Source organism: Mustela putorius, unplaced genomic scaffold (assembly GCF_011764305.1).
Source record: "Mustela putorius furo isolate JIRA1106 unplaced genomic scaffold, ASM1176430v1.1 tig00003834_pilon_pilon_pilon, whole genome shotgun sequence".
NCBI lineage: Eukaryota > Metazoa > Chordata > Mammalia > Carnivora > Mustelidae > Mustela > Mustela putorius.
In genome coordinates this window covers 15,082,199-15,154,287 of record NW_025421987.1, presented here as the reverse complement: position 1 = coordinate 15,154,287, position 72,089 = coordinate 15,082,199, and the positions used below count along the sequence as shown (strand labels likewise).

At 33.9% G+C, this 72,089-nt stretch overlaps 1 pseudogene; it reads left to right on the top strand.

Moving 5' to 3' along the window:
* Positions 1-32,944: 32,944 nt before the first annotated feature.
* On the top strand, positions 32,945-35,081 carry LOC101676919 (annotated as a pseudogene).
* Positions 35,082-72,089: the final 37,008 nt, after the last annotated feature.

Genomic DNA, 72,089 nt, shown 5'->3' with positions numbered 1-72,089 from the left:
TGGTTTTTTCAATACATTAGCCAGGCAACAATGTTTCCTCCCTTCAGAGAACTTTGATTTTAGGAACCCTGAAAGACGTCCTTATACTGTGCAATTATGCCATGAAGGAGTATATATAGAGATGCAGAGAGAGAGAAAGTATGTAATAACATTGAAGAGGAAGATTATGATAAGAAGAGACAAAGAGGGAAAAAATGCACAAAGTTCCTTGGTTTCAAGAATAACGGTTCCTTCTTAGGACTTCCTATTTGTCAAGACCTGTGTGAGGTTATCTAGCTCACACTGGGAGACACACCTCACACCTAGATGTGAAAGGAGTAAAGCAATTTTGAAGTAGGGACAATTGTTAACGTATTTGTACCAATACAAAATTCTTTAGTTCTAAAAAGGCTTATGTTTGTTCTGTAAAAGAGAAACTATTGAGTACGTGTGTAACTAACCACATCATACATACAATGAAAAGGTCTTTAATAGACAGTCCTCATCTAATAAAACTCTGTATGATTTCGAGCTGTGGATATGTTTTTTTTTTTTTTTAAGATTTTATTTATTTATCAGAGAGAGAGAGAGAGGGGGAGAGAGCGAGCACAGGCAGACAGAATGGCAGGCAGAGGGAGAAGCAGGCTCCCTGCTGAGCAAGGAGCCCGATGTGGGACTCGATCCCAAGATGCTGGGATCATGACCTGAGCCGAAGGCAGCTGCTTAACCAACTGAGCCACACAGGCGTCCCTGTGGATATGGTTTTTAACAACTAAAATTTTATTGTGTAACACTTTCTTCCTCTTATATCTAGATGGATTGAAAGATAGGTAAACATCAACTCTGATGGATGGTTTGGATATTTTGTTTCCTTTTAAAAGTTCTTTTCAGTGGCTAATGAGTAGTAATAATACTATTGCTATTGACACAGTAGATTAAAGTGTTTTTTCATAGTGAGGTTTGCAGTATATTTTTTTGTTTTCATATCCATACCTCCATTCAAAATTTTTTCCAACAGGTATTTTTTGAAAACCTACTATATACCAGACAAAAATCAGAGATTGAGGTATACACAATAGAAAAAATATTCTGCCTTCATGGAGTTTACATCTAGGTGAAAGACAACATGCTTGTGTGTTTGTTTTTCAAAGATTATATAGGTTTTTACAGATTCTGAACAAAGCCACTAAGTGGCTATAGATTGTACCATTTCTTTTTTTTTCTTCCTTCTTCTTCTTCTTCTTCATTTTTTTTTTGTTTGTTTAAATTGTTACATTTACCCTCACAATTAGGTTTTTATCAACTGTGTAATTGAGAACTCAATTCTCAGTTCACTTTCTTAAACTCCAAAATTCCCACAATAATTGGTCATCCTTTAAATATATTCTTTGAATTAATATGTACATAAAACTATCTTTTAGTCATTTCTTCCTTTCTTCCTTTCTTTTTTTCCCTTTCTTTCCTTTCTTTTCTTTTCTTTCATTTCCTTTCCTTTCTGTTCTTTTCTTTTCTTCTCTTTTCCTTTCCTGTGCCCAAGTTCTGAAATTAACTGTTGTCCCTTTGAAATTCAAAATAGCTCACATATTATAACAATGATCTAAATAAAACAATAATAATTGCTTCTCAAAATATACATCTCAACCCAGCATTTTCATCTGGTCTAATGCTGCCAGGGTTTCTAACTCCTACTCTTCCAGGTTTCAATCACTGATGTCATTCTTTTTAGATCAATGGAATCTAGCAACTGAATAATTGATCTAATTTTCTATGATTTCTCAAGATCGCTTGAGAAATACCTTGTGGCATGTCTTTGGTAAGATGTTCTGGACAAATAACAACAACAACAAAGTTTTTCTCCTTGTCCTGGATTTATATTAGTGTGTATTTCTTGAAAGCCCCCATGAAGCTCTCTCTCAGAAAACACAGGAATATAGTTGAATAGTGAACTCATATTCCTGGGTACATTCTAAGTTTCCTTATTGAGTCAAAGACAATGAAGACATAATATTAAGTTTAGGTCTCTGACGTGTTTTCCATTCTATAATTCCATAGAGTCACTGAAATCAAATTTCTCAGGGTATACCAAAAATACTGTTTTCTCATACTGAAGTCTTTTGTTACACATTCATGAAAGAAACATATAGCTGTGTTCCTTACAATCGAATTTCAGAAAGGCAAGTCAGGATGCTTTTGGTATTACATTTCTGTTTACAATATTCTACTATCAATATAAATAGATTTTGGTTTGTTTTCTGTGAACAGAAATTTCAGCAGTGGTGCACTGGGTTGGACACACCAATGCAGTTAGTCGATGTCATCATAGATGAAGCTTGAAAATGGATACTTGACATGTTACTGATACCAATGTTATTTTCTTTGTGGCTCAAAAGAAGTAAATCCTCCAAAAGTCAGCAAGATTTTTGTTTCTAATTGCTTATTTGAATGCAATAATTCTTAAAAGTCACCTTACAGTGTTACTTACTATAAAAATTTAAAAATTACCATGAGATTTCTGACATTTCTTTTATTGAGATATAGTACCATGTCACTTCACTTTGAAATCAGGCAAATTTCATGATTTCTCAGGGCAACAGAATGTTAAGAGGTGGCCATGTGCCTGCACCTGGCTCAGTCCTTAAGAGAGTAGCAGTTATGTGTCTCTTGGAATGCTTACTTTGTGATACAGCCCTTTGGAATCCAGCTCTTATATCATAAGAGAGGTCATCTAGGTGCTGTAGTAGACAGCATCCTAAGAGTTTCCATGCAATACTACATATCAGCTGCCACATATGCATAAGTTCTTTTCAGTGTCTATTCCTGAGAACACTTCAGACTTCAATATCTGGCCACAGCAACTTGATGTGACCCAGGAGAGAACCACGTAGTTGAGTTCAGTCAACCCAGAGAAGCATGAAAGAGAAGTTGTTATTTTAGCCACTGGATTTGACTTGCATTCTTTGCAGAAGTAGATAACCAAAACTAGTTCCTTCATATTTTAAAATATTTTCAGTTAGAATCTCTATTATGTTGATGAAATGCTCACAATAAAGCAAGAAATAGGAGGTTTTTTTTTTTTTTTTTTTTTTCTTTCTGAGACTGTGTAGTTTCATATTTTTCAAGGTTCTGGGGCAGTATATCTACCAAGTATCAGTTTTTCAAATGTGAGCAATTTGTTATTATCCATTTACATCAGCAGAATAACAAAAGACAGTTGATATTTCCACAAATTCTTTAATGCTATGCCTCTCATTTCCCAAGGTTAAATAAGACTTTTTTTTTTTTTAAGAAAGACAATTTCTTGGATTTCACTTATTAAATTGTATGAGTGTTCATCAGACTTTTCCACATTCTCATTTTGAATACCCAACCTATGGCAAAGAATAGTTTATGAGATTATATTTGTTTCCACTAACAGTTCTTTGTAGTTAACTTGCTGTGTCCATGGATCATTTTTATCAACATTGAATAACTGAAAATCACACCTTTTTCATTACCTCTGAAGATAATTGCTTACCTTGTAAAAAAGTCTTCTAATCCACAGGGTCCAAAAGCATTTATCCTTTAGTCACTGCTTTTGTTGCTCTAATTTAACCCCCACCCCCAACAAGCTATGAACATTATTGGAGAACTCTTCATCTTCATTTGGGTTAATATTTTGGAATTTGAGAAAGAGAACTTCCACAACCTTCATTCTCTCCACACAGTGAATGAAAGCCTCAAGCCATCATGTATTGAGGCAAAAGAATTACCATTATCTTGAACCACAGTCACTTTAAATGTCTGGCCCTTAAGACCATCTAGTAGTCTCAGTCACTCTGTATTGATATTGGTTATAGATATAATATTTGTGACAATTAATTCAGCCAGCTTTTAAATATTTCTCCACTGATTTGGGGAAAATAGCCCAAAATTTTATTTTCAGTATTAGCATGGACTGTATTTCATATTCTTTAAACTTGTGCAAAACATTAATTTGTACATCCGGGGGAATACCCTTATCTTCTATAAATCCCTAGAAAACTCGCATTTCTTCCTGGAAGGGAAGCCAGTCTTTAAAATAACTTGCATTTTAGTTTTAGACAAGTCATCTAGCCCTGTGATTTATAAAGGTTGAAACATCATTCATTCATCTCATCAACAAATAATTCATGAAGTGTATGTTGTATGCCAGGTGCCATCTAGGTCAGGATCTACAGAAGCTACAATACTCAGGCCATTATCCAAAATCAAACAATAAATAAGTAAGCACCGAAACAAACATAATTTTATGCTGTGAGAAGAGCTGACTAGGAAATAAATGACTTTACATGGAATGGTGCAAGGATGATGATGGGCAGAGATTCTTAAATGTTAAGGAAAGAACCCAGAGATAGCTAGAGTCAGAGGAGGTGCATTTCAGTCAGAAAAAAAAAAAAAAAAAAAAAAACAAGCTTTATGTATTTGAGCACTGAAATTGTGGGTAGCATGGGTAGAGTTTGCTGTGAAAAGGGGGGAGTGTTTTCAAAGTTGAAGAAGTAGGAAGATGTTCAACCATATTAGGGATTATATTCCATAGGGACATATTTATACTTTGTTCCGCAGACATCTTGGTAATTTAAGCAAATCGACGCTTTTTAAAACAATCTTACAAGTACATTTAGATCTTATTGTGTATATATCTGTCAGGCTGGCGCATTTGTACTGTTTCTGTTACATGGTTAATGGATAGGGATGATAATAATAGAAGATAGCTGGCTGAATAGATGATAGATACAAATAGGTAGATGTGTGTCACTTTTTATGGTCAGTAAAATTGCAAGATTATTTAGGTAAGATCTTGGATTTTATAATGTTAATATAGTTCCTAGAGTACTAGCACAGTGCTGAATATCTCATTGGGGGGCATCTGGATGGCTCAATGGGTTAAAGCCTCTGCCTTCCCCTCAGGTCATGATCCCAGGGTCCAGGGATCTAGCCCCACATAGGACTCTCTGCTGAGCGAGGAGGTTGCTTCCTCCTCTCTCTCTGCCTGCCTCTCTGTATACTTGTGATTTCTGTCAAATAAATAAATAAAATCTTAAAAAATAATCTCATTGGTGCTTATAATTAGTGATCAATTGATTAACATATATTAATACATATTATCTATTATAGAGAAAAAAAATGCCAACTTCAGTATTACAGTTTATTGGCAAGATAGGTTAATTAGTGGTTGTTAACGTATTTGTACCAATACAAAATTCTTTAGTTCTAAAAAGGCTTATGTTTGTTCTGTAAAAGAGAAACTATTGAGTACGTGTGTAACTAAACACTTGGTCAAGTAGATATTTCAAAGTTTAAAGAAACAAACCTTGATCCATACTAATAAAAATATATTTTAGTTAAATATTTTTATTTTATTTATACTTAAAATGAAGCATATAGGAGCCATCAGTTGTTAGTCAACTAAAATAATGAGTATCACTAACGTGATGAGAAAGTATAAGCCTTCCATCCCCACTAATCCTATTCCATCCACACCAATCTTTTCTCTAAATTTCTTTATATCCTTCCTGTCCTTCCTCTTAAAAGCAGATGAATTCTTATCTTCTATAGAATTTCTTTAACACTTAGAATTGAGCACTTTAAAGTCAGAACTCATTTGGCCTTTTTAATTTTTTATGTCAATTTGCAAATATGATAAGGTTGGTGTTTCTGAGTCCCAGATAGAACATAAGCCAGTTGAGGGAGACATTATACCTTATTATATATATTTTTTTGTTTCATATACACAGTTTGCCCAAAGATTTAAGATGGTTATTGGAAAGATATCTATAGGCCTCGAAGAACAGTAAGATATAAGGCTAAGTAAAAAATGAGATTTATTGGGTGACATTGTTACATAAAAGCAGGACATGTCAGTCCAAAGAACCATTGTTTCTGACCTTCAAGTGTCCAAAAATTGCTCAGTGCTTCTGATAATTCCTGAGCAGGAAGAAGATCTTGTTATGTTCATTAAGAAATTTGTCTTTTTCTCCTCTTAGGCATTACTACACAGTCTTCTGCTTCTCCTCACTGTTTTTAAAACTGACAAGAAGCTTGCCTATTTCCAAGTGCAAGTAACAGATCACAGACTCCCCCAATCCTGAGTAATTACTGAAAGACTGAGTAAATAGCATAAGTAATTTAATTGGCTTTCTAGCTTCAGTAGGTCTGGGTTTCAGCCTGGGTCCATTTCTAGACCAGAAAAATCTAGCATGGTGTCTTTAACATATTATAAGAGCTATAATGTCTGTAGGTTTGATGATAGTATGTATTGGCAGTGATTTCTGAAAACTTGTTTCATATTATATTCTTTCAGCCTCTTATTTACCTTATACATTTTCCTTGTCAATTACTGAATTGGGTATTCTTGACATACTAAGAGGCAGACTTGCAGTATAATGAGGTTTCCATTCGTACTTCCTACCTCTCTCCACCTGCAGTCCAAGTAGGACGTGACTTTCTCTGGTTAGGTTTTGAATTTTTATTTCAGATAGATAGTAAAAGGTGTATTTATGTGAAGATAGAAAAGATTTAGGTATGTTGTGGGAGAATTGAGATAAAAAATAACTTGAAAAATGCAGAAAGTATGTATATTAGTTTTCAAATTACCACATACTGGCTTAAAACAACACAAATTTATTCTCTCACCATTCAGGAAGCTGTAAGTCTGTAATTAAAGTGTTGGGGGCTGTGCTCTCTTTAGCGGTTCTAGAGGAGGATCTTGTCTTGCGTCTTCTCAACATCTGATGGTTTCTGGAAATATGGCATTCCTTGGTTTGAGAGGCATCACTCTAATCTCTGCCTGCCTTGTCACATGGCTTTTCTCCCTGTGTGTCTTTGTGTCTATCCTCACAAGGACATAGTTATATTGGATTTAAACCTCACCCTAATCGGGGCGCCTGGGTGGCTCAGTTAGTTAAACTTAACTCCAACTCTTGATTTGTGCTCAGGTATTAATCTCAGGATTGTGGGATCCATCCCCACACTGGGCCCACGTAGGGCTCTGGGGCTCCGTGTTCAGCAGGGAGTGTGTTTGAGATTTTCTCTGCCTCTTTCTCTGCTCCTCGCCCCACTTGCTCTGTCTCTAAAATAAATAAATTAAATGTTAAAAAAAGAAAGTAAGCTCACCCTAATTCAGCATGATGTCATCTTTACTAAATGCATCTGCCAGAACTGCTAACAAGCAACAATATAAAAGAAAAAGAGGGAAGGAGAGGAGGGGGGAAAGGAGGGGAGGGGGGAGGAAGAAAAAGAGAAAAGAAAAAATGCTGCAAAAGAACAGTTGGAGGAAAATGTCAGAGTCTGTGTAGTTAGAATTGTTGGGAAAATTTTTAATTTGGATTGGTTTTGTTTTATTTATATTTTGGAAAGGGGGGAGTCTTTTTGAACAATTACAATTTATTACAGAGGAGGGAAGAGGAGAATATGAATTTTTATCTTGGATAATTCCCAGAGAACAGGAACTTGAGCTTTCACTGCTCATCCCTTAAGATAATAAATATCATCAAGATTATATGTAGATTTTAGAAAATATCTTCTAAATGAAAAATACTCATGAGTTAATAATATACTTTATGAATAGGTACTCTATATTATAAATGGTATCTTCATCTGACTAAAGACTGGATTAGCTTTTTCCATTTTCATAGCCAAATTACTTCTTTTAATGTCACTTCATAAAATAGTAGATTAGAAGATACCTAGAATTTAGTAAAAACTATATTAGCATGTTGATAACTGAGAATATTTACAAAATAGAGATTTAAAAAGATACCTCTAATTCAAAATACAATACAAAAATTGTGTTCGGTAATATCTGGTATCATTTTATGAAATGCACATATCTTTAAAGTAGTGGTTTCAGGCTTATTGTCTTATTAGTTTCTGAGTATAACTATAAAGTTTATATTATATTTTAGGTTGTTTTATGACCATATATATATATATAATATAATCTTGTCTTATAATTATTGTTAAAATTAAGGAAAAGATAGATAAATCTTCAAATTTATTCAGTTTTGCTTTACTATAGTTTTTAAATCCTCCTATTTCACGTTTTTTTAATATCATTTAACAGCATATTCATGTTGTAGTCATCAAATGAAGGAATGACATTTGCAGCTAATTTGAAATTCTGATATTTTGTTCTTTATTATAGGTCATCTCTACAACAAAGAAATTTAGTTTTTAACCATTTTATTTTATTTTTTATTTTTTAATCTTCTTATATAAAACAAGGGTTTAAGGATACGTACCTGATCTTATTTTCATGATTTAAAAAATATTTCTACTTTTGTAGTTTTGATAGATGACATCTCATCTTGTACTATTTAAAGCTATTCTTTAAATTAAACTGTTTATTTGAGATATGCCTTTGAGATATATGTCTTTGAGATGATAGATTATCATGCAATTTTAAGAAATAATATATAGAGGTCCCTTGTGGCCTTTACCTCTTCCTCCAATAGTATTATCTTACAAAATTATAGTACAATATCACAACCAGAATAATAATATTGGGATAAATTAAGATTGAAAATATTTCCATCATCTCAAGGATCTTTCTCATATTGCTCTTTATAACCTCACTCACTTCTCTCCCACTGTCACCCATTTCTTAAATTCTGTCAACCACTAATAAGTTTTCCATTTCTATAATTTTTTTCAGGTCAATAGTGTCATTATATAAATGGAATCATATAAAATGAAACCTTTAGGGATTGGCCTATTTCATTGAGCAAAATTCTCTGGAGATCCATCAGGTTTATAAATGTATCTATTGATACATTCTTATTTATTTCTGAATAGTATTCCCTGTTATAGGTATAACAAAGTTTGCATTGCCATTCAGCACTTGGAGAACATCTGGGTTGCTTCCATCTTTTGGCTATTAAGAATAATGCTGCAATAAATGTTCTTGTACAGGTTTTGATGGAAACATGAATTTCATTTTTCTGGGATAAATTTCCAGGAGCGTAACTATGGGACTATATGGTAGTTGCATGTTTAGTTTTTTAGTTTTTTTTTTTTTTTAATTTAAACTGCCAAATTGTTTTCCAGAATGATTATATTATCTTACATTCCCATCAGAAGTTTACAGGTGATCTAATTTTCCACTTTCTCTGTTGCATTTGGTGCTGTCACTATTTTTTATTTTAGGCATAGAGTGACATTTCATTGTGGTTTAATTTGCATTTCCCTAACAGCTAATAATGTTGCAAGTCTTTCCAGGTGCTTATTTTCTGTTGTGTAGTCTCTTCTATTAAATGTGTCTTCATGTTTTTGCCTATTTTCTAATTAGATTTTTTTTTCACTGTTGAGTTTGGAGAGTTCCTTATGTATTCTAGATACTAGTATTTTGTTGGATATATGATTTTCAAGACATATTTTCCACTCTGTAAATTGTCTTTCATTCTATTAACAGAATATTTCAAATAGCAAACATTTTTAATTTTAATGCAGTTTAATCACTCTTTCCCTTTTATTAATTATGCTTTAGGTTTCAATTCTAAGAAGTTATTACCTGGTTCTAGATTCCAAGGTTTCTCTCTCTTTTTTATAGCCTTATAGTCTCAGAATTTTACATTTTATGTTTAAATCTATAATCATGTTTGGTTAATTTTACATAAGGTGTGCTATTTGATGGAGTTTAATTTTATTTTTTTGGACATATGGATGTCCAGTTACCCCATTTATGGAAAAGACTATCCTTCCTCAGTTGAATTGCCTTTTAACTTTTGTTAAAAATTGAGAAAATTGGTGGGATATCTCTGGATTCTTTATTCTGTTTCGTTGATCTATGTTTCTTTCCCTCTATCAGTACCACAGACTCTTGATAACTGTTTCTGTAGAACATGTTTTAAAATTTAGTAGATTGATTTTTCTCTTTTGTACTTATTTTTAAATGATTTTGATGCACTTATTTATTTGCCTTTTTATATAGATTTTATGGTAAATTTGCCTATATATACCAAAAATCTTGTGGGAATATTCCTAGCGATTGTGTTAAATCTGCCCATCAGTTTGGAAAGAATCAGCATCTTTTACTGTTCTGAGTGTTCCAATCCATGAACAGTGGATACAAGTTCTAAACAAGGATTATTAAAGTTACATTTAAGTATTTCATTCCATATTGGAGTTTTCATTTCGATGTGTGTATGTTCATTGCTAGCATATATTAATACCATTTTTAAAGAATTAACAGAATCGGGAAACAGCAGCAAGATATTAGAGTAGGAGGCTTCAGGCCTTGTTCTTCCACAAAAGCATTAAATAAACAACTGGAGGCTGGTGTAAATAACTTTATAGGATCTTTGGAAGTCTGTCAAAGACCTAAAGCAACAACAACAACAACAAAAATGCCCAGCCAAGAAAAAGCCATTCGAAATGGTAAGGAACTTTTGTGAGATTTCTACTCAGACTTACCTAAACCATTCTCCATGATGGCTTGGCATGGTTTGGAGGAATTGAACTCCGCAGTGTATTAAAAGGATTATAAACCAAATGGGGTTTATTCCTGGAAGGGAAGGATGCCTCAGCATACTAAAATCAATCAATGTAATACACTACATTAACAGAATGAAGAAAAACAATAGCAAAAATACATGATCACCTGAATTGATTCTGAGAAAGCATTTTACAAAATTCAAGACTCTTTCAGGATAAAACCAATTAACAAACTAAGAATAGGAAAACATTACATCATTGTAATAATACATACATGACTATAAAGGTCATATTTGAAAAAATCCTCAGCAACTTCCTCAATGGTAAAAGGCTGAAATACTTTCTTGTAATCCTATAATATCAGCAACAAGACAAGGATACTTGCTTTTGCCACTTACATTCAACATAGTAACAGAAGGCCTCACCAGAGAAATTAGTCTAGAAAAATAAAGAAAATTGAAATTGGAAAGGGAAAAATTAACACTATCTCTGGATGCAGATGATATGGTCTTCTATGGTGAAAACTATAAAGACTACACACATACTCCTGTTAGAATAAAAAAAGAGAGAGAAAGAGAGATCAGTACAGTTGCAGGATACAAAATTACTCATAAAAGATCAGTTACATTTTATACATGAACTATGAAAGATATGACAAGGACATTAAGAAAGCAATTCCACATACAGGAGTATTAGAAAGGAATAAAACACTCAGAAACGAATTTAGCCAATGAAGTAAACAGTTTGTGTACAGAAAATTACAAATTATTGCTGAAAGAGATTAAAAAAGACACCATCAAATGGAAAGGCATCCCTTGTTCATTGATTGGTTGATTCAGATTCCTTAAGATGTCAGTACTACCCAAAGCAATCTGTGGTTCAGTTGAATCACTATCAAAATTCCTATCACATCTCTTGCAGGAAAAAAAAAAAAAATCCTGAAGTTCATCTGAAATCTCAAGGGAACCCAAGTAGCTAAAATTACCTTGAATGAGAAGGAAAAAAAGTTAGAGGTGTCACATTTCCTGATTTCAAAACTTCCAACAAAACTGCAGTAACATAATAATACATAGTACTGACATAAAGACAGATATCTATCTATCTAGAAACAGAATAGAGATCTGAGAAATAATTATTCACATATATGTTCAAATGATTCTGTCAAAGTTGCTAAGATTACTTAGTGGGGAAAGAACAATCTTTTCAACAAATGATTTTGGGAGAATTGTATATCCACATGGAAGAAAATGAAGTTGGACTGTTACCTTATATGACATACAAAAATTAATTCAAAATGGATCAAAGGCCTAAATGAAAATACTAATATTGTATCAGCCTTAGAAGAAAACACATGGGATCCCTTAATGACATTAGATGTAGTGATGATTTCTTGGATATGACACCAAAAGCACAGGGAACAAAAATAAAAATAGATAAGTTGGGCTATGTCAAAAATAAAAACTTTTGTACATAAAAGTACATTATCAACAGAGTGGAAAGGAAACCCTGAAGGAAAAAAAAATTGCAGAAATGATATCTGTTAAAGATTGAATCCCATAAAATAAAAAGAATTCCTAAGACCAAAAATAATAATCATAATCATAATAAAATAATCATAACCATAATCATAATAATCATAATCATAATAAAATTTTAAAAAAACCTACAAACAACAACAAAAACTTCACAAATCTCCATTCAAAAACTAATGATGTACTATATGGTGACTAACATAACATTAAAAAAATAAAAGAAAGAGCAAAGTGGACCACTGGGTGGCTCAGTTGGTTAAGTGTCTTCCTTTGGCTCTGATCATGATACCAGGGTCCTGGGATGATGCCCCACATAGGGCTCCCTGCTAAGGGGAGAGCTTGCTTCTCCCTCTCCCTCTGTTGCTCCCCTTGCTCATGTTTTTTTTTTTCTCTTTCTGTTAAATAAATAAATAAAATCTTTAAAAAAAAGGATTTGAATAGATGTTTCTACAAAGAAAACATATAAATGGCTAAAAACACATGAAAAGATGCTCAAAATCATGAACCCTTAGAGGAATGCGAATCAAAAGCACAGATACCACTTAACATCCATTAGGATGGTTATTATTAAAACACACACACACACACACACACAAAGAAAATACAGAAAGTAAGTGTTGACTAAGATGCAGAGAAATTACAACTTTTGTGTGTTGTTGATAGGAAGGTAAAATAGGAAGGCAACTATGGAAAATGATATGGCAATTCCTCAGAATGTTAAAACTGAAGTTACCATGTAATTCAGCAACTCTACATCTGTGTATATCCACAAGAATTGAAATCAGAGATTCAAACAGATATTTGTGTACCCATGTTTATAGTAGCCTTATTCACATTAGCCAAAAAAAGTGGAAGCAATCCAAGTTGCTTTCATTCATTGATGGATGGAATGGATAAACAAAATATGTTACATACATGCAGTGGGATATCATTCAGCCTTAAAAAGGAAGACTTTTGACACATGCTACAAATGGATAAATCTTAAAAAGATTATGCTGAGAGAAATAAGACAATCAAAAAAGGACAAATTCTGTATGATTCTACTTCTATGATGTAGTAGTCAGGGTTCTTCAGAGAACAAACAAGGGATATCCAGTAGACTGGAGAGTCAGGGAAGAATTGATATTGCAGCTCAAATCTGAAGGGGACCTCAGCCTTTTTTCTCTTAAGGCTTTCATTTGCTTGGATGAGACCTATTCATATTATGAAGAATAATCTGTTTTACTCAAAGCCTAATAATATAAAGGTTTAAATTTAAATTTGTTTACACTTTTTACTTAAAGTCTAATAAATTTAAATATCTTCATACAAACATTTAGACTATTGTTTGACCAAATGTTTTGGTACTATAGCCTAGCTATGTTGACACACAAAATTAACTATTGCAAGTTCATCTCTTACCAGTTTGGCACCCATATACATTTCTTTAAATAATACCTAATCTCCAAATAAAAACAATAACAAAGTCATACTTCACCTAACATTATACAACCATCCTGTGTATAACCAAAACACACTAAGCCTTTTTCCAAAAGTGAATGAGAAGTGCTTTGGTGATTTTTCACTCTCCCTTGATGCCCTGTAATTTAAATGTTACAAAGTAAAATTAATGATATTTAACAATATTTAAAGTAAAGTTAGCAATATTTAACTATGAAGTAAAATTAAACAGCATTTAAAGTCATGATGTTAAGCAAAATTAAGTATTTTACAGTAAATTTAACAATATTTAATAATATATATACTATTTACTATGTACTATAAAGTAATGGTTATTTATCTGGTGATATGACCTAAACCTTCATTCTTGAAGGTTATGGGCCATTAGTAGTTCTGCCTGAATTGGGTTACTCTATTTTTCCATTACTTTAATCATAGAAAATATAACGAAACTAAGAGAGAGCATAAGGGATCTCTTGTACCTCTACGTGTTCTTCCTTACCTCCATTGTGGAGTTGCAGTCTATTTTTCCAGTGTTAATATCACACACCCAGCCAGCATTAGTAACCCTCTTTTTTTGCCTGCTGATTTGGAGTTATGAGGAACCCAAAGTGACCAGGTAGCAGCAGTCTTTACTTCCAGTTCAATGGAATTATTATACCTCCTACTAGAAATATCCCACCATTTGGAACTAAGACCTCTAGGGCAGCAGAGCATACATCAAGAAAACATGAAGCAACATTTTTTCTAGGGGGTTCCTAGGGTAAAACAAGTGTGCAACTCCCATTTCTACCCCTTTTCCCTGGACCTATGAATCTTGGCTATTGGAGAAACAGTGATATATATTAGAAGCTTATTCAAAACATTTACCATCTCCTGGAGAATCCTTACCCAGACTTGCAAGATATTTGGCATCTACCTGGCACTATAATTAAAACTTCAAAAGGCCATTACATGATTTCATTGAACTAGCTGCTTCAGGATGATGGGGAACATGATAAAGACCAGAACAAGCATGGTCCCCTTGCTGCGCTTCATTTGCTCTGAAAAGTTTCTTGATCAGAAGCACTGGATGGAATACCATAATAATTGGCAAGAAATTCTGTAATTCCACAGATAGTAGGTGTTGCAGAAGCATTTCATGCAGGAAATGCAAACCTGTATCATGACTAAGTGTTCAGCAAGAACAAAATGCTGCCCTTTCCATTGTGGAAGCAGTCCAGTGTAATCAACCTGTTTAGCTGCTTGAATCTGTAACTTTAGCTGCTGTAACTCCAAATGGGAAGTTCTTAGTCACTATTTCTTCAAAAACTGTCATTTTTTTTTTATTCTCGCCATCTTTTTCTCTAATGACATGAAAGTTAGAATGTTATGAATGCCATATTTATATGGCATTCTTCATACACACACATACACATATTCCATTCATAGCATATATATATTGATACATATATAACATATTTAATATATAAATATATAACATAGGGGGACAAGATGGCAGAGAAGTAGGAGGAGGCGCCTTTTCAACCTGTACCCTAAAGTGAGCTGATCACCTACCAAAGAACTCCGATCACCCATGAAATCAGCCTTAGATCAGAATTATACACATCTGGATCTCTACAGGGGCAGAAGATGCCAGTGGGCAAGTAAAGCTGAGTGGGAACAGTGAACTGATATTGGAAGATAAACAAAAGGGGGAGGGAGACACCAGAGGTGACCAGTTGGAAAGTAATACCCTTAATAAGAGCAAGAGTGCCCTGCGTCTGGGGACCAGCATTAACTTGGAGACTGGTTGAAAGCACTCCAAAAAAGCAAAGGACCTGGTGGGGGGGGGGGGATGTGGGAATCGCGGTCGTTAGGGACAGGGGCTTAAGTCCCCAGTCCCAGGACAGCCTCCCCTGGCACTGAGCCAGAGAAAGTGCGGTGGAGAAACAAGGCCTTGGTCCCTGAGCTGCCAGCGTGCCCGAGATTGCATGGGGTCTGGCTCCTGTGAGGGGATGGGAGCCACGGTGGCTGGCAGAATGCGTGAGCCCTGCTACAGAGCCTGAGATGCGCAAGCCCCTCATCCTCCCCTGAGAGAGGTACAAAGGCCCAGCCTGGTGCTTTTGGACCTACACCCCGTTCTCAGAGCCTGAGACACACGTGCGACCCACAGCCTCCCCTGAAAGAGGTGTGCGCAAGCCAGGCGTTCTTAGACCCCAAAAGACCAGGCACTCCCAGCCCGGGCCAGCGAGAAAATCTCAGTGTGCAATCACTGCTTGGAACCTCTCTGGCAGCCTGGAGCTGCCCAGACAGCTGCCCCTGCCATGGTTTTGGGTACAAGCAGAAGATCCTGTGTCCCCAGGGACTGCGACTCAGAACCTGCTCTGCCAGCAGCCAAAGGGAAATTTATATGGGCTCTGCAACACCCACATAAGAACAGACTGAGGCTTCTCTCTGAGAGGGAGGTCAGGGTGCAGGTTGCTTTCCTCTAAACCTACAAAAACCATCAAAAGCAGTCAAGATGAGAGGGGGAAAAAAAAAAAAAAAGGTGAACAAACATAAAAACCGCCAGAGAACAAAAGCCTGAAAACACCGGATTCCTCAGAGCCCACCCCCTTGAGGGGGACTGGAGGACTTAACTCAGGGAACATCATTGCCTGAAAACCCATGTGGCAGGCCCCTCCCCCAGAAAACCAACCAGGAAAAAAGAAAAGAAAAAAAAAAGACTACAAGAGAATCACTACCACTACTTCATAGGACAACTTTTATTGTTTATTTTTAATTTGTTCCCACTATTCTGGCTCATGTTTTCTTTCTTTCTTTTTTTTTTTTTAATAGATAGCATATTTACCATCAAAGCGAGCTGTCCAGTACATCAAATTCCATAATAACCTTCTAACCTGAAATTTTTGATACATACACCTGTGTTTTTCTTTTGCATTTCTATTTTTTGAATTTCTTTTTTTTAAATTAGTTTAGTTTAGTCTAGTTTATTCCTTTTTTATTTTTATTTTCTAATATTCATATAGAGTTAAACTTCAAAATAATCCCCTTTCCCCAATCAATACTACCCCTATAGGTAAACCAATTTTTAATCCTCCTTTATTTTAGGAAAGTTGAGTCTTTTAACAAAGATATCAAGATACATCAAAGAAGAATCAAAACCACCTTCCTAGCCCACACTGAGAATTTATAACCAATCTCCCATCTTTTTCTTCCACCACTGTTTCTGTGTTTTTGTGTTTGTCCTGATAGTATATAAATCTTACACTTGGGGTTCTTTTTGATGAGGTTCTTCCTTTATTTGTATATATATATATTTTTTTTTTCTCTTGTTATATACTTTTATCAGTCTTTTTGTTTGTCTGTTTTTGTTTTTATACCTCATAAATTTTACCTTGGGGCCCATTTGGGCTGAACCTTCTCTTTCATTTTCCCTTTATTTCCTCTCTCTCTCTCTCTTTTTATTTTTCTTTTCTTTTTTCTCTCACTTGGGTGGGGAATCATGATTGCTCAGAAGTGTTCTAGGGTGCACCCTGAATACACCATGGTCGATACATCCAGCTACATCTGTTCAGTCATCTCTCACCAAAATGAGTAGGAGTAGGAATGCCCAACAGAAGAAAAATACAGAGGATCGACCTTCTGCAACAGAACTAACGGCTATCAGTATAGACAATATGTCGGAAAGAGAATTCAGGCTAACAATTATCCAGGCAATAGCTAAGTTGGAAAAAGCCATGGATGATCAAATGGAATTGATTAGGGCCAAGCTGAAAGTGACCAGACAGGATGTTCACAATGTTAGGGCAGAGCTAAAAGCTACTGGGACTGAGGTTCACAATGCTCTCAGTGAGTTCCAATCTAATCTAAATTATCTCAAAGCTAGGTAACTGAGACAGAAGATAGAATTAGTGATCTGGAGGACAAACAGATAGAGAGAAAGGATCAAGAGGAAGCCTGGAACAAACAGCTTAGAAACCATGAAAAAAGAATCAGGGAAATAAATGATGCCATGAAACGTTCCAACGTCAGAATTTTTGGAATCCCTGAAGGGGAGGAGAAAGAAGGAAGTCTAGAAGATATAGTGGAACAAGTTCTTCATGAAAATTTTCCCAATCTCATGAATGGAACAAGCGTTCATGTACTAGAGGCAGAACGGTCTCCACCCAAGATTATAGATTCCAGAAAAACATCAAGGCGCCTGATAGTCAAATTGAGGAATCATAATTGTAGGTATAATCTCTTAAAAGCTGCTAGGACAAAGAGGCTCCATACTTACAGAGGAAAGCCCATCAGAATAATGTCAGACCTGTCCACAGAGACCTGGCAAGCCAGAAAGGGCTGGCAAGATATATTCAGGGTACTAAATGAGAAGAACATGCAGCCAAGAATACTTTATCCAGCAAGACTGACATTCAAAATGGATGGAGAGATAAAGAGTTTCCGAGACCGAAAAGGCTTAAAAGACTATGCAACCACCAAGCAAACACTGCAGGAAATATTAAGGGGGGTTCTATAAAAGAGGAAAAAGCCCAAGAATAGCATTGAACAGAAATATGGAGACAATCTACAGAAAGAAAGACTTCAAAGGTAACACGATGTCAATAAAAACGTATCTATCAATAATCCCTCTCAATGTGAATGGCCTAAATGTGCCCATAAAATGGCACAAGGTTGCAGATTGGATAAAACAACAGTACCCATCCATATATTGTCTACAAGAGACCCATTTTGAACCTAAAGATATACCCAGACTGAAAGTGAAGGGATGGAGAAGCATCTTTCATGCCAATGGGTCTCAAAAGAAGGCTGGGGTAGCAATTCTCATATCAAATAAATAGATTTTAAACTAAAGACTCTAGTCAGAGATACAGAAGGGCACTACATAATTCTTAAAGGGACTATCCACCAAGATGATCTAACAATTGCAAATATCTATGAATCCAATATGGGAGCATCCAATTACATAAGAAAACTGTTAATCAAGATAGAGTCATATTGATATGAATACATTAATAGTAGGAGATCTTAACATGCCTCTCTCATAAATAGACAGATCATCAAAGCAGAAAATCAATAAAGAAACAAGAGCATTGAATGACACATTGGACCAGATGGACCTCATAGATATATACAGAATATTCCACCCTAAAACAACAGAATACTCATTCTTCTCAAGTGCACATGGAACCTTCTCAAGAATAGACCACATACTGGGTCACAAATCAGGACTCAACCGATACCAAAAGACTGAGATTATTCCTTGCATATTCTCAGATCACAATACTTTGAAACTGGAGCTCAATCACAAGGAAAAGTTCCAAAGGAACGCAAACACCTGGAAGATAAGACCACCTTGCTTAAGAATGCTTGGATCAACCAGGAGATCAAAGAAGAATTGAAACAATTCATGGAAACCAATGAGAATGAAGACACTTCGGTCCAAAACCTATGGGATACAGCAAAGGCAGTCCTGAGGGGGAAATACATAGCCATCCAAGCCTCCCTCAAAAAAATTGAAAAATCCAGAATACACCAGCTGTCTCAACACCTTAAAGAACTGGATAATCAACAACAAATCCAATCAACTCCATACATAAGAAGGGAAATAATCAAGATTAGAGCTGAGATCAATGAGGCAGAAACCAGAGATACAGTAGAATGTATCAATGAAACTAGAAGCTGGTTTTTTGAAAGAATCAATAAGATCAAAAGACCATCGGCCACACTAATCCAAAAGAAAAGAGAGAAAGCCCAAATTAATAAAATTATGAATGAAAAGGGAGAGATCACAACTAACACCAGGGAAGTAGAAACAATCATCAGAAGTTATTATCAACAGTTATATGCCAATAAGCTAAGCAAACTAGATGAAATGGATACATTCCTCGAAAACTATAAACTCCCAAAATTGAACCAGGAAGAAATTGACAACCTGAATAGACCGATATCTAGTAATGAGATTGAAGCAGTGATCCAAAACCTCCCAAAAAACAAGAGCCCGGGACCTGACTGATTCCCTGGGAAATTCTACCAAACTTTCAAAGAATAAATAATACCTATTCTTCTGAAGCTGTTTTAAAATATTGAAGCAGAAGAAAAACTTCCAGACTCTGAAAGCCAGCATTACCCTGATCTCCAAACCAGGCAAAGACCCTACCAAAAAGGAGAATTTCAGACCAATATCCCTAATGAATATGGATGGATGCTAAGATTCTCAACAAGATCCTAGCAAACAAGATCCAACAGCACATTAAAAAGATTATCCACCATGACCAGGTGGGATTCATTCCTGGGCTAAAAGGATGGTTCAACATCCACAAATCAATCAATGTGATAGAACAAGTTATTAAGAAAAGAGAGAAGAACCACATGGTCCTCTCAATTGATGCAGAAAAAGCATTTGACAAAATACAGCATCCATTCCTGATTAAAACACTTCGAAGTATATGGATAGAGGGAACATTCCTGAACTTCATAAAATCTATCTATGAAAGACCCACTTGTTCAACATAGTATTAGAAGTCCTAGCAACAGCAATCAGACATGATTCTTTATATGGAAAACCCCAAAGACTCCACCCCCAAACTACTAGAACTCATACAGCAATTCAGTAACGTGACAGGATACAAAGTCAATGTACAGAAATCAGTGGCTTTCTGATACACTTACAATGAAAATACAGAAAGGGAAATTAGAAAATCGATTCCATTTACTACAGCACCAAGAACCATAAGATACCTGAGAATAAACCTACCCAAAGAGGTAAAGGATCTGTACTCGAGGAACTACAGAACACTCATGAAAGAAATTGAAGAAGACACAAAAAGATGGAAGACCATTCCATGCTCTTGGATCGGAAGAATAAACATTGTTAAAATGTCTATACTGCCTAGAGCAGTCTATACTTTTAATGCCATTCTAATCAAAATTCCACTGGTATTCTTCAAAGAGCTGAGCAAATAATCCAAAAATTTGTATGGAATCAGAAGAGACCCTGAATCACTAAGGAAATGTTGAAAAACAAAAATAAAACTGGGGCATCATGTTACCTGATTTCAAGCTTTACCACAAAACTGTGATCACCAAGACAGCATGGTACTGGCATAAAAGCAGACACATAGACCAGTGGAACAGAGTAGAGAGGCCAGATATTGACCCTCAACTCTATGGTCAGATAATCTTTGACAAAACAGGAAAAAATATACAGTGGAAAAAATATAGTCTCTTCAATAAATGGTGCTGGGAAAACTGGACAGCTATATGTAGAAGAAGGAAACTCGACCATTTTCTTACACCGTACACAAAGATGAACTCAAAATGGATAAAAGACCTCAACGTGAGACAGGAATCCATCAAAATCCTAGAGGAGAACATAGGCAGTAATCTCTTCAATATCAGCCACAATAACTTCTTTCAAGATATGTCTCCAAAGGTAAAGGAAACAAAAATTAAAAAAAAAAAAATTTGGGATTTCATCAAAATCAAAAGCTTCTGCACAGCAAAGGAAAGTCAACAAAACAAAGAGGCAACCCTTGGAATGGGAGAAGATATTTGCAAATGACAGTACAGACAAAAGGTTGATATCCAGGATCTATAAAGAACTCCTCAAACTCAACATACACAAAACAGATATTCATATAAAAAAATGGGCAGAAGACATGAACAGACACTTCTCCAAAGAAGACATACAAATGGCTATCAGACACATGAAAAAATATTCATCATCACTAGCCATCAGGGAGATTCAAATTAAAACCACATTGAGATATCACCTTATACCAGTTAGAATGGCCAAAATTAGCAAGACAGGAAACAACATGTGTTGGAGGGGATATGGAGAAAGGGGATCCATCTTACACTGTTGGTGGGAATGCAAGTTGGTGCAGCCTCTTTGGAGAACAGTGTGGAGATTCCTCAAAAAATTAAAAATAGAACTTCCCTATGACCCTGTAATTGCACTACTGGGTATTTACCCCAAAGATACAGATGTAGTGAAATGAAGGACCATCTGTACCCCAATGTTTATAGCAGCAATGGCCACGGTTGCCAGACTGTGGAAAGAACCAAGATGCCCTTCAATGGATGAATGGATAAGGAAGATGTGGTCCATATGCACTATGGAGTATTATGCCTCCATCAGAAAAGATGAATACCCAACTTTTGTAGCAACATGGACGGGACTGGAAGAGATTATGCTGAGTGAAATAAGTCAAGCAGAGAGAGTCCATTATCATATGGTTTCACTTTTTTGTGGAGCATAACAAATAGCATGGAGGACATGGGGAGTTAGAGAGGAGAAGGGAGTTGGGGAAATTGGAAGGGGAGGTGAACCATGAGAGACTATGGACTCTGAAAAACAATCTGAGGGGTTTGAAGTGGTGGGAGGTTGGGGGAACCAGGTGGTGGGTATTAGGGCACAGATTGCATGGAGCACTAGGTTTGGTGCAAAAATAATGAATACTGTTATGCTGAAAATAAATTTTAAAAAATTTTAAAAATGCAAGGGAGAGAACAAAATAAATAAATATATAACATATATAATATATAAATATATAAAATATACTATAATATAATATATAATAAATATATAAATAATATATACATATATAACATAATATATAAATATATATGTTTATGTGTTTCTTGTCTTTTTTTGTAAATTCAATTTTCTCTCTTGCTCACATTAGTTTCTATTTTTCTATGTTCCTATTTATTGACTGCTTCCTTTTGTTTGTTTGCTGAAGGTTTTTGTTTTTATTTTTATTTCAAAGATCCTCATAATGACTCATTGAAGCACTTTTATTGTGACTGCTTTAAAATAATGGTCACATAATTCTGCCATTACTTTGATGGCATCCATTGATTATCTGTTTGCAACATGTTTGCATTCATATTGATATCTTCCTGTTTCTTGATAGAACAGGTTATTTATTTATTTATTTATTTCTAGAACAGGTTATTTTTTATTGAAACTGTTACATTAGATATCATAAGACTGGATATTTTCAAACTTTTTATTTTAACTCGTTATTTGACAGTTCACCAGGAGGAAGGGAACACCACTTTGATATTTCCAAGTGATGTAAATGTCTAGATTCATGGTTTAGCCTCTGCTATACTCCATGTAGTAGGTCTTTTTATTGCCACTTTGCAGGAATGTGATTTCTGTCTTAGTATGTATTCTCTACTGATACCACATTAGGATTGTCCTTGTAATCTCTAAGTGATGGTAAAAGACCAAACTCTTGCTGAGCTTTCTCTGATGCCATCCTAGAGGGGGTATTCAGGTATTTCATTATACACTTGTGAGGATGGAAGTTTACACTCCCCATTTGGGTTTTGTGGGCATAGATGGTAGTAGGGCAACATTTTTTTATGGTGTGCAGCAGAGTATATTTTGTATTGTCTAAGATTATTCTTACAAAATTGTCCCTTTTCTCTGTGGTTAAAGAGAGCAGCTCTTTTTGTTTTTTCTATGTCCACTGTCATTTCCAGGTTGTTGGCTTCCTTACCTTCATGTCCAGGGTATATGAGGCAAAAAGAATATCCAAGGAACAAACCATTGTGTTATTTTTCTGGTATCAAGATCCCTGGTTGATTTGGTTTCTTATCTCTGCTTTTCAGAATCTTCATATATTTGTTTTGTATGTAATATTCAGGATTTTTAGTTGTACTGGAAAGAAAAATAGAGGAAAGTGTGTCTACTTCATCCTTCCAGAAGTGGAAGTGGAAGTCTTCCAATCAGTTTGATACTTTGGAATTAATGGCACTCTCAAGGTGTATAATAAATATTTCTTTGTAATTTCTTTATTTTCCTTGTGATAATTTGTTATATAGACAAAACCATTTTTTCTTTAACAAGGGATAACCCTTATTTATGAATATTAATATTAATATTAATATTAGCAATTTCAAAATCATAATATATGTTTAAACTTAATTCATTGTAACACATAGATTTTTATAAAATGACATTAATTTATATTTATTTACACCAAAGGAGCCAGCTTAACAATGAGAGAAATTAAACTCAAAATTTAATAATATAGCATTAGATTGTTTTATTTGTTATAATTGGACTAACTAAACATTGTTTTTAGTTAGATTAATTTTTTATTTGAGTTAATTATCAGGCCATTTTGGTTTTCAAAACTCTGCAGTCTGCCAGAAAAAAACTATATGTTTTAATGTTTTAATTTTAGTTTTTTTCTTTTGAGGGAGACCTTCTAGCTTTTATATGCAACATGTAAAATAATAAAGACAAGAACCACAAGAACAGACCAAAGCCTACGTATTTTCTGTAAGTAGGATATTGGTGACAATAAAATTACTAGTGAACTATACTTAGTTTTCAAACCCAAGAGCTAACCTAGGAGAATTTCACTTATTGTCTTACTGTGCTAAACTTTATCATAAATTCTAAGGTTTTTAAAGCAAAATTTTGTTGGAACATAGTTGGGACTTATATTACCAGTGATCAAGTCTCAGAAAGGGTAAAGTCTCTTTTAGAACCCATATTATATTACAAAAGGGGGGGGAAGTGTGTGTAAATGTCATTAAAAAAAAATCTCTTTAAAGAGAAAAATAAAGAGAAAATGCCAGAAGAACATCAAAGTGATTGTTAAATGCTGCTGTACAGATAGGTGTATAATTTGGAGAATTACATTTTCAGCAGTTACATCTTGGAATCAACAGAATTTAAAAAGTATTAAAGGGTTTGAACTTTTCACTTTTAATTTTTTTTTTCTTTAACTAATTCCTATGCCAAACATGGGGCTTAAACTCACAATCCCATGATCAAGAGGCAATTGCTCTACCAATTGAGCCAGTCAGGCACTTCTTAAACTTTTATATTTTACTTCATTTTATAAGGATTTATTTATTTATTTGACAGAGAGAGTGCCCACACACATGCATGGAAGTAAGGTAGGGGCAGAGGGCGAAAGAGAATCTCCAGCAGATTCTCCACTGAGCATGACGCAAAGCTTGAGGCTTGATCTCACGACCTGGAGATCATGACCCAGAGATCATGACCTGAGCTCAGATCATGAGTTGGATTCTTAGCTGACTGAATCACCCAGATACTCCAGACTTTTATATTTTAAGATTTATTTATTGTTTTAGAGAGAGAGAGAACTAGAGGGGAGGAGCAGAGGGAGAGGAAGAGAAAATACAAGCAGACTCAACTCTGAGTATGGTGCTCAATGTAGAGCTTGATGCCCTGACCCTGAGACCACGATCGAACCAAGAGTCAGGTGGCCAAAAAACTGTGCCACCCAGGGATCCCTGGAACCTGTACATTTTAAAACAGCAATTGTATTGGTTCTTTTTTTCTCTTGGTCTATGACCTGAAGTCTAAATGGACCTTTAGATGCCCATTTTTTTCCTAAAAGAACTGTCTGAGATAACCATCTCCTTTGCATGCACAATATCTGCTGTGTAACTTATACTAAAGATGTATGCTAGGGAACATATGGATGAAAATTACATTGCATTCTTCTCATTGTTTTATTCCATTGCTGCTATACTTATCCATTTCTTAATTGAATATATTCCCATTGAAGACACTTTAATGTCTTTCTATTATCTGTAGAACATCATTTAAATTAATTAATTTGTTATTCCAGGCCCTCCATTAGGTTAAAATTTAGGTTAAAATATATTTTCTGATTTTACTTTTACTGGTTATTTATTTGTAGTAATCACATTGATGATGATGATGAAAGTAATAATAATAATGTCCAGCCATATATAACATTTGTCAGACATTATTCTGAGCCCTTCACAAGTTTAATCCTCATTTAAATTTAATCCTTATTTAAATTTAATTTAATACTTATTTAATTTAATCCCTATTCAAAGAGGCAGATACTATTATATTCATCACTTTATATAAGAGGTAATTGAAACAAAAATTACTTAAGTAACTTGCTCAAAGTCACAGAGATTACTGGAGGAGGTAATAAAGAAAATGTAACAGCAGAAGACCCCAAACTGGACCCTTGCCATTGGAAGCCCTCTCTCCTTGGGATGTGTTCCATTTGCCTTCTGCACTCCCAGAGACAGCTCATGTATATGTCGTGATACAGAAATGTAGTATTGAAACTCTCTAGAAGGGTATATGACTGAATGGAGTTAAGGCTTCTATATGAATGTTTATATATGTTTATAATGTTTCTATAGGAAGTTTCTGGTGTGGAGGTCTACTGGTCATATGGCCACCTGACTTAAGCCTCATAAGTAAGTTCCCTTGCTTATTAAGCCTGCTGCTTGTGGTCTGACTCTGCCCTCCAAGTATGGAGATGTTTCAGATTATACCCAGGAAGCACCACAGGAAGTTTCTATCTAACAGAGATAGAAGTTAGCTGAGCAGCATTTGAAGACAGCATTTCTCTCCAGAATCTATGTCATTAACCTCTACATTGAAATGCCTCTCTAAACTAAACATTTTCTCTATTTTATTCTGTTAAAATTTACTGGTTTTTTTTAAGTCATATATTCTCCATCTTTAATGTTTTACAGTGAAAATCCTATGATACTTTTAAGTCTTGTCAAGTTTCATCTTTTCTCCAAAACCTTCCATTGTCTAAGTTTGAAGTGCTATCTAAATCCCAGTGATCATGTATCTATTTTAAACTTGCAGGACATATTGCTTTCTAGATTGGATATAAGTGACTTATAAAAACATTCAGTTGACTGTAATTTTTCTTTGAAAGTTAGAATGTTATTTATTCATTAATTTTCTTAACCCTACACAGATAGCAGTTACTAATTCTTCATTCCTATATTAAGTCACCCTTCTTTATCTTTGTTGATGGGTTAACACATTTTTGTGCTAAAATTTTGCCTCTATCAATTAATATTCTATTTTGTCTTAATTATATACTTTTTTCATTCTATAAACTAGACAATATTATTTTAAGTGAAAATTGGTAGGACGGCAAATAATTGGATGGTGGGATTTTAAGTTGGTTAACAGTTACTAGGAAATAAATCACTTTAGCAAAATGCATAGAACCCCTCAATGTGTTATATCCTTTATCCTGATAATTTTAAAATTTTGGTTATACTCCTAATCCTATTGTGGAACATTATCACAAAGAAATGGGAAATACAGAAGAGTTTATACATAGACATACAAATTGTAGTATTATTTCCAATAGTGGAAAATTAAAAATAATTAGAATATCAAGTTAAAAAGAAATAATTACATTATTCCTCATTTTTGTTACTATTCTGTCATTAAAAACATTGCTAACAAAGATCATTAGTATCATGTAAAAACTAACTATACTTCCTAAGTAAAGTTATGCTAGATATTTATGAGAGACCCTCAATATTTTTTCAACTGTCAAAAATATTTTTAGAACAATTATTAAAAGTCAAAACCATTAATAAATTGTGTTTTAATCGGGATTAGCTCTTGACTTGATCTTGACTTGATTTTTCTCCAGATGAGGTGAATTGCCTTTTCTATATAGATGCATGTTATAGTATTTATTGAGATTTTTAAAAATATTTCTTAATCTTCTTTTAAACAATATCTGTTTATTGATACCTTCTAATTCCTAGTAAGAATTGGTCATACAAAAGTTGAATGAATATATTCAAATGAAATTAATTTAGTTATTTGCTATAGGACTTCCGTGAAGAGATACCCTTGGGCTGCCTCAGGTTTCTAGAAAGTGTTTAACTTCTCATGATAATTAATCTAATAATCACCAACAATAGAATGAAAGATTTCATCACAACCAATTATTAATTCCCTTTCCTTTTCAAAGCATTCAGTGTGCCCACATTTATCAAAGGGTAACTATCAGATGTATGTATCTTTCTTATAAATAAGTGCATGTATTCAGCCATGAAAAAGAAGGAAATTCTACCATTTGCAAGAACATGGCTGGAATTTGAGAATATTATGCTAAATAAAATAAATCAAACATAGAAAGACAAATATTATATTATAGTGTAATATTTGTAGAATCTGTGTAGAATCTTCAAAAATTTGTAGAAAATGTGTAGAATCTTCCAAAAAAAAAACAAAAAACAAAAAAACCCTAAACTCATAGAATAGAATGGTGGTTATCAGTGGCTAGGGGAACATGGTTAAAGAAATGGGGAGATATTGTTTAAAGGGTACAAACTTCCATTTATAAAAGAACAAATTCTGGAGATCTAATGCATAGTATGGTGATTATGGTTAAGGTTACTAGATTATATACTTGAAATTTGCTAAGAGAGTAGACCTTAAATGTTCTTATCACAGGGCACTTGGGTGGTTTAGGCATTAAGCATCTACCTTCAGTTTCAGTCATAATCCCAGAATCCTGGGATCAAGCCCTGCATCAGGTTTCCTGCTCAGCAGGGAGTCTGCTTCTCCCTTTGCCCCCACTCTCATGCTCTCTCTCAAATAAATAAAATCTTAAAAACAAAACAAAACAAAAAGTTCTTGCCACAAGAAAGAAATGATAAGTATGTGATAAGATGGACCTGAAGGTAAGGTAATAATCATTTTGCAATATACAAGGGTATAAAATCAACAGGTTGTATATTGTGTGGCATTGTGTACATTGTGTACATTGTGTGGCAATTATATCTCAAATGCAACTGGGGGGGGGAATTATATATGAACTACTCAAGAAATACTTTAGATAAATTCTCCAAAATACCAAGCAAAAAGAACAGATTCAGATACAAAACCACCAAGCAATCAACATTTTAGAGTTAAACAACCAAAAAAAGATACTTAAGGACTGACACATTTGAAGGGCTTACTGATTCTTAGTGATTCATTTCTGAGAAATGAAGCTCTGTAAGGAATGCTCCACTAAGAAAGTGGGAGATGAACTAAAACTTGAAAGATAAGTAGGTTTTCATAATGACTTTTAGTGATATTTAGTAATAAGGAAATTATAATTCAAATAAAATAATCCTACTCTATGTCCCTTCTGTTTGCTGTTTGTACAAATAAAAAATGAGGAGAACATGGATTGGTATGTGGCAGCACAGCAGGTGCTAAACAAACACAACACTGTTCTCTTGAACTAAATACCAAGAAAAAAACACCTCCTCCTTTCCACATGCATAGAAATGTATTAAATTATGGATTACTTTCTTATACAATATAATAAAGACAGTCCCAAATTTTAAGTATATACAAGTATGTATACATGTATTTATACTTTCATGTATAGGTTTATTTTTTTTTTATATTTTTGATAAAATGATCAGTGTGGAGTTTCATAGGCTTGTATGAAATTTTATAGTGGATTTTATAGTAGTTAAATAATTAGTCAAATAAATCTAACTCAAGATTATGGTACACTGTAAAGTTTCCTGTGATATAAAAAATAAAATGTCAATGATTTTTGAAATTTCAAAGAATAGATGCAACATACACAATATATAAAAATACTAATGCTTTACTAAAAAAATTAGTGAACCTAAAGTAACTCAATGACAAAATATAAAAATACTTTTTATTTTTTAGAATTAAGGCAAAAAAAGTGTTGGATACATAACATACATATATGTTATTATGTCACTATTATATATATATATTTATATATATATATATTATGTCACTATTATATATATCACTATTAAGTGATAGAAATACTCTTAGGCTTATCATTTAAGAAAACTTGTAAAGCAAGGAATATGCTATATATAATACAAGCAGTCATCTTTTATCTATACAGATGTTGAACAATATTCTTGAAAGGTTGAATTATTTGCATAGACACTCTCAGAACAATTCAAGAAAATTATTTCAATTATTTCAATGAATTAATGCTGGAATTTATTTTATTTAAGATACTGCTTGCAGTGCATTGGGGATTTCATTTCTCTGGAATATAAAGAAGCCTCCGGCAATTTCATCCTCCATTGCTACGTCACGTGTGCACACATTTCCAGAAGGAAAGTGCCAAAAGATAGTCAAATGGTTGAAAATGATGAGCAAGAGTGAAAGTACATGATCACCATCTCAAAGAGAATAAGTCTCTTTCACACTGACATTTAGGCAGTCTGAACTTCAATATACTCCATGGGGTGAGGCGGGGGACAAAAACGACAATTTCTTGATTGATGAGAAGTTGGTGCTGTAAAAATAACTATGGCAAGTTCTGGCCAATAATCCCAATATAGTTCCTTCACAGTTTTTTTTTTTTTTAAGTTCCTTCACAGTTAATAAAATTTTATAACCTGAGGTTTTATAGCAAAGTGATTGTAGGATGATTCTTGGATGATGGGGAGAACTTCAGTGAACATCCTTTAATATGTGTTTTCTTGCCAAATTTGTTTAGTGTTTTTATTTTATGTATGTTCCTGATAAGAAAAATGTCAAATTTCTTCATCCTTTAGTAGTATTGACTCATACCCCCCTCTACTACCACCAAATAGTTAAATTTTAATGATCTATGATATTTGTTAGAGATGTTTTCAGTAAATCAAATCTATCTATAGTTAATATTTGTTTTCAGTTGAATTGTTTCATGTTTCAGATTTTCCCCTTTAAGATTTTAGCCAAATATATTTGACATAATTCACTGTTCTGTGTTTTTATTACTTATTTATTTATTTAAGATTTTATTTACTTGAGAGAGATTACAAGTAGGCAGAGAGGCAGGCAAAGAGAGAGAGGAGGAAGCAGGCTCCCTGCATGAGCAGAGAGCCCAATGCGGGGCTCAATCCCAGGACCCTGAGACCATGACCCGAGCCAAAGGCAGAGTCTTTAATCCACTGAGCCCCCAGGTGCCCCTGTTCTGTGTTTTTAAAAGTAGCTGTGTAAACACTCAGACTCAGTAATTTTCTCAGTCAGTGAATTCAGTGCAGTTAAAGCTGACAAATAATTTATTACATTTTGGTCAACATTATAGTAGAAGTTCTCATTGTTGGATATTAATTTAGGAATATTTCCCCACTAACATTTTTGTTATGTTCTAAAAGCTGCCCGCAAAGAAGTTTAGCACTTTGAAATGCAGTTTTTTAAGTTCCTCTTATATACAATACTGTAAAAGGTGATTAATTATTGAAGTAAGTTCACAAATCCTATTTACTATGATGATATAGAAGATTTGACTGCAGGATTTCTATTGTTACTTACCACAGATCGCAACCTGGTTTCTATTGAAAGTATATTCAGAATTCTATAAGAGCATGCAGGTCTATTTTCCTCAAGTAAGCAGTAGGAATGGGGAACTCCTTGGGTTGCTCTGGCAGTAAGAAGAAGATTCCAGAATGAGCTTCCCCAGGGTGACATCTTTAGGTGAACAGAGATTGGATCACAGAGTATTGGGTTGCAGGAAGCTGATACAGATTATTTATTAATTATACTTGTAAAAACAACAACAACAAAATTCCAAATGAGAATTCTTTTTTTTTTTTTATTTGAGAGAGAGCATGAGCGAGGAGAAGGTCAGGGAGAGAAGCAGACTCCCCGTGGAGCTGGGAGCCCGATGCGGGACTCGATCCCGGAGCTCCGGGATCATGACCTGAGCTGAAGGCAGTCGTCCAACCAACTGAGCCACCCAGGCATACCCCAAATGAGAATTCTTAAATGTTACTGTATATTGACATCTCCTGCTGCTCTCTGGCTGCCTGCAACCACACTGTTGGGTCAGCCTTTTACAGGGAGTGCCTCGCATTCCAAAATATTTACTCCAACTTACTGTAATAAAAACTGGCATTCTTGGGGCACCTGGGTGGCTCAGTGGGTTAAAGCCTCTGCCTTCGGCTCAGGTCATGATCTCAGGGTCCTGGGATCGAGCCCCACATCGGGCTCTCTGCTCAGCCGGGAGCCTGCTTCCTCCTCTCTCTCTGCTTGCTTCTCTGCCTGCTTGTGATCTCTGTCTGTCAAATAAATAAATAAAATCTTAAACAAACAAACAAACAAAAACCCCAAAACTGGCATTCTTCCAGAGAAGATGCTTTAGGATAATGTTTTGAGAAGAGACTGGTAAAAGAAATTCATGAACATATTTGAAGTCTAGAAGTAATCTCCTACTTCACACACTTAGTCTATATCTAAATGATAATTTCACATTGGAGTTTGTACTTGTAAAAGGACTTTTGTTAGCACCACTAAAATATTGTACCATTAAAATATGTAGCTTAGTTATGTGCAAGGGACATTCCAGTCCTAAAGTAATACAGGGCGATACCTTACAAAATAAAGAAAAAGAATTCAACCTATTATTTTATTTTTTTATTTTATTTTTATTATTTTTTTAAAAGATTTTATTTATTTATTTGACAGAGAGAAATCACAAGTAGATGGAGAGGCAGGCAGAGAGAGAGAGAGGAGGAAGCAGGCTCCCGGCCAAGCAGAGAGCCCGATGCGGGACTCGATCCCAGGACCCTGAGATCATGACCTGAGCCGAAGGCAGCGGCTGAGCCACCGAGGCGCTGAGCCACCGAGCCACCCAGGCGCCCCTCAACCTATTATTTTAATGGTAATTGATAAAAATCTTTATGTCTTGAAACCTAATGTCTTTAGTTATAGAATAGCATGGTAGTTTGGTTATCTTGAATAAGAATATAACCAATTATAAAAATGGTAGAAATAAAACTGCTTCTGTTCATTTTATGAACAAGATGGTGGAATTGATAAAGATAAATACTTATTTAGTTAAATATATTTATAACATGTAAATATCACTGCATTAAGTATTTAATTTTTTTGGATAATAATGATTCTGCATGGAGAATTTCACCATATCCTCCAGCTTGTTTTTTTCTTTTCTTTTTTTTTGCAGGGGGGGGGGAGGTCAGAAAGTAACATCTGTTGATTCATTTAATAATCCTTTTGAGTTTATTTATGAATTCATTAATTGTATATATCTATTAGCATATAGTAATTTAGCATAAACTACTTTCTTAGATAATGACGAGTAGGAAGTATTTCTTGTTTTCATACACTACTTAATATTTTTATAGTGCTTAACATGCTCCTGGCACTGTTCTATGTTCTTTAACATATAAATATATGAAATCTTCATAGCAATCCCATGTGAGAATTATATTATTATCTCCGTTTAATAAATGAGAGAACTGATGTACAGTGTTTAAGTAACTTGGCAAGGTTACACAATTAGTTAATGTAGAGAAAGTATTATGTAACTTACTTATTTTTACCAAAGGTATTTTCCAGTTTTTAGGTGTAGAAAAATATTCAGGATACTTTTGAAGTCATTTAGCTTAGGAAGGTAGTCTATCCTGAAGAATAATATTCTTAAATACCTAAACACAGAGACAACAAATATGCAATCATAATGTTTTTTGGTGTCTGTGGTGAATTACATGAGATGTCAGTAGAGCAAATAAGAGACATATGGCAATTTGGTAAGAATGGCTTTGCTGAATATTTTTAAGGAAGGGGAATTATAATTATAATTTGAATAAAATGCGGAGAGTGGCCTATAAGGGAACTGTGATAACTTGAAAAATTCAGCAGAGAATTAATGATAGTAAGATGAAATTAGTGGCAAGTCACAAGAGAAAAATTAGGAAGTATTTAGAAAATAGAATCCACATTTAGTTTGTTAGATATTAGCATGAGGTAAGAAATAGGCCACTGAATAATGACACATTGGCTTCTGGGTAGGACTTAGGGTAGTTGCTGTTGATAATCATTGGTTTAGACAAAGCAAAAGTAAAAAGCACCAGCATGACAAATTTGTATTGGAGAATAAATGACTTCAGATACAGACACACTGATTTGAGCTATAATATGGGAGATTTTGTGTGTGATGGCATGGGGACATGTTGGATTCTGCTATTAATAGTATACTATAATTAAAGTTTTAATTAAATTATTTTTTAAAAATTTGAATACAAATCAAAGTATTATAGAGTTAATTTTATAAAAGTTCCTATGGCTTTTGTGACAACGTTATTTGTTGACTGCATACTTCAAAAAAAGTCTGCTTTTTAAAATCTGTAAAAATGAATGTATAGTGAATCTTTTTTTTTTAATATTTTATTTATTTGACAAAGAGAGAGAGATCACAAATAGGCAAAGTAGCATGTAGAGAGAGATGGGGAAGCAGGCTCCCCACTGAGCAGAGAGCCTGATGTGGGGCTCGATTCCAGGACACTGAGATCATGACCTGAGCCGAAGGCAGAGGCTTAACCCACTGAGCCACCCAAGTGCCCCAGTGCATGTCATTTTTAAAAACAAATTTGCACCAGACCCTCTGTGAAAACTTCTTTTGCTCAAGGGTATGCCTGGTCCTTTGGGCCTTCCTGTGGGGCAGCCCCCAAGCCTTCCCAAGGGGTGAGCAAGTGTCTACTCCTGACTTGACTATGGAATTTGGATTAGGGCAGTAGACCTCAATAGGCCTCAACCTAGGATGCAGACAAGAGACCACAGAAGGGCCCCAGGCTGAGGTATTGAGGGACAGGTGGTCAGCAGTGCTTTGGGTTACATAAAGGAGGCTCTTTTCTTAATGTGAATTGCTGCCTTAGGTAAGAACTTGTCCATCTTGCTATTTACTCCACCAGTTGTGAAGACATAGCTGGGGTAGAAGAAATCATCTGGTAGACCTGGAGGAGCAGGTAGAGAAGAGAAGAGTGGGCCAAAGCAGAAAAGTAGTATGAGAAAGCAGTTAAAATTCTGGAGAAGAAACAAAAGAAAACAGGTCAATTAGATGAGCTTGACAAAACCATCACCACTCAAAATTGTAATACTAAATGTGTTACCATACCAAGCACCTGCTCTGAAATTTGGAGACTTAATACATCAAATATGATAGATCAGTTGGATAAGAGTGAAGTATGTTTAGTACCACCAGAGATCTGAGACACAAGTTTTACTTTCAGTACTGAAATCCTAACCGAACTGCTACCTCTAGATTATACCTATTCCATTCCAGAAAACAGTAATTTCCCAGTGGGAACAAAGCCACAGAGTAATTACATCTTGGAAACTTCATTTCCTGGATGTATAGGAAAGATGGAAAAATAGGTGATCAGCAGATGAACTAACGTATGGATATAGGATCTCCCGTAGAACTACCTCCTATTACTCTTTCTCTGTTAATCATTGTTTGAATTTGCAGCCAGTTACTCGGAAGCTGTATTTTGCTGTTCAGTAGCATATCATGAATTAAACCAGAGAGTTGGGAAGACTTTCCAAGCATTACAGCTCTCACTCATTGTAGATGCTATCACAGATCTAACAAACTCAGAAAGGTTCTGCCCAGGATTATTCTCTAATATTAATCAAAATGCTATTGTAGAAATGAAAAGAATACATAGGAGTGTTCTTATATCAGATGAATAGGGAATTTTTCACTGAGTACCTAAGTGATAGTGTAGCCTTTGTGCAGAGCCCCAAGTGTAATCAGAGATCAAGCTGGCACACTGCAGCAGAGTGTAAAATTCCACCAGGCTGTGCTCTGAAGATCTTCACCAACTAGGAATTTGCTGCTCTTCTTGCTCAGTGTGCTAATCAGAGTTTTGAAGTTGTGTATCAACTAACTAGGATGTGCACCACAAGAATGAGTTTTGTGAAAGAGTAGGAAGCAGAATACAGAAGGGCAGATGGTAATGAGCTTTTGCTGGATTGAATCTAATCTGAATGGCTGTCTACAGTGGTTGGGCAAAGTATTATCTCACTTGCGATCCCTTTGGTGTCTTACTCAAGCACATCATAAAGTTTCATCAGTCAAACCCCATCTAAAGGCTTGATGTAATAACACTTTTAAAAGTCATAGTATTTGTTGTTGCCCCATGAAGTATCTCATTGTGTGTTATATCTAAAAACTTACAAGAGAAAAAAGGTACTTAAAGTCTCATCAGTTGACTTGTAGAATAGGTTTTCTGTGTCCCAGAGGTTTAATAATAATAGTAGTAGTTACATGTATATGTAATATATAATGATTCAGTGTCACAGTATTTGTGCTGTTTATATACATTTTTTTAAAGATCTTATTCATTATATATATTTTTTTAATTTGGATAACTTAGCCATGTATGTGCTGCTTCTTGATTTAATCATGGCTTCATAAAGTTAGTTATCTAATCTGTTATTCCCATATGTCCATTATTTTTATATTTTTAAAATATAGAATATATATTAAGACTCTCATGTTATCATGTAGAAACAGATTTTCCTTGTAGAAAAACTAATTTTCTGCCTTTTACCAAAAATAATTTTTGGTTGGGGAAATAAATAAAATAATAAAATACCTTGCAACAAAAGAAAATTCTTTCAGTCTTCAAGAAAAACAAAAATACTTTAATTTATTTACTGTATTAAGTAGTCACATTTGTGAAAAAAATCAAATAAATTAATATATTAGCAAATAAGTAAAATCTAGAATTCTAAATTAAAAAATAAAACATTTGGTCTGACTGTCTTACTGATTACTCGCTGCTAATATGAATTTTCCCACTATTTAACTTCATCTATCTTTGCCTGTAGAGTTTATACAAATGAATACATTTGTGACCTTTCCATCTAAAAAGTAAAAATAAAAATCTCTGGGGTGACAAACATGCTATTTCCACTTAAATCAAACTTCTTCTCATAGTTTTAGAATTATGCACTTTTCTGATATTTATGGTGAAACACATTGAGAAGCATCAGTTGTGGCCTACATTTTACTTTGACCTATAGTTTGTATTTTCTGTTATCTTAAGAAAGTGTTGAGCGATATGCATATCTGATAGTTAACCTTTGATAACTGTGCACAGAATGAATGTTGTGAAAGTAGGGAAACTAATAGATTGTGATTAAATCTTGCATTCTGTTATTGAGTAGTTATTAGATTAGTTATCATGAGAAATGTTTAACACTTTGCACAAGCCTGAGGCAGGTCATAGATATCTTTTATTAAAGTCCTATAGCATATATCTAAATTAATTTTATTCAAAATCTATTCATTCACCACCTTTTGTATGACCAGTTTTTACCAAGAGAAGAAAATATATTAAAAAAAGAGTGATTCTCTCCTTCCTGCCCCCAAACCACTGTGTGGTTTAACAGATAAATCTCAACACAATATCTGTAAAAGTAGGTTTTGGCTTAATAATCAGAAATTATAGTTTTAGTGTTTAGCCAAAGAATTGGGATACATTAGGCTAGGTAATAATTGCCTCTTTGAGACTTTATATGAGATACCTCTGAAAAATAAATATATTTTTAATATAAGTTCACTTCACAAAATAGACAATACAAAATGTGTTACTTATCATGAATCTGTTAATAAAAATTGAGGGAGTTGATTAATGACATTATAAACATGACCTCAATGAAGCTAGTATTAAATAAAATATCCAATTAGTTGGATTTCATTAGCTTGCTAAAAGAAATTCTCCTGTGTGCTGGAGAAAAATGTTGCAAAAAATTGGAAACCTTTGAATGATATATTATGTGCTGTCAATGGTTTAAAATTTTAGTGGTAGTAAGAGTATAATCTGATTTGTATGTTTGGTCAGATCACTCTATTGATCTTACACATGATACCTTTCCACTTGGCAGATGAAATTGAAAATGAGTGTCCAAAATGATGCATTTTATTTTCAGTGGAAGTAGTCATTAAGGCTAGATATCAGAATGCTAGCAGCTACTATATCCTAATAGCTGTACTGTAAATATTGAAATGAAACTCCACATTTACCACATTACATACAGTATACAGAACAGGCAAAATATATGATTTATGCACATTTATAACATAACCAAATATGTGTATTTCTCCACTGATACATGGAGTTTACCATGGTTAGTTTGGCATAGTAAGCTCATTTAAAGGTATATTTACTTTTTAATTTCAACTCATAAAGCCAGGAAACATATTTATATAAAGTATTACAAATTGTGCCTACACAATTTAGCTACTCTGCGCTGTGCTTTTTCTACTTTGTCATTCTTGTACCTTATGTTGACTACAAAACAAGGGTTGATACTAGTCCTTTACAACTTCCCTGAATGTTTTGTTAATAAGAATGTTATTAATAATTAAGGAAAATGATAGTTTTGCAAGACATGAAATTGCAGCATACTAACTTGTTATTATATTTTAGGTTGTATCTTTCTTAGAAGTCTCTTGCATATATGACAGGAAGGGAACAAGTTATAATAATCATTTTGAGTATGTATTTCCTTACCAAAGATATTTTCCATTTTTAAGCACAGGAAAATGTGCAGGAGACTTTTGAAATCATATAATAATTTGGAAGGGATTTTAAGTTTGCAGTTTAAAGAAGTAGCATATTTGGTTAAGATGGAATGTGCCACTGGATGTAATTTTTTATGTATCTGCCATTTAGTTTTATCACTATTTCCTTTAATTAAAATCTTAAAACATATTTTCCTTCTGTATCTTATGTTTCTACGATCACAAAGAACCCAACCCAGATGAACTGTTGCTGTGAACTAGTGTTAAAAAATTAAACTCACCCAAAGAGAGGTTCGTCGTTGCCCTCATTTTCTCTAAATGCTTGGGATATCCTGCCTGATAGCATGTCTTTATTGGCCTGGGGCCTTGAGACATGTCTGATAGTATATGTTGACAGTCATTTATTGTGTGAGCTTTGGACCTCTGGAGAGGTAGGAGACAAGTCAGGCACATGCGCAGTCAGGCATGTCTATGTGACGGAAACCCGATTAAACTCTGGATACCAAGACTTGGATGACTTTCGTTGTTATTATACTTCATGTATATTGTTAAACTTCAATCCTGGGAGCTGTTGGTGGTTTCATGGCTCCCCTGGAAGAGTTCTACTACAAGTTTTAAACTTGGAAATTTCAGAGACTCTATGTCATAAATCTCTTCCTGTAGCTGATTATAATCTGTATCTTTTCACTCTATTACATAGTAACTGTGAATATAACAGCTTTTAGTGAGTTCTTTGAGTCTGAGTAAATTATCAGACTGGAAGGTGGTTTCGGGAACCCCCAGACTTGTAGTTTGTGTAAGCAGTGAAGATGGCTTGGAGACTCTGAAATTTTGCAAAACTAATTATTTATCTCTTCAAAATTTGGTTTTGGGGTAGAGCAGGAGTTAGGAACAGGTTTCTAGGATGGTGGAGGTCTGGGCTTATAGAGAAGCTGACAAAATCTTGTGAAGATTACATAATTTACTGTTTTAAAGCACTTAGAACAATTCTTAAGGCAGATTAAGCAGTACATAAATGTTAGCTCTTATTCTTTGACATGAATAAAATCTTTTAAGTATGACTTCAATATAGCAAGTGCTAGTTAAAGAAATGTATATACAGTCAGTCATTATTAAGATCTTAAGTAAATTTTGGTTGACTTTTGGCCAACTGCTTGTTAGTCTCCTCCATTGACTGTAAATGAAGGGATTGAATTTTCAGTTCAAGGTAGTTTGTTCTAGAATCTCATTTCCTGTTAATGTGATAAAGTTTCTTCTAGAACCTGTCATCCACAGATCTGAGTAAATCTGGTTTTCTGGATCTTTTCCTGAGTTAATGAGCCAAAGATTAGTTTCTTCAACTAGGAAAGTTATTTTCTGTCCAACTTTCTGAATACTTGCAGAAACTTATTTTTTATTCATATGAAATGCTATATTGATTTAATCTGCAATCTATTTGTATGTAATGGGTGCACTGAACCTACTTTTCCATTTATTAATATCTTTAAAATACTTGATGATTTTTACATGTTGATTAAATTCAGTACTTAGAAATCTAATGATGCATCCTGAATTCTTATTTATAGGAATGTCTTATGTATGGTTTATTTTGATTTTTTTTGAAAGAAATTCTTTACATAATTTTGTCTTTTAATGATATTGCTTACTAACTTTTTTATTTAGGAAAACATATTTTTATTGCACTTATAAATCTTGAACATATTTACCATATCACCAAAATGTTAATTTTAAATTTTAAAGTGAATTAATCCAGATACTAGACAAATGACAAGTAATAGTGACAAGAAAGCTACTGACCTGACTTCTTCCCAAGTTTTTTAAAATTTATTTTTTCTTCCTTACACAACAGCCCCCAAAAAAAAAGAAAAAAATAAAGTGAAAAAAAAAATGGATTTCACCAGACTAATTTTCAATTATTACTATTTCATTTAATACTGGTGATCATTTTCTTTTCATATTTGAAGAAAGAATATTTCTGATGTCTTTTGTATTTTAAAATAGATAATGGATGAAATGTTTTCTTAGGGAGAAAGTATTAATTACATTTTTATTAATTAATTATCTGCAAATTATTTTCAAAAAATTGTCTACGGTTTGTTTCTAACAATAAATCTGAGTACTTTGAGCTCATTTATATAAAGATTATGGTATATTTTCCAACTATCTTTATTTTAGATCAATCAGAATTTTTCAAATTTTTCCTTTAAGGATTATCAAATAATAATATTTTATGCATCTTTTTTTTTAAGATGTATTTATTTGTTAGAGAGAGCTTGTGTGCAGGGGGAGGGGAAAAGGGAGAGGGAGAGAATCTCAAGCAGACCCTCTGTTGAGCATTAAAGCCCGACATGGGGCTTGATCCTAGGACCTTGAGATCATCATATAAGCCGAAAAGAAGAGTTGGACCCTTAACCAACTGAGCCACACAGACACCGCATAGGCATCTGGTTTTTATGGTCTCTGTTGCAATGCTTAACTCTGACATTGTAGTACAAAAGCAGCCATGTAAAATATGAAAATAAAAGGATGTAACTGTTACCTAATAAAACTTTATTTAGAAAAAACAGATGACCAGACTATAGGCCATAGTTTACCAGCTTCTGTTAAAGATTAATAATATATACAAGTACAAATCAGTAGACAGATTGAAGTTGTTTGAATGTGAGAACACACTGTAATAAACTTCACCACTTTTAATGCTAAAATGTTATCCTATCAAAAACAACTTTGATTCTTTATTATCAGTTATATAAGCCTAGACTGATAAAGTGCTTTGGTTTTCATTTATTTATGTATTTATTTTTCTGTGCAAATTCAAGAGTGAACAGTGTTTTAGGGACATGTGGAACAATATTAAAAACTTTAACATATCTGTAATCAGTGTCTCAGAGAGATATATGTAATATTTGAAGAAATAATATGTGAAATTTTTGCAAAAGTATTGATAGATACAAATTTAACAGATTTGAGAAGCTGACCAAAACACAAGTAGAATAAAACAAAGAAAATGACCTAAGCATATTGTTAAACCACTAAAACCAAGGATAAAGAGAAAATCAAGATGAATCTTAAAAGTAGCAAAACAAAACAAAACAAAACAAAATAAATAAAAAAACAGCATGTTTTGCACAAAGGGTTATGATTTGAACAATCATTGACTTCTTATCAGAAACAACAGAGGCCTGAAGACAGTCGACCAGTGTATTTTTAAGTGCCACTGAAATTGATTTCTGCAGCCACTGAGACTTTTAAAAATGAAATTGATGTAAAGATGTTTTCATGTAGATGAAAGAGAATTTCTTTACCATAAAACCTGCACTTTAAAAAATGGTAAAAGAAGTTTTTTAAAATAAAAAATTTAAAAAAATAAAAAATTAAAAAAAGAATAAAATGGAAGATAATGATATGCAATGGAAACTTGAATCTGGAGGAAATAACAACAGATAAAACGATTAATAAAAGGATGTATTTTCCTTTTAGTATTTTTAACAATATACAGTTGTTTTGAGGCAAAATTGCATTATTGTCTTGTGGGATTTAAAACATATAGTCATAACATACGTATATATAACAACTATAGTGTAAAGGACATGGGGTAGGTAGATTGTTTTATATGGTCACAAGATTTCCACATTTTCTGTTAGGTTTAAATACATTTTTTTCTGGGGAGCTATGAAAATATATGGAGGTATACTTTAATCCATAGAACAGGCACCAAAAATTGTGCAAATAATTTTATCTAAAATGGTATTAAATAAGCTAAAATGAAAGTCTAAAAGTATTTCAGTAGTTCAAAAGAAGACAAGAAAAGAGGAACAGAAATAAAAAAGAGAATAATAAGCAATAAATTAAAATGAAATTCTGAAATTAAATCTAACCTCAATAATAATTGCAGTAAGTAATAATGAATGAAATATACCAGTTAAATGTAATGATGACAGAATGGAGAAAAATAATTCCACAAATGTTACATTTTTTTTTAATTTATAAAAATATTTATTTATTAGAGAGTTGAAGAGAGAGGACAAGTAGGCAGAGCAGCAGGCAAAGGGAGAGGGAGAAACAGGCTCCCTGATGAGCAGGGAGCCCAATGTGGGACTCCATCCCAGGACCCTGGTATTGTGACCTGAGTTGAAGGCAGCTGCTTAACCTACTGAGCCACTCAGATGCCCCCAATGATACATTTTAAATAAAGTCATATAGATATGTTGGAAATGATTGGATAGAAAAATAATACCAACCCAAAGCATAATAAGCTTAAGTAGACTCTGTGTGCTAGAATAATATGGGACAAAAGTAGATTTCACCACATATGTAAATTGCAAGAAATAAAGGGCAGTATTCCATAATGTTGAAAGATGAATTATTCAGAAATTTCAAACAGTTACAAATATGTATGTTCAAATAAAAGAAATTCTAAGTATATGAAACAAGAATTGATAGGTATAGAGAAACATGATATATCATAAGTAGATTATGTGATATTAACTTTGTCTTTCAGAAATTAATAAAAACAATTAGAAAACAAAGCAGGGGAAACATAGAAAATCTGAAAAGCATTCTCAATCACCTGAAATTTATTGTGAAGTATAGAACATTAAACCTAACAATTTCACGATATGCAGTCATTTCAGTTGAACATGGTACATTCAGCAAGATACATCACTTGATGAAACTTAAAGCAAATGTCAAATAATTTAAAAAGCTAAATACTATACAGAGTTTTGTGACTAAAATGTAATTAGAGTAACCAATTACATATGTCTGAAAACTATAAATTTTGTTCAGTTTTACTACACACAAAAATAATTCAGAGATTGAAGATCTCTTTCTAACCCACACACACATAGAGAGATACATGGAATGAAAACATTTTGAACTAGAAAGCATAACATCAAAATCAGTAGGATGCAGGTATAAAAATAATTGGCTAAATTCATAGTTTTAAATTTTATGTTAGAAAAAATTTGAAAGTAACTTTATAGCATTACATATTAAACTACTCATTGTACAATTAGTTTCTAGAAGAAGCCAGGTGCCAGAAAATAATCAGAATTATTATTTTTTTCCCTCAGTGTAAAGGGTATAGGAATCGAAATAGAAGGGGCATGAAGGAAATTTCTGTAGCAGTGATGGTGCTCTCTTGTTTAAGATTTCAGTTGCAAATGGTATATTTATAAAGACTGTCCCTCAAAACAACAAGAAAGATTCATATTAACAAATAAAATAACAAGGGTGCCTAGGTGGATCAATCTGTTAAGCAGCTGCCTTCGGCTCAGATCATGATCCTAGTGTTCTGGGATAGAGCCCTGCATCATCATCAGGCAGGGAGTCTGCTTCTCCTTCTTCTTCTGCCTACAATGCTCTCTCTCATGTTCTTTCTCTCAAATGAGTAAATAAAATAAAAAAAAATGAATTAAAGAAATACTAGACAGATCATTCTGACCATAATTCAGTAATATTAGAAATCCATAACAATTCATATTTTCATTCTTCAAATTCAAATTGAAATTTCAAAGATGTTATTAATCAATTGTTGGGTCTTTGGAAAAGTGCAGGCTAAATTTTCAGAACACTTCAAAAATAATGAAAACAATGTAAATGGAATTTATAGGATAATAAGTTTAAAAGAGAAAATTTACAATAAACAGATTTTTATTAAAGATGTAAAAACAAAAAAGAAACGAATAATGAATATAATGAATATAGCTAGAAGAAGAAACAATTTAAGCCAATAGTGAATGAATGCATCAAATTTAGATATCCTTCAACAAGGGATTAATTGAATAAATTTTAATATATGCACCCAACGTAATACTATGGTACTTTCCATAGACAATGATATTAATAGCTTTCTGGATGTATTATTAAATAAAAATATTGTAAAAGTATGCTTCCACTTTATCTAAAGGAGGGTGGATGACACAATCATGCATATGTGTGTGTATACTTTATATTAAAAACAAATACAGAAAAATAAACCAAAAAAATAAAATGGAATGGTTATGAATGTGTATGTACAGATAGGGTAAGAACTGCATAAAGAAAGGTCTCATTTCCCTGTTTTTGTATAGTTAGCTTTGGATATATAAATATTTTCCATAATTTAAAACCAAATTATTTAAAAGATCAAATCCTAGAGTTAAATAAAGGTCAGGAATACAACAGGGATATCCACTCTCACCACTGTTGTTCAACATAGTACTGGAAGTCCTAGCCTCTTACAACAAAAGAAATTAAAATCATCCAAAATGACAAGAAAGAAGTCAAAACTCACTCTTCACAGATGTCATGATACTGTACATAAAAAACCCAAATGACCCAAAACTTGCTAAAATTGATACAAGAATTCAGCAAAGTCACAGGATACAAAATCAATGCACAGAAGTCAGTTGCATTTCTATACATTATCAAAATGCATTTCTATATCCCAATGAGACAGAAGAAAGAACAAGGAATTGATCCTATTTACAACTATACTAAAACAGTAGGGTATCTACAAATAAACCCAACCAAAGAGGTAAAGGACCTGTACTCTGAAAACTATGTAACTATTTTCTTATGAAAGAAATTGAGGAAGACAAAAAGAAATGGAAAAACATCCCATGCTCATAGATTAGAAGAACAAATATTGTTAAAACGTCTGTGCTAACCAAAGCAATCTACATACACAATGCAATCCCTATCAAAATACCATCAACATTTTACACAAAACTGGAACAAACAATCTGAAAATTTGTATGGATGCAAGGAAGACCCCCAAAAAACAAAGGAATGTCAAAAAAGAAAACCAAAGCCAGAGGCATCAAACTATATTACAAAGTTGTAATCATCAAGACAGTGTTTTGTTTTGGCACAAAAACAGACACAGATCAATGGAACAGAACAGAGAAACCAGAAATGGACACACAACTATATGGTGAACTAATATTTGACAAAGCAGGAAAGAATAGCCAATAGAAAAAAGACAGTCTCTTCAACAAATGTTGTTGGGAAAATTGGACAGCCACATGTGGAAGAATGAAACTGAACCACTTTCTTACATCATACACAAAAATAAACTCAAAATCGATGAAACATTTAAATGTGAGGCAGGAATCCATCAAAATTCTAGAGGTGTAAACCTGGTGATTCACAGACCTGTACCCCTGGGGATAAAAATATATGTTTATAAAAAATAAAAAATTAAAAAAAAAAATGACAAAAAAAAAAAAATTCTAGAGGAGAACACAGGCAGCAACATCTTTGACCATGGCTATGCAACTTCTTGCTAGACACATCTCCAGGGGCAAGAGAAACAGGCAAAAATGAACTATTGGGACTCCATCAAGAGGGAAAAAAAAAAAAAAAAAAAAGAAAGAAAAAGAAAAAAAAAAAAGGAAGCATTTGCTCAGCAAAGGAAACAGTCAATGAAACTAAAAGGCAGCCTACAGAATGGGAGAAAATATCTGCAAATGTCTTTTCAGATAAAGAGCTAGTTTCCAAAATCCAGAAAGAACTTCCAAACTCAACATCCAAAAAACCCGAAATCCAGTCAAGAAATGGGCAGGAGACATGACTGGACATTTCTATTCTGAAAATAAATAAATTGAAAAAATTAAAAAAATTAAAAAAAAAAGAAGAAGACATACAGATGCCCAAGAGACATATGAATCCAATTAAGTGCCCAACATCACACAGAATCAGGGAAATCCAAATCAAAACCACAGTGAGATACCATATCACATCTGTCAGAATGGCTAAAATTAACAACTCAGGAAACAACAGATGTTGACAAGGCTGAGGAGAAAGGGGAACCCTCTCACACTGTAGGTAAGAATGCAACCTATTGTAGCCATTCTGGAAAACAGGTTCCTTAAAACATTAAAAATAGAACTACCCCGTGACCCAGAAATTGAACCACATAGTGCTTCAAGGGGGCACATGCAACTCAGTGTTTACAGCAACAATGTCCACAATAGCCAACATATGAAGGAGCCCACATGTCCATCAATGTGGTATACAAACAAACATACACACATGCCTACATTGTGGAATATTACTCAGTGATCAGAAAGAATGAAATCTCACCATTTGCAACAATGTCGATGGAACTAGGGGATATTATGTTAAGTAAAATCAGTCAGAGAAAGACAAATATCATATGACTTCATGAATGTGGAATTTAAGAAACAAAAATAGATGAACATAGAGGAAAGAAGGGAAAAATAAAATCAGAGAGGGAGACAAACCATAAGAGACTCAATCATAGGGAACAAGCAGAGGTTTGCTGGAGGGGGGATGGAGTACCTACCTAGGTGATGGGCATTAAGGAGGGCGCTTGATGTAGTGAGACTGGATGTTATATGCAACTGATGAATCACTAAATTATACCTCTGTAACTAATAATATAGTATATGTTAATTAAATTGGATTTAAATTTAAAAATTTAATGAAAAGTTGAAATAAAATAAAACATGAACTTAACTATATCAGCCTGGTTGCATAGCACAAATAGAGTAAATATATTTTAAAATATTGTAATTTGATGGGGCATGTCTTAAAGAGAAAAAGAAGGTGTAATAAATGAACTATTCTCACTAATCATATTATTGATAATCATATTAGTGTTTTTATTCTGAAAGTGGCATACATGCAAAAAATTCCGTGTAAAGCAAATGATTAATTATGAGAATGTGGTTATGAACCAAGTTTTTAAGTATAAAAAGCACATAAATATAAAATCAGAAAAGTTAAGTAAAAATCAAAAGTTATAGTATATATGATCTAGGAATGTCAAAATGAACTTATGACTCCTGTTGATGTTTGTATGTTTTTAGCTCTCTTCCCTGAAAAGGAATGGAAACAATGACTTAATAGCAATGAATATCACTATACACAGATTCTAGCCTCTTAATGTCATTCCCACTAATATGAATGAGGATTCCATGTTAAAATAGCTAATTCTGTTTGTGTGACAAAAAATACAGAAATGTTTTGTCATACTAGAATAGAAGGAAACTGCCAAAAAGAATAGGTCATGTCAAGAAGACATAATAGCTATCATGTATTTTCTCACAGTGGCCAATTATGGGACACTTTTGATCATCAATACATGTAATCATTAGAAGAAGAAACTTTCATACTAAATACATCTGAATCCAAGATACTGTGTTACTTAAAAATGTATGATAATAACACAGAGGTCATCTTGAAGGATTCTAGAAAATGGCTCCATATTCTGAACTCTGGCAAATGAAGAGAAATAAGCTTTTAATTTGTCTTCCTGGTACAAGCTCTGCCTCAGATTAAGATTAAAAAAAAAAAGAAAAAAAGAAAAAGAAAATTAACATCTTAATTTTATTTTTTTTCAGTGTTCCAAGATTCATTGTTTATGCACTACACCCAATGTTCCATGCAATATATGCCCTCCTTAATACCCACGACCAGGCTCACCCATCCCCCTACACTCCTCCCCTCCAAAACCTTCAGTTTGTTTCTCAGAGTCCATAGTCTCTCATACTTTGTCACCCCCCTCCAATTTCCCCCAATTCACTTTTCCTTTTCTTCTCCTAATGTCCTCCATGTCATTCCTTATGCTCCACAAGTAAGTGAAACCATATGATAATTGACTTTCTCTGCTTGACTTATTTCATTCAACATAACCTCCTCCAATCCCATCCATGTTGATACAAAAGTTGGGGATTCATACTTACTGATGGCTGTGTAGTATTCCATTGTATATATGGATCATATCTTCTTTGTTGATTCATTCATTTGTTTGTTGAAGGGCATTCATTCATCTGTTGAAGGGCATCTTGACTCTTTTCACAGTTTGGTGATTGTGGACATTGTTGCTATAAACATTGCCCTTCTTTTCACTACATCTGTACCTTTGAGGTAAACACCCAGTAGTGCAATTGCAGGTTCATAGGGTAGCTCTATTTTTAATTTCTTAAGGAATCTCCACACTGTTTTCCAAAGTGGCTACATCAACTGGCATTCCCACCAACAGTGTCAGAGGGTTCCTCTTTCTCCACATCCTCTCCAACACTTGTTGTTTCCTGTCTTATTAATTTTGGCCATTCTAACTGGTATAAAGTGGTATCTCTATGTGGTTTTGATTTGAATTTCCCTGATGGCTAATGATGATAAACATTTTTTTCATGTGTCTTTTAGCCATTTATGTCTTCTTTGGAGAAGTGTATGTTCATGTTTTCTGACCCTTTTTTTGACATGATTATCTGTTTTTTGGGTGTTGAATTTTATAAGTTCTTTATAGATCTTGGATATCCGCACTTTGTCTGTAATATCATTTGAAAATATCTTCTCTTACTCCGAGGGTTCCCTCTTTGTTTTGTTGACTCTTTCCTTAAGCAAAGAATTTTTTTTTTTTTATTTGTTAGAGAGAGAGAGATACAGAGCGCAAGCACAAGCAGACAGAGTGGCAGGCTAGAGGCAGAGGGAGAAGCAGGCTCCCTGCCGAGCAAGGAGCCCGATGTGGGACTTGATCCCAGGACGCTGGGATCATGACCTGAGCCGAAGGCAGCCGCTTAACCCACTGAGCCACCCAGGCGTCCCTAAGCAAAGAATTTTTAAGGAAAAATTTTCTTTGTATTATCCAGCTAAACATAAAGATAGGAAGATAGAATTTCAACATTTTGCTATCCATATTGAAATAACAGATATTGGTAGCTAAATTCATTATTTTGTGATGCAGTAGGAAAAATAACAATCGCCATGTATGTGCTTCCTAACTACATCACCTATGAAGTAATCTTGGAAAAAACAAAAAAGGCCAAAAAATCAAAATCAAATCAAGACTCTAGAATTAGCATCCAATTTAAAGAAAATATAGGATACATAGCAATATATTGAATGACACTGCGTGGAGAGATTTAGTAAAATCACAACTCAACAGGATAAATTGTCTAATTTCTTAAAAAAAAACCTTTTGAAGTAATCAATATATAGGTAGGAATAATTATGAATTAAAAGAAATTCAAGAGAAATGTAAATGGCAGTTTATTAAATTTTTTGATGTGATTGTTCTTGATAAAAGCACATTATAAAAAAATAAGATACGAGCATAGAAAACACTGACAAGATATTTCTTATTAGAATAATTGTTAATTTATTTAGGTATATCAATGGTTTTGGGCATGTGTCTATTTTAATTAAACAGTTTCTGTCTTAAAAATGTCATGATCTGTATAGATAAACACTAATTGATGCATGGCATTGATGGCCTCCAGGGTCAAGCCTTATATTTAAGTAAATTTCCAACTTAAGTTTATTAACCAAAAATTTGGGTTGTGTTTTACTATAATAACGATTTTCAAATATATCTGTTGATTAGACGGATAGATGAAGGTTGGATGGATGGATACATACAGACATATATTCATAAATGTGTGATGGATGGATGGATTAGGAAAGAAAGTTGACGAGATGGAGGAGACTAGAGCAGGAAAGAGGAGAGAGAGGAAGAGGAGACGGGAGGATGTGGGGAAAGGAGAGAGCTGTGTGTGTATGTGCGTGCAAAGGTACGGACACCACCATTCCTTGAACTTAGTCATCACAAGATATCTTCGTGTTTTACTATGTGATTTAATTCCCCTCAACCCCTTCCTTTCCAGTATTTCTGTGAGTATAATCCCAAGGGGAAATTACAGAAACTTCCATCTCTTGTAAAATTGGTTTTGCATTAGAATCTGGGTTAAATATTCACAGTTGCTTATAAATAATAACTATATATAAGGTTAACTAAAGTATTTGATAGACAAAGAAAATGATCTTTATTGAAGTTGAAAAACATGCACAGATTAATTCCATGCAATTTAACAGAGAAATTTTAAAAACTACTCTATATGGAATGTTGATAATTGAATAATAAAGAATGGTTGTATAGTATTACCTATATAAAATATATTCAAAACAAATAAGGACTAGGCAATTAGTTTATGGAGAACATAGCTGTGTTTGCTCTGAGGTAATTCTCTGGAATCTTTAAATAAGGCAATCTAACTCTCTTGCTGTGTAAAAAGATACTGAAATTATCATTATTTAATTCTATATTTGGTTTATTATATGTATTACATTAACTGGGAACATCATAATCCAAACAGTAGTTCCTTAAGTCAAATGATTTAGGCAAGATACAATTTGTTTATTTGTACAGCTAAATATTAAGTTTGACAAGAAATTTAGCCTTGGTTATCATATAATTATTGGCAAAGGAATTATGCAAAAGAAATTGGTACTTTATAAATGAAACCAGAAAATGATTTAATAAACAACAGCAAAAGAAGCATGCTTTACTTTGCTGTATTAAAAATTACTCCTTTTAGGAATTGTGATGTGATTCAAGAAAAGATATAAGGCTCAAGAATAAATCCTTTCTTTAATCCTCTTTTTGTTCTTGATCTACCAGCCTGTGTTTCAAGCTTAAAACAAAACAGAACAAAACAAAACATATCCATGAAGTATATAACTGTAGACACATATGATCCTATTTAACACATTAAAACAAGTACAAGTTCAATTAAAACAATGCTGATTTTTTTCAGTTTAGACATTGTAATACCCTTTTTTTGTTGTTTGTTTAGATAACTGTCCTTTTATGGCCTTCTAGAAAGTGCCTAATAATGTATCATTTCTTTCAATGAAAATGAATTGGATTTTGAGAATTTCTTGGCATCTTTATGACGCCTCATAGCTAACTATTCACGTGAAGTGAAAGCTTTAGGCCAATTTATTATTCATTTTGTAATTCTTATTGCCATTTTCTCTGAAGACAACTTAGTTGTAGCTCAATGAGTTAATTCTGTTCTTCATCCATTACAATGCAAATAAATGTCTGTAATTTTAACCTTTTTCAAATCTAAAGACTGTTCAAACTGTTTATAATTAAGGTCATGTATCAAGATTGAGTCCATTTTAGTCTAGCATATCCTATACAAAAGGTGAACTCAATGCTATTTAACATTTATCTTTGTATTATTTATTTATTATGGAAAATTGAAGTGCTTTCTTAAGGTTTACAAGTTAGAACTTAGCACCTAAACTGAAGGTTCCATTGCAAAATAGATATTAGCTCTTGCTGAAAAACATAGTACCTTAAATTTTAATGAATATGCATGAATATTATTTATGAAGTGAATAAATTGGAGATTTAAATTGGCCTCTCTTAAAGCATTAAAATATGCCTGTAGGATGACTTTGGTAAACTATAAGAATACTTTTTAAATTTTAAACTATAAATATTCCTTCTGAAATACAGATTTTCATTTATCAGGGATCTGCCACATTATGTTCTGCTCATCAAAGAATACCTATATTCATCTCAGATAATCCCTCTATCTCTCTTTCTCTCTCTCCCTCCCCTTCTTTCTCTCCTCATTCCTCCTCCCTCTGTCCCATTAGATGATAAAATACTGTTTTGATCCCAAGTGCAAATCTTTTTCAACTCTTTAAACAATGGAAACTCTGTAAATTTAGAAAAGGGACATTTTGTGTACTTTTTAAAGTTGAGACAGAATTAACATTCCCTTGAATTTTACCAGATCTTTTCTTATCTCTGAATATCTGTCTTTACCATTAAAATAGGTTTGTGTTTATACATTCTCTGCTGATTCCCAGTGTGGGTTGTTTAAATAAATGGATCATACAATTTAGATATTTCAGTCATGTTTTATCTTTTGTTCCTTTAGCATTGCCAAATCCGTTTTTTTGTTTTTGTTTTTGTTTTGTTTTTTTTGTTTTGTTTTGTTTTTCCCTTTTTTTTTTTTTAGGTTCTATGAATTTCAAAGCATTGTTAGGCTTCAGAAAGGAGCAGTTTACAAAGAACTTCTTAGTATTTGGAATTTTGAAAGGATCATATAAATTTTAAAATTTTATAAAGTATTACCATATAGTCTTTAGTATAAAATAAATCTTGGTGTAGCTGTAAGAGTTTTCCTCAGCCTCAGTAGCTTGTTTTCTCTAGGAGACTAAGCTTAACATAATGTCCTTTTCCCTCTATTTAGCTATTTAAAATCAATGGCCCAACAATATTTCTGAGGTGGTAAATTCGGTCGGTGTGCAGTAGAAAGATCTTTCAGACTGTGTTTTCTTTTATCTCTTTGTTTTATGAACACTTCCACATTTAGCTGTCTTAGGCCCTCTCGGAGATCAACCAACCTCAGAGTACTTTCTTAAAGCCTTTTCTGAACTTTTTCTACCTTTATTATGAGAATTGTGAAGTCTTTTCTCTGAACCTTTTCCAGTTGATTAATGTGGTCAGCGCTGTGCCTTTGTGTGAGCCACTTTGATTCCTCTCCCTGGGACTGTATTCACAATTTTTTACACTGTTTTGTTCCTTATTGATTCTCCTGCTAAGGACTTCTCTTTTTTTCCTAGGATATTGAGATTCCACATTGCACATCCAATTCCTTTAGTTTTTAAGTAGGTTCTTACTCAATTGTTCATTCAAAGCAGGACTAGGAAAACCCAATACAGCAAAGAGGATTCCAAGTCTGAAGATAGTCACAAGAGGAAACCAAAACTACAGTAAAAATCAATCAATAAATGAACTTCCATAAATTATTTAAATCCAAGTATGGAATGTTGAGGGAAAGGTGTTGTAAATGTTGTATTATAGAATGTTGGAGACACAAATGTTTGTAAATATCATCTAGTCCAACACCTCATTTCACAAAAGAAACTGAATGAGAAGGACAAATAGTTTGCTAAGTCTGATCTGAAACAGGAAGATAATTATGGTAACATTATCAAAGGAAATATATCATAATCTCTCCTTCCCAGACTTTCCAAGTTTTCAAACTTCAGAAGGAATTGCTAGTCTGTGGTGTGCTTTAAGTTAAATGGTTGATCCTCTCCAACACATGTTGTTTCCTGTCTTGTTAATTTTGGCCATTCTAACTGTGTAAGGTGTTATCTTCATGTGGTTTTGCTTTGAATGTCCCTGATGGCTAGTGATGATGAATATTTTCCATGTGTCTGTTAGTCATTTGTATGTCTTCTTTGGAGAAGTGTCTCTTCATTTCTTCTGCCCATTCTTTAACATGAGTATCTGTTTTGTGTGTGTTGAGTTTGAGTTCTTTATAGATCTTGGGTATCAGCCTTTTGTCTGTACTGTCATTTGTGAATATCTTCTCCCATTCTGTAGGTTGCCTCTTTGTTTTGTTGACTGTTTCCTTTGCTGTGCAGAAGCTTTTGATCTTGATGAAATCCCAAAAGTTCATTTTTGCTTTTGTTTCCTTTGCCTTTGGAAACATGTCTTGAAAGAAGTTGTTGTGGCTAATGCTGAAGAGGTTACTACCTATGTTCTCCTCTAGGATACAGGTGGATTCCTGACTCTTTCATCCAATGTAAGTTTATATTTGTGTATGATGTAAGAGAATGGTCGAATTTCATTCTTTTACACATAGCTATCCATTATCCCAGCATCATTTATAGAAGAGACTGTCTTTTTTTCACTGTATATTTTTTCCTGCTTTGTCGAAGATTATTTGACCATAGATTTGAGGGTACATATGCAGGCTCTCTGTTCCACTGTTCTATGTGTCTGTTTTTGTGACAGCACCATGCTGTCTTGGTGATCACTGCTTTGTAGTAAAGCTTGAAGTCAGGCAATGTGATTCTCCAAGTTTTGTTTTTCATTTTCAACATTTCCATAACAATGCAGGGTCTCTTCTGGTTCCATACAGATTTTAGGATTGTTTGTTCCAGCTCTTTGAAAAATGCCAGTGCTTTTGATTTTCATTGGGATGGCATTGAAAGTATAGATGGCTCTAGGCAGTATAGACATTTTAACAATGCTTATACTTCTGATCCAAGAACATGGATTATTTTTCCATCTTTTTGTGTCTTCTTCAATATCTTTCATGAGTGTTCTGTAGTTCTTGGAGTACAAGTCCTTTATCTCTTCAGTTAAGTTTATTTCCAAGTATCTTATGGTTCTTGGTGCTATAGTAAATGGAATTGATTTTCTAATTCCCCTTTCTATATTTTCGTTGTTAGTATATAAGAAAGCAACTAATTTCTGTCCATTGATTTTGTATTCTGCCACATTACTGAGTTGCTGTATGAGTTCTAGTAGTTTGGCAGTGGAGTCTTTGGGGTTTTCCATATAAACTATCATGGCATCTGTGAAGAGAGAGAGTTTGACTTCTTCACTGCCAATTTGAATACCTTTTATTTCTTTTTGTTTTCTGATTGCTGTTTCTAGTACTTTGTTGAACAAGAGTGGTGAGAGTGGGCATCCTTGTCATGTTCCTGATCTCAAAGGGAAGGCTGTCAGCTTTTCCCCATTGAGAATGATATTCATTGTAGGTTTTTCATAGATAGATTTTATGGAGTTGAGGTATGTTCCCTCTTTCCCTATACTTTGAATCATTTTAATCAGGAACAGAGGCTGTGTCTTGTCAAATGCTTTTTCTGCATCAATTGAGAGGATCATGTGGTTCTTCTCTCTTCTCATTGATTTGTTCTATAACATTTATTGATTTGAGAATGTTGAACCACCCTTGCATCCCATAGATAAATCCCACCTGGTCATGGTGGGTAATCTTTTTAATGTACTGTTGGATCCTATTATCCAGGACCTTGTTGATATTCTTGGCATCCATCTTCATCAGGGATATTGGTCAGATATTCTCCTTTTTGGTGGAGTCTTTGCCTGGTTTGATGATCGGGGTAATGTTGGCTTCATAGAAAGTCTAGAAGTTTTCCTTCTGTTTCCATTTTTTGAAACAGCTTCAGGAGAATAGGTATTATTTCTTCTTTGAATGTTTGGTAGAATTCTCCAGGGAATCCTTCAGGTCCTGGGCTCTTGTTCTTTGAGAGGATTTTGATCACTGCTTCAATCTCATTACTAGATATTTGTCTATTCAGGGTGTTAATTTCTTCCTAATTCAGTTTTGGAAGTTTATAGGCTTCCAGGAATGCATCCATTTCATCTAGGTTGCTTAACTTATTGGCATATAACTGTTGACAATAATATCTGATACCTATTTCTATTTCTTTGGTGTCAGTTGTGTTCTCTCCATTTTCACTCATAATTTTATTAATTTAGGTCCTCTTTCTTTTCTTTTGGATTAGTTTGGCCAGTGGTTTTTGATATTATTGATTCTTTCAAAAAAAAAACCAGCTTCTAGTTTCGTTGATGTGTTCTATTGTATGTCTAGTTTCTATCTCATTGATCTCTGCTCTAATCTTGATTATTTTCCTTCTTTTGTGTGGGGTTGACTTAATTTGTTGTTGAAAATTTCCTTTTTTTTTATGATGCAGGTTTATGTGTTTATATTTCAAAAGAAAAGGAAGCTAATGTGAACCAAAATAAAATAGCCTTGATCCCTGATTATTATTAACTCAGAAAATATCAGTGATTGATGATGGTTAATGAGTGCAAGGACAGAACATACTTGGATACATTATTTTTCCTCTATTTCAATGTTACATTGAACAGGTAGGTTAAATCAAGAATTAAAAAGTATAATTATTGTACATCCCTCCATGATATATGTTAATAACCATAGGTTGGAAAAAAGGTGAAAATAATTTCAGTTTAAAAGACTCCAGGCATGCCTGGGTAGCTATTAAATATCTTCCTTCAGCTCAGGTTGTGATCCCAGGGTCCTGAGATGAAGTCCTTCATCTGACTTCTTGTTCAGCAGGGATCCTTCTTCTCCCTCTGCTTACTCCACCCCGCTTGTGCTTGTGCTCTCCTCCTGTCTCTGGCAAATAAATAAAAATAAATCTTCAAAAAAAATTTTAAAAACGTTATTATAAATTGTTACTAATATGATAGTAACTTTATTAACCACACCTCCTACAGACCAAATGAAGTTCTGGATATTAAAAATACAAAGGCATAAATGTCATGTACTCTCAATGAGCTTCCAAATTAATAGAAGAAAGAGATCTGTTATGTTATCTCATTCCACAAATAAATGGGGATAACTTCTAAGCTAAGCTATGAATGATGAGTCAGAATATCCAGTTTGGAGGAGGGATGAGACAATAGAACAGGAGTAACAGCTGTGAAGTATTCTAATCCATTGTAAATAATGAGCTAATTCTCTAGGTTAAAAGAAAAAATGTTACCTTAGAAGAAAAAAAAATAATTATATAACAGTTGGAAGAAGATGGGATGATAATGTGTGTGCATGCATGTACACACACACACACACACAGCTGCACTGTCTTTTGTACTGGAGGGCTTACATGAAGGGTTTAAGAGTAACAATCTGTTTAGAAAGAGAAGCTTAAGAATATATTTATTTGCTTCACCCTTTTCATAAAAATGAGTAAATGACAGTTTTCTATATCAAAATGTTGGCTAGATCATGGTGATATAGTAAAACCTCTCAAACGCTGCACAAAGGCACTGAGGACATTTCTAAACCTCGTTAAAGAGGTTGGACCACATTCTGAAGGCAGAGAGGTGCCATTGAAGGATTATAAGAGAAATGGTAATGATCAGAATGTGTTTTTAAAATCCCTGTAAATGCTGAAAGAGAAAACAATAAGATTAAAAGTGAAAACAAGAGACTGACAATAGATAGAGATATATAAATTAAGAGAAATCTTTCACAGATTAGTGAGAAATAGAAAAGTAGCCCTTGATATCTGAGATATGACAGGTAGGCTCAGTGTTCTTCTGTTGCACATGAACAATTTCACAGAATATCAACATCTGTAAAGTTACTCTGAACATAATGGTTCAAGATAAAAACAAGACCAGGTTCTATGCCTGTCTGAACACAGACAATGAGCATTATCCACACCATAAAAATAACCAAGCTTCTCCCTATTCTGACCAGAATGAGTGACTCTTGTCTCTGCTAATTACAGTTTTAGTTTCCCTTTCCGTGATTTAATCACGATCACGGAATGACCCCCACTTCCTGATAGTAAAACCAATCCAATCAAAGAACAAATACCTGCTTCCTAAATGCTCCTGAAAATCACAGAAAATAAGTCCAAAACTTAGAGTAAGTTTATTCAAATACCCTCTAATTGGGATGCTGGACAGTTATTCTAGTGTGTGGGTAGTTCACTATTACAACTGCAGCTGTGTTCCTTTTGGTCTTTAATGAGAGACCATTAATGATAGTGAGATAATGCAGCTAGGAAAATCTTCAGTCACTTACTTAGTTTCTAAATTTAAGGTTTAATACGTGACTAAATATCTTAATTAAACTTTCCTGGAGATAAAGGGAAAATTTATAAGACATATGGAAGTTAGAGAAGAAATTCCTTACATGACTCTCTCTCTACTGGTCCTATAATACATCTTCAAATTTCTTTTATAAATGCATCTCAAAAATAGCACACATATTGTTCAAACAATATGACTTTTATTATATTAATTACCATTAATGCTATAGCACTGCAAGTGTATAAGTATATTCACTAGGCTCTTTGAAGAATGTTTTTTGAAGGAATAATTTTTTCTCTTAAAGTATTTAGTTATGTAAATTGTGACTTCTGTTACTTTACCATTGTAGTGTTAAGAAATATAATGTTTAAAAAAATTTTGTTTGTTCTTTAATACCAATATTTTTAATGTCTTAAATATTAAAGAGATGCATCCCTCTATCAAAATGTGATTGAGGCTAGGTGAAATACAGTTTTCAAACTTTTTTTTTTAAAGATTTTATTTATTTATTTATTTGACAGAGAGAAATCACAAGTAGATGGAGAGGCAGGCAGAGAGAGAGAAAGAGAGGGAAGCAGGCTCCCTGCCGAGCAGAGAGCCTGATGCGGGACTTGATCACAGGACCCTGAGATCATGACCTGAGCTAAAGGCAGCGGTTTAACCCACTGAGCCACCCAGGCGCCCCCAAACTTTTCATATTTATTTAATATGAATGTAATTCCATTCATTAATAGTTAATACTGCCTTACAGTTTTTACAGTTTACCATAGATAAATAACTGTGATTTCATATTGTTTGAAATATAAAGATGGAAAACTTTATATAGTTTTTAATTAGTTCTGAATTTGTGAATGTATCTGTTAAGATTTTTCTGCTTCAAAGTAAAAACTGGGAAAAAATAGCTTTGTTATTTATTTTGCTGAATTCCAATGGCTGAATATTCATCATTTCATGTGTATTTTACGTAGTGAAATATATGGGTATTCTGTCACATAAAACAAAGTGAGTAATACAGAACAAATTAATATAGAAAAATGTTTCAAAATATTTAAGAAATATAAAGGTATGAATATATGTATCATACCTTAATGTATGCCATATTAAGAAATATAAAGGTATGATTGGGAAGAATAAAGTAAAGCCTACAATAAAAAAATATTTAAGACTGTCAATTTCTTCCTGTTTCACTCTTGGAAGTTTATAGGTTTTCAGGAATGCATGCATTTCTTCTTGGTTGCTTAACTTATTGGCATATAACTGTTGATAACAATTTCTGAGACTGTTTCTATTTCCTTGGTGTTAGTCATGATCTCTCCCCTTTCATTCATAATTTTATTAATTTGGGTCCTCTCTCTTTTCTTTTGGATTAGTTTGGCCAGTGGTTTATTGATCTTATTAATTCTTTCAAAGAACCAGCTCCTAGTTTTGTCGATGTGTTCTACGGTACCTCTAATTTATAACTCATTGTGCTCTGCTCTAATCTTAATTATTTCTGTTCTTGTGCATGAGATCAGAAGAATAAACATTGTTAAAATGTCCATACTGGGAGGAGTCAAGATGGCGGAGAAATAAAATGTCCATACTGTCCAAAACAGTCTATATTTTCAGTACTATCAATTAAAATTCCACCGCCATTTTTCAAAGTAGTGAAGAAACAATCCTTAAACTTGTCTGAAACCAGAAAAGACCTGAATAGCTAAGGAAATGTTGAAAAACAAAAACAAAACTGGGGGCATCACGTTGCCTGATTTCAAGCTTTACTACAAAGCTGTGATCACCAAGACAGCATGGTACTAGCAAAAAAAAGACATATAAACCAGTGGAACAGAGTAGAGAGACTACATATGGACCCGCAACTCTGTGGTCAATTAGTCTTAGACAAAGCAGGAAAAATATCCAGTGGAAAAAAACCAGTCTCTTCAATAAATGGTGTTGGGAAAGTTGGACAGCTATGTGTAAAAGAATGAAATTCGACCATTCTCTTACATCATACACAAAGATAAACTCGAAATGGATTAAAGACCTCAGTGTGAGGCAGTAATTCATCAGAATCCTAGAGGAGAACATAGACAGTAACCTCTTCGACATCAACCATAGCAACATCCTTCAAGACATGTCTCCAAAGGCAAAAGAAACAAAAGTGAAAATGAGCTTTTGGGATTGCATCAAGATCAAAAACTTCTGCAAACAAAGGAAATAGTCAACAAAACAAAAAGGCAACCCACAGAATGGGAGAAGATCTTTTCAAATGACACTACAGACAAAGGGCTGATATCCAAGATCTATAAAGAACTCCTCAAACTCAACACCCACAAAACAGATAATCATGCCAAAAAAGCATCAGAAGACATGAACAGACACTTCTCCAAAGAAGACTAACAGGCTAACGGACACATGAATAAATATTCATCATAATTAGCCATCAGGGAAATTCAAATCAAAACCACATTGAGATATCAATTTATATCAATTAAAATGGCCAAAATTAATGAGACAGGAAACAACAAGTGTTGGAGAGAATGTGGAGAAAGGGGAACCCTCTGACACTGTTGGTGGGAATGCAAGTTGCTGCAGCCACTTTGGAAAACAGTGTGGAGATTCCTTAAGAAATTAAATATAGAGCTATCCTATGACCCTGCAATTGCATTACTGGGTATTTACTCCAAAGACACAGAAGTAGTGAAAAGAAGGGCCATCTGTACCCCAATGTTCATAGCAGCAATGGCCACAGTTGCCAAACTGTGGAAAGAACCAAGATGCCCTTCAACGGATGAATGGATAAAGAAGATATGGTCCATATATACAATGAAGTATTATGCTTCCATCAGATTGGATGAATTCCCAACTTTTGTATCAACATGGATGGGACTGGAGGAGATTTTGCTGATTGAAATAAGGCAAGCAGAGAAAGTCAGTTATCATATGGTTTCACTTACTTGTGGAGCATAAGGTATAGCATGGAGGACACTAGGAAAAAGAAAGGAAAAGTGAATTGGGAAATCCAGGTGGAGGGGGGAGATGAACCATGAGAGACTGTGGACTCTTAGAAACAAACTAAGGGCTTTGGAGAGGAGGGGGATGGGGGTTGGGTGAGCCTGGTGGTGGGTATTAAGGAGGGCACATATTTCATGGAGCACTGGGTGTGGTGCATAGACAGTGAATCTTGAAACACTGAAAAATTTTTAAATAATATAATATCAGAAATTTAAAAAAACTAAAATCCTTCAGCAAAGTGGAAAAAATTCAGATGAAATAAATGTGGTAAAATGATAAAAAATTAAGAGGTAAATAATATGAAGAATAATCATAGGACAAATTTTGAATGTATCCTGTGAAATGCTTCTTTAGTCATCTGATTATTATTTTACTATTTTTTGAATTTTTGAATTGGCTGTGTTATTAATTTTCCAGATGAATTTATTGGGTATAACATGCAGAAGTACTTATATATTAGTCAGGAGTTTTAGAGAAGCAGAATCAATATAATGTATATCTGTACATACAAAGATTTATTTTGAAGAATTGACTCAGTAATTATAGAGACTGGCAAACCCAAAATCTGCAGGGTAAATTGACAGGCTGGAGACCTGGGAGAGGTTGATTTTTCAGCTTGAGTCCAAAGGCAGTCTGGAAGTAGAATTCCCTCTTCCTCAAGGGACCTCAGTCTTTTCACTGAAAAGACAGGTCTTTTTCTATAAACCACTAATTTTAAGGAAAAGTTCAACCATCCTCAATTTTTAAGTGTATTGTTCTTTCATAAGAAATCAACTAACTGGTAGAATTAAGGTCTGCTTTTTTTTTAATACCTTGTTTTCTTCTTACTTTTACCTCCCTCCTTCCCTTATTTTTTTTTTTAAGATTTTATTTATTTATTTGACAGAGAGAGAGAGAAAGATCACAAATAGGCAGAGAGAAAGGGGGAAGCAGACTCCCAGAGAGTCTGATGTGGGGCTCGATCCCAGGACCCTGAGATCATGACCTGAGCCAAAGGCAGAGGCTCAACCCACTGAGCCACCCAATTGCCCCCATCCTTCCCTTGTTTCCTTTCTTTCTTATTTCCTTCCTTCCTACCCTCTTCCTTCCTCCCTGTTCTTTTCCCTCCCTTTCTCCCTGTCTCATTTTACTTTTGCAAGCATTATGCATTCATTTTCATTTTAAAGAGATACAGAAAGGCAACTTTAAAAAATGATGTTCAAAATTTTAAGTGAGGATCTTTTTTCTTGATTACACCTATACACATGTGGACAGAGTATCTAGCATCTACTTTTTTTTTTTAAAGATTTTATTTATTAATTTGACAGAGAGAAATCACAAGTAGACGGAGAGGCAGCCAGAGAGAGAGAGAGAGAGGGAAGCAGGCTCTCCGCTGAGCAGAGAGCCCGATGCGGGACTCGATCCCAGGACTCTGAGATCATGACCTGAGCCGAAGGCAGCGGCTTAACCCACTGAGCCACCCAGGCGCCCTAGCATCTACTTTTAACAAGGTTTTATTATATCCATAGCTGAGTAAAATATTTAAGCACTTTAAATTGTTTCAGAGCCATGATACAGTTTATGTGCATTTTCTTTTCTTTTATTTTACTTATTTTATTTTATTTTTATGTGAATAAGCATCCAAACTTTATTGGCACTGAGTATCAATATCTGAATTTAACCCACAGCAATTATAAAGAATCTCACATATTTTGCATTCAGGCTCATGCAGCATAATAGTGTGTACATTTATTACATGGAGTTTCCTCAGTACATTTTATTTTATCCTAAATGTTTATGATCTAAAGAATGAGGGACGCCTGGGTGGCTCAGTTGGTTAAGCAGCTGCCTTCAGCTCAGGTCATGATCCCAGCGTCCTGGGATCGAGTCCCATATCGGGCTCCTTGCTCTGCAGGGAGCCTGCTTCTCCCTCTGACTCTGCCTTCCACTCTGTCTGCCTGTGCTTGCTCTCACTCTCTCTCTCTCACAAATAAATAAATAAAATCTTTAAAAAAAAAAAAAAAAAAAAAAGAATGAAAACAATTGTTTAAATGTTCAAGTGATTTGTATTCCATGTATGTGGATGCTTTCTGATAGTTTCATACTTTAGATTGGCTCTGTGTGTGTGTGTGTGTGTGTGTGTGCGCAAATGTGTGGGCATACTTGAATTTGTGTATGCTAGTGTTTGAGGTATAAAAATAACCAAAAGCAGAAGCTTATTTGTGATAATACAAAAATCTTAATTTAAAAATAGTGAAGAGAAATACACATTTTTTACTCTCCTAAGGTTTCTATTTCCAGATAAACCTAGAATACTCTCATGTTGAGGCCCATACCAAAACTTCAAGAATATTTGAATTCCCTGAAGTTATGTGAAAGTTTGTTTTGTTTTGATGCACATTTTCACTTTTTTTCAAGGGCTTAAGAAGGAACCAATTTTAGACAAGGAACCTTAGTTTGGTATCTAGCCAAGCTGAGTATTCTTTCTGATTCAGGGAAAGTTTTTACATACTTCAAATTCACCCTGACATTTTCAGTGTTCATAGTTCTAGCTCTCTTCTTAAGGAGAGGTCAAGTTCCCCTCAAAAAGTTATCATTGATTCATCTGGGATTTTCTGTAAAATGCTTTTTTGTTTGTTTATTTGCTTTGTTTTTGTTTTTGTTTTGTTTTTGAGACAGCAAATTGCTGACAATTACAAAATTTCTACAAAAATATCGAAGACTCAGTAGTAATTTAAGTCATTCTAGGTGTTTAACATAATTTTTAGCACAGGACAAATGGTGCTTTTTGTAGTTCAGTTCTTGAAGTCTAGTATTTGAATAAAACCAAATCTCTTCAATAGTAAACAATGCTATTTCCTCCCTCCTTTTTTGTCTTCCTTTTTTTTTTCCTCTTCCCCTTTTTTCTTTTTTTATTTTTTTCTTGCAGAATTCAAGTATACCAATTTGTAACTTTTAACAAACATACAAAATGGTCACTGTATTCCACTATTTGATGAGACAAAAATATAATTGTGACAAACTGAATAAAATATGTCATGACTATTGGGCAAGATGAATTATATCCAATATCATTAATTGTTAAGACCCCCAAGAACACAAGGCATTATAGTGAGGCATCATGCTAAGAATTTAATGTAGACTGGCATTCTAACTTTTTTTAGTGAGAAATACTGAATCTTGGCAGACAACTTTGCCAAGACATCTTCAAAAGAAGTGGAATAGAAGGGATATGCAACATGAAAAATGTGTAATATATTTTAATAAAATAGAAAGCCAAACAATCAAGGAACACATGTTATTCTAAAGTGATCTGTATTGTTCAATTAAGTTTTCACTCTCCCTTAATCTAGGACAAAATACTCTCAGAGATACCCACAAACAATCCAAGAACCAAAACTTATTTAATCGGAACCACAGGCCATGATGGGCGTACAAGAGGAATGGCATACGTACCAACTCAATGCATTTGAAACCATGTGAGAGAAGAGGCACAAGAAATATTTAAGGCTTTTAGCAACATCAGTATATGTAAGACTGCAGATAAAAAATGTTAATAAAACTTTGGATAAAATAGTGAGGAATTTGTTTTCTGCTTCAAGTTCTCATTACTGCTAGTGTGCCTTGTTATGAAGTATATTTTGTTTTTGTATTTCTTAATAGTCATTTTCCTGATTTCCCTATGAAGACATTATAAATTCAACAGACAGCTTTCTTTCTTGTTCTTCTCTCCTCTGAAGTCTCTACTCAGTATTTTTCTTATGAAATCAGCAACAGAAGTGACTAAACAGTGTAGAGAACCAAATAATTTATTTTAATTAAGTAAGCAAGAAACAAGTAACATCTGTCCTCTCAGGAATTATTCTAAGACTCATTCTGAAACTCACGCTCACACTGCTACTTTACTCTCCATCTCCAGGAAGTAATAATGAGATAAAGGTCCCTATTTGCCATGCTGCTGGGTATTTGTAGGCAGAGTATTTCCTACACTAGTATGTGCTGTTGCCACTTAAAAGTTTCACTCCCTATTATGTGCCAAAGTATGCATCTCCCCCAAATTTGTCTGTTGAAGCTATAACTCTCACTGTGGCTGTATTGGGAGATGGGATCTCTAAGGCAATAATTAGATTAAATAAGATCATAATGATGTACTATATGTTGGCTAACTGAACATAATTTTAAAAAACTGACAGAATTATAGTATGAAATACATCAGCAATATTTAGAGATTTAAACACCTATCTCTGAAAAACTGATGAATTACATTTACAAAATTTCAATAATAAAGTACTTTACTTCAAAAAAAAATAAAAGATCATAATGGTGAAATTTATCTCATAAGATTAATGTCCTTGTAGAGAGACAACAGAAGGCTTGTCATCTCTCTCTCTGTACCTACACACTTAGGAAAGACAAGCAGTCATCTGATTTGCCTTTACCAGAAAGTCTTTACCAGAAGCCAAACCCTGCTGGAACCTTGAACTTGCACTTTCCAGCCACCGGAGCTGTAAGCAAAAATTTTCTTATGCTTAAGCCACCCAGTCTGTGGCAAGCAGACTAATTAATTCCCTATACCCCAAATCACAACTTGGAAAATCCCTTCAGTATTTAGATACTCTAGCCTACTACCTTTCCTGACTCATTTTTGTTAGTATCAACACAGCCCTTCTATATCACATCACAAGCAGTTCTGCTTCTGCGGTTTCACTTGTCCAAACATCTGCTGCTCACACTGTACGCTTAGTAATTACCACTGTGATCTGTTATATCCAAAAGGAGAGATATGAAACTGAGGGACTGACTGGTTATAGAGAAAGAAATTCCTGTCCCACAAAGATGGGTTAAGGGAGCATTGACTAGAGATAAAAAATCACCTAGACCTTTTATTCTAAAGAGTAATAGGCAAAAGGGAGGGCTGAGAAAGGGCTAATGTCTGCTTATATGTATAAGTATGAATCCTACGGTTTTATGCATGTTTTTTTCCTATAGTGAATCTGAGGCATTTAAGAACTGAGTTCAGCTATCCCTTTTGCCTTGTGAGCAATGAAGCCCTGAAGAAAGCAAATCTATTTCAATTCTGAATATCTTGGTGCTATTTAAAACATCAGTGGACTTTGATAGTTTTTATTTTAAGGCATTCTGCATTCTGACCCAATTCCGTCAGCAGGTTGTTACATGTTTCGTATGTTTGCTGTATATTTGCAATTTTACATATTTTGAGATTGTCTCCATTTTCTTTGGTTCCTTTAACATATTCATTATATTGCAAATTTAAATTGTTGTCATCTAAACTAGAATGTTCACTAGATTCTTCTTTACTTGGTTTGGAGAAACATAAAACGATGACATTGATAATTTCAGTGATGTTGATTTCCTTTGAAATTTAATGAATAGTTGAGTGACATATGAAAGGAGAAGCTATATAATGTGTAGGTTTTATGAAGTAGAAAAACATAATAAAAATTTCTACTTCATTTTTGCTTTAACTCTGACTTTAGCAGTAGCCACTCCTCTACTTGTCTATATATGATTTTATAAGTGACATGTGCAGGACATTACAGACCTTTAATATAAATGATTAAATTTCAAATAAAGGTGCATGTTTACTTTTAAAAGTCAAACTATTTTTTGCAATTAAATAACAAAAAAAAAATAGCAGCCAGGTCTAGTCTATCTTAGGAGTAAGGTAAATCCATCTGGTTGAAGAAGTATAAACGCTTTCCTCAGGACCAAAAGAGGTTGCTAAATTTCAGATTTAGGGAAGCAGAGAATGCACTATAGTAATTCTGTAAGAGAATTCTGCAAGAGAAACAGCCTTCTGTGTGTTCTCTGAATCCTAGTTTACAATTTCCTCTTCCTCCAATGATCTATTAGTAAAAACTATATATATGTGGTCAAATTAATTTTACTTTCATTTAGTAATTTACTTTGTACTATTTTTTATTATATTGTCATAAATGAGGCATAACTCAAGGTCAGATTAGTGAATAAAATGCATTTTGATTTAACTGTGTTCTCTGAAGCTGTCCTTGAGTTTGCTTTTTAAATCACTTTCCCAAAGAAAGTTATACAAATAAAATAAAAAAATAGGAATCTATAATGGATAGTTTTAGCTACCTCACTATCAACTCAGAATTTTGAATCTGAAAGTACTGTGTAATTTCACTCCTTATATGTGCCACCCAGTTTTACATGGTGTTTTAAGGGATGGAGTACTTGTTAAAATAAATTTATTTACCTTATTTTGTGAGACTTTGCATCATACTGAATCCTGGTTCATATCACATTTTAGAAAAGGGTACCTATGGGTTAATCTTGTTTAATGGCTGTATAGCCTGAAGATACACAAGAAACTAAAATTATCATCTATCTGACATCCAGAATAGTGAAGGAAATGCATTTACTCTCAATGTACTCACTGAAGAAAATGTGCAGGACTATTTTCTGTTGCCCATTTCTGAGATGTTCACACATATATCTTTGTAGAGTTGTTCATGCTAATCTTTGTTAAAAATTACAAAGTTTTACAGGCACTTGGGTGGCTCAGTGGGTTAAGCCTCTGCCTTTGGCTCAGGTCCTGATCTCAGGGTCACGGAATCGAGCCCCATGTTAGGCTCCCTGCTGAGCCTCCCTCCCTCCCTCCCCCTCTCTTTCTGTCTGCCTTTCTTTCTACTTGTGATCTCTTTCTCTGTCAGATAAATAAATAAATTCTTTAAAAATTTTTTTTAAATTACAAAGTTTTAATTTTTCCCAGTGTGCAGCAGATGACCAAAGACTAACCTTTCCCTCTGATCTTCTTAAATTCACTTAGGTACATATCATATTATTTTTTATTGTTTCTGCTTTGCTGAAAAGTTATAATCCTACTTTGATCTTTCAGATCATTTTTCATCACATGTTTTGCAAACAGGTTAAGTGGAAATAGAATGGAAAACCAGTTATTAAAACTGGTTCTTGCCAGTTTTCTATGTCTCTCAAACTGCAAATCATCTGGGTTTCCAGCAGATTTTTTTGTTTGTTTGTTTGTTTGTTTTTTTCTTTAGAGTATCTTGAGATGAATCCATGAATATAGATAACATTTTCACAACTGAGATAAAATTGGTTAAGAACGGGGTGATCTTGCCAGCATCACAACTGATGTACTTTAGGCTTTCTAAAACCACGCAGATCTTTCACAGAAATTAAAGGAGATTTTGCCTTAATTATGGGATAATTTTCATTTTTTACTTAAATTTTTTTAATTAACATATAATGTATTATTAGTCCCAGGGGTACAGGTCTGTGAATCGTCAGGCTTACACATTTCACAGTACTCACCATACAACATACCCTTCCCAATGTCCATAAGCCAACCACCCTCTCTCTATCCCCCTACCCCAGGCAACCCTCAGTTTGTTTTGTGAGATTAAGAGTCTGTTCGGGGCGCCTGGGTGGCTCAGTGGGTTAAAGCCTCTGCCTTCGGCTCAGGTCAGGATCCCGGGGTCCTGGGATTGAGCCCCACATAAGGATCTCTGCTCAGCAGGGAGCCTGCTTCCCTTCCTCTCTCTCTGCCTGCCTCTCTGCCTACTTGTGATCTCTGTCTGTCAAATAAATAATAAATAAAATCTTAAAAAAAAAAGTCTGTTATGGTTTGTCTCCCTCCCGATCCCATCTTGTTTCATTTTCTCATTCCCTACCACCCAAACTCCCCACATTGCCTCTCAAATTCTTCATATCAGGGATATCATAGGATAACTGTCTTTCTCTGATTGACTTATTTCACTCAGCATAATATATGAGATAATTTTCAAATCAAAGAAATGGAAAATCACTTTGAAGTCAATAGGCTTGTGTGTTAAGTTCAACAAATAAATACTTTATAAGAAAAGAGAAAAATCAGTTTTATGCTATCAATTGGAAAAAATAAATTAGCAAGTATCTTTAATAACAATAATAACATGAAATTAATAACTTTTGAATATGTATTCTAGATAGCATATTTTAAAGTCAATGTTGATTATAATTTGATTATAATAAACTTCCTTCAATGGGTTGAGTTAGGCTATACACAAATAACTTAATTTGGGGTATGAATGAATTTTTAAATATTTCTCTGGTACTTTGCTTTGGGCTTTCTTCTGAAAGAAAACTAAGAAGAAATTTCCTGAAGAGGTTTATAGTGAAATGGAAGAATAGAAGTCACAGTGAATAAAGCTAATGCAAACAAAACTTTGATTCGCTATTTAAAGCTTCATGGAATCTAACCTTTTAAACTTGTATTTTGCGAGCACACAAATGACCTTTAAAACTATGTGGTAAAGTCTGTTGTTAGATTCATTGTAGTTTGATCCTGGTGCTGGGTGTTGGATTTTTTTTTTTCCCTTGACATATCCTTAGAAATGCTTCTGTGTTCCAATAAATGGTGATAGTTAGAGAGCATAAAAAGAAAAACAAAACGTGGTCAGAAGGAAATTTTCTGTCTAGCACATCTTAATTTAAGCAGAAAATTAAAAGAATTTTCCAGTGACATAATAATAAATTTATATCGTACAGTATTTAGAAGCAGTGGTTCAACTCTTCCCATTTAGCTACTTAGCATAGAAGTTAAGATGGCAAGATCTAAATTCTGAGACTTTATGTGCTTCTTTCCCAACATGTAGCCTTAGAAACTTTAATTAGCCTCTCTGAGTCTTCCTTTTTTAATTTAGAAAATAAGACCAAGACTGCACATTCCTTAGAGGGTTTTGTTGAGGATAAAATAAAACAGTGTTGTAAATCAATTTTTGGTGCCTATTCATACTCCACTATTGCCAACTGTTGTAACTTTGATAATATTGAAAAATCATTGCCATTAAACAATTCAGTTAATGGCTACAAACAAGATGAATTTCCCAGTGCTCCTATTGATAGATTTCTCCCCCTGCCCCCATTGCATGATTATTCATAAGAAGAAGCTGAACTCTTGATCTCTGCTTTCCAGTTCATAGGGCAGGCAACTTCTCAGAAACTTCTATCATTCCTGCCATTTCCCACTTATTTCTAGAACCTCACTTTATCCCCAAAGAAGTATTTTTGCTATTTCTTTTTCATTTTTACTGACATCCTGGGATGGTTGTACTGTTGACTCCTTAGTCTGTGCTTAAACTCACAAATAGAAACTATTTTAGAAGAAACATTATATAGGGCATATCATCACATTATGTAGTTTTATTTGCCCTTGAAACATAGCTCCTACATACTGTAACTTACAAATCTCTGAAATTTCAGGGAAATGATATGTAAATATACTTACTTCTCCTTGGTCAGATATTTATCCAGAGTGATAATATTTACATGTATCAGCTATTATATATTTTAATCATATATCTCATAAAGACTACTACATAAAACTATATATAAATACATGTACATGCATATGCATAGTATATATGGGTATATATGTATGTATGTGCATATACATATGTGTATATATGTATATGTATGCACATATATGTATATATTTATATGCTACAATAATGTTTTGAATGAATGTTCTTTCAAGACTCAGAATTCAAACAATCAACTATGAGTAGCCTATATGGATACCCATGGCTATACTTATGGATTGGTAGAGGTAAATTTTCTGAAAAGAACTCGTTATTTTTGTAATGGAAGTTAGTACTTCTCGTTATGAAACCTAGGACAATGATAGGTGGTATCAGTGTTCTCTACATTATTACCAGGGAATTTGGAAAAGTATGGGACCAGGGAAAACATGCAAGGTAGGTGGACTAGTTATGGCTGGAAAGTCTGTTCAGCTATTACTGCTTAAAAATGACTAGAGAGGAAATTCACATAGAAAAGCACAAACATATATTTGGAAACTGCAGGAAGGTGGGGTCAGGAGAACAGAAAATCAAAAGGGTAAACATTAACAAGCCAAATCTGAGGATTCAGGGAGGAATTTTAAATATCAATCATAAATAAATATTGAATAGAGAAACAAAGTAAGTTCATAAACACAGTTGTTGCATAGGTTTGAGAAGTAGGTCTTAATACAATGTATTTGCCTATATCTTGTATCTGTGATGGCCACTGGAGGTGGGAAATTCCAGACAAAAAGATACTAATTTTATTTGAAGAGAAACAAGCATATTAGTGTGTTTGCCTTCTGGATAAAGTTGGAGCTTCTTTCTGTGACTCACATGTTTTTACAGGGACAAAGATCTTGGATTAGAAGTTGATAGTGAGCCACAATACACAAGATGTATTTCTCATGGGCATGTCTAAGACATGTAGAAGATCCTAAAAAAGGCTGTGAAGTAAAGAGTTAGGATAAGACCAACTTACAAGCTTCATGAGAAACAGGAAGCGATACAGAAACTTTTCAATAGACATACCGTATTTCCCACGTACAAATCTACTGAAAAGGCAAAATAGCTTAAGGCTATTTTATCACCAAAGCTATTTGTTTCTTCAGGAGTTATTTGAACTACAGAAGGTGTATAACTCCAAAGTTCATTAGAAAGTTTGTTTTCAAAGGAAAGAAGAAAAAGTAAGAGTGTGTCAAGGTTATAGATAACACAGCATTTATTTATAAAGCATATTTAATATTATACTGGTACTAACTTGGAGAAAATATTAGCAAAAATGTGTACAGAATATTAATTGTACTCTTTTTAAGTGAGGGTCATTAAAATTACTTTAAGTTATTCTAAAATATTCTACTTTGTTATGAAATATGTTGACAAAAAATTTATAGATAAATAATTGAAATTATCTTAAATGGTGATTTAATGATTTAATAAACTATTATTCACAGGTAGAAAAATATGGATTAATGGAGATTAAAAGTTTAAAGGGATATTAAAGATCATGAGCCCTATCTAAATCCAAAGTTTCCTCAGCATCAGTATCACTTGGAAACTTAGTAGAAATGCAAATTCTTGGGCTTCTCCTTAGATTTAGTGAATCTGGGGGTGGATCTCATCACTCTTATGTTTTGCCAAACCTTCCAGGTCCTTCTTACAAATTTGCAGAACCACTCATCTGCTACCATTATACTTGGATTAGGACTTCCAAAAAGAAACCAAATGAGAAAAACCAATAGCAACAATAACAAAAAACAGATCACCACTTAAATTAGATTTTCAGAGTAATAACAAATGTTTAGTATAATCATGCCCTACATAGTGCATTATTTGTTGTTGTTCATTTGTTGTGTATCTGAAATTCAAATATAATTGTTTCATTTATCTAGCAGCTCTGTCTTGAAGGGAAAAGACAGGAGATAGATTGGTCAATGTAGACCAATTTTATTTTAAACATAGAAATTTTATTTTAAACACAGAAATATTCAGGTTTAAGAAGATAAAATAAATGGTCATGTTCCAGAGTTGATTTATTTAAAAAGATAGTGTGTGTGACAATGTATTGAACTCTAGCTCCATGCCCTTTCCACTACTTCCCTCTGACATACCATAAACTCAGTGGAATGTTGTCTTAGTCTGCTAGTGCTGGCATTATAAAATACGTTAGGCAGGGTGGCTTAAAGAATAGAAATTTATTTTGTCACAGTTCTGGAGTCCAAAAAGCTGAGATTATGGTGCCAACATAGTCGTGTTCTGGTGACAGCTTTCTCCTGGCTTGCAGAAGGCCTCCTTCTTGCTGTGTTCCCATATGGCAGAGAGAGCAACTCTCTTATAGGGACACTAAACCCATCATGAGGGTCCCTGATGACCTTACCTATACCTGATTACCTCCTAAAAGCCCCATCTTCAGATACAATCTCATTGGGGTTAGGGCTTCAACATATGAATTTGGAGGGAGGGTACACAATGCAGTTCATAGCAAAGGTTATATGTCTCACAAATGTTAAAAAAATGCCTTGATAAACATATTTTGAAATTTAAGACAAATAAAATGAATGTTTAAATACCTAATAAAGTCTAGTATTTCTGAGAAGAGCTTTGGAGAGTTTTTGGTCTGAGCTACCCACATTCATGAAGTTCTAAGCAGTGAAACAGTCAGGGAAGTCACATAATCCAGACTGTATACTGAGTCTGCCCATATTGTGTAATATGCACCAGGGTGCATATTAACTAGCAAGGACTAAATTTTTATTTAATAGTAGACTTCATTATTTTGAGTAGTTTTAGGTTTCCAGAAAATGGAGTTCCAATATACCTCCTCACTCATCCTCTATTTCTTTTATTATTAACATTTTTAATAATCTGCATGTTTGCTGCAATCAGTGAACACTATTGTTACATTATTATTATTATTAATTATTAACTAAAGTCCCTTGTTTACATTAACTCTTTACCTAAAACTCTTTTTGTATTTCACATCCTGTGGGTTTGGCAAATGTATAATGCTACATATCTACTATTATAGTGTCACATATAGTCACTTCATTGCTCTAAATGTTCCTGTGCTCAAGGATTCATTTCTAAATGAGATGTTTTCATTGATTACAAAGTGAAATCTTTACTGCAG